At 39.5% G+C, this 72089-nt stretch overlaps 1 protein-coding gene and 1 long non-coding RNA gene across 3 annotated transcripts; both read right to left on the reverse strand.

Annotated features, from left to right (window-relative positions):
- Nucleotides 1-8516: 8516 nt before the first annotated feature.
- LOC124712541 lies at nt 8517-21532 on the reverse strand. 2 transcript variants are annotated; one of them, XR_007005592.1, is made up of 6 exons: nt 21500-21532; nt 21192-21390; nt 20884-21081; nt 20577-20773; nt 20274-20458; nt 8517-8836 (listed from the first exon to the last, which is right to left on the reverse strand). It is a non-coding gene; the product is annotated as an uncharacterized LOC124712541 (long non-coding RNA). The 2 variants fall into 2 exon arrangements; XR_007005593.1 differs by having other exon boundaries at nt 20884-21096.
- A 97-nt stretch (nt 21533-21629) lies between these two features.
- On the reverse strand, nt 21630-49999 carry LOC124712382. The gene is made up of 4 exons (XM_047242678.1): nt 49989-49999; nt 27827-28068; nt 21809-21901; nt 21630-21687 (listed from the first exon to the last, which is right to left on the reverse strand). Exons 1-3 carry the CDS (start codon nt 49997-49999, stop codon nt 21813-21815), a joined length of 342 nt encoding a protein of 113 aa, XP_047098634.1. The 3' UTR covers nt 21630-21687; nt 21809-21812.
- Between the last annotated feature and the right edge of the window lie 22090 nt (nt 50000-72089).

Genomic DNA, 72089 nt, shown 5'->3' on the forward strand with positions numbered 1-72089 from the left:
TAAGTGTTCTGCGCTGCTAATGGCATTCGCCATCTGACCTCAGCCCCATTCCACCCCCAGTTGAATGGCAAGGTTGAACACTTTGTGCATACGTTTATGTCACAGATGAACAAGTTGCGTGCCACACGCTCTTGCAAGCCTGCACTATGGGCTTCCTTTGATTGATATCTCTCCCAGCTGCATGGCACCTGTTCCCCAGTGGAACCACTGTATGGCTGCACACATCGGTTGCTATTGCAGGTGTTGCACCCACCGCTGCACGCTCCGATTGCTTCGCCTTGTTATGGCTGGGCGCCACATGATTTGGTTTTCTATCATGTTTTCTCTGTCAGGCAGCACTGGGAGCAGGGGCGCGTTCTTCGTCAGCTTGGCCATGCCTTGTGTGTGATTTCTGGTCCCTCTGGCACTGTCAAGCAACGCCATAACCAGATCCATTTGTGACGTCCTCGGTTTTTTGCTGCTGGTTCTTTTCCAGCAGAATTGGATGCTCTGCAGCTTCCGTTGCAACAGCCCACAACTCAACCAACAGCGGCTCCGCTGCTCCTGCCTATGGTGCTGGCACCCCTGACTGCACCATTGGTCTGGTCTGCGGCACTGGGCGGGTGCCTCTCGTCACCGCCATGGCCCCCCCTCCAGCTGCCATCGCTGTCGTCTTACTTCGTGGTGCCTGAGTCGATGAATGCTGAGGCTTACGTCATGCCGCCACTGTCGTCCATGGAAGTTGTTGCTCTGACTCTTTGTCTGAGCATACCCAATGGTGGTGCGCGTCACAGGCAGGTTTTGCAAAGGACATTTTCCTCTGCCCCTCACAAGCAATTCAAGGATGCAGGTGGGAAGCCATCCCTGCAATTCAGCTGTCCGCCCCCTCAATTGTGCCGCTCCTGGGTCCCTCCCCCCATCGTCGGGAGCCCTATTCCATGATGGTGCACTGTTGCAGAAGTTTATAAATCAGTGTTGATGTAACACTGGTCTCAATGATGGACTGTGAAGGAGTGGGATGGGTTTTGATCCTGTGGTGTTGTGCAACATTTCACGTATAAAGCAGTGGCCATGTTGATTGAGCTCCAAGGAAGCTCCAGAGCACTGCAATACAAGTGGTATGCCTAGGAGGGCGAAGAAATTAATTCTGTTTGTTGGTGTCAAAGTGTTCTAGTTTAAGTGTTTCATTATGTTCTTGGTTTTTGAATCTATTATGCTTGCAACTTGGAAGTAAATGAAGGTATTTTCTGACGAGATGTTTTTGGATAACTTACTTGGGGCAGAAATTATAACACTGTGTTTGCTTAATGTATTATTGAAATTTATGAGCCTAATCATTGCAAACCACACAAGGGTATTTAAAATTTTGATTATTTTACCACTGTTTTGCTGGATTGTAAAGTTTTGCTTTACAAAACTGGAGTGAGTTGTTTTAAGCATTTTAAAGACAGATAGAAGATCCAAGTTATTGGGGATGATTCTGAAAGGTCAAGGCATGTGTGTAATGACAATGGTAAAATAATTGTTATGTTACATAATTAATCATCTATTCAAAAAAGAATCCTCCTATATTGAAGTATGACCCACTCAAGCGATCACCCTCCCATATCCTATTTTGTCCAAGGGGGTTTGAATTATGTGGATTTTAATCATTTGTAGACTGTCGAATTATCGAGGCAACTGTTTCTTAATATCTCTCCAGGGTTGCCACAAGTTTCCTCAAGTGAAATTCCCTGATATTTCTCTGATTTCCAGATAGGTTTTGCATTTTTCCCTGACAAATTTTGATCTCAAGAGTAAGGACAGATGTAAGTTGATAAAAAAAGTAAGGACTTCTGCATTTCTAAACTTCTGAACAAAAATGTTAAGTACTAACATCAACATCTTTTGTGATGAACTGTTTTTAGATGGAGAAAGCAAGCAAAATGGTATATATGTTTCATTAAGACCACTGATGTTATTTTACTTCAATAAAGCAAAACACATTTGATGACAACAATAGGCACTTTGCTGGAGTCGCAAGACAGATTTAAAATACCTTCTCTATTTCCCGAAATAACCTCAGAAAAAAGTAAACCTCTTGAAGAAAATATGTAAGGTGGGGAAGAGTTGTGTAAACCAACATTATAAGTGCCTGCCAATAAAATGTTGCTTCTACTAAGTTTGTTATTGTCGGTTATTATCCACTGTGTTATGTCCATTATTCCAGAGGTATTGTGTGATTTCTTCTTCTTCTTTTTTTTTTTTTCAAGAAATACATGGGTACATAGAATACAAACTGCAGTGACTGCCACAATTTTCTTTGTCTTATCATCCATACTTTCTAAAATATAAACTGCTTTAGAAGCGCCAAAATGTACTAGAATAAATAAAAAGTCTATAAAATGCTGCACTGTTCAATGTACTTGCATTGAGACAGTTGCAATTCCCGAAACCCATCGCCTGTGGCCTCTGGCCTGCTGAGGAACACCACAGTCCATGGTTAAACCATGAAAATCCATTGCATTCTGCCAGACACAGCCTGAAGACTGGCTTGATGCAGCTCTCCACATTACTCTATCTCACACAAGGCTCTGCATCTCTAAATAGCTACTGTACTCGCATCCTTTCGAACCTGAGTACTGTGTTCATCTCTTGGCCTCCCTCTATAAGGTACCCCTCGCACTTCCCTCTAATATTAAATTTGTGATACTCTGATGTGTCAGAATGTGTCCCATCAGCCAATCCCTTCTTCTAGTCATGCAGTGCCACAAACTTCTTTTTTCTCCAATTTTATTCAGTAATTCCTCATTGGTTACATGACCTACCCATCCAGTTTTGAGTATTCTTCTGTAGCACCACATTTCAAAAGCCTCTGTTTCTTCCTGTCTAAAGTGTTTATCATCCACATACATACAGAACTACACTCCATAGAAATACTTCCAGAAAAATACTTCCTAAAATTTAAATCTTTATTCAACATTAATAAATTTCTCTTCTTTAGAAACACTTTTCTTGCCACTGCCAATCCACATTTTTACATCCTCTCTCTTTGACCACCATTAGTTATTTTGCTGCTCAAACAGCAAAACTCATGTAATACTTTAAATGCCTCATTTCCTAATCTGATTCCATCTGCATCACCTGACTACATTCCCTCATCCTTGTTTTGCTTTTGTTAATGTTCATCTTTTAACCTCCTTTCAAGACACTGTCCATTCTATTCAACTGCTCTTCCAAGTTCTTTGCTGTCTCTGACAGATTTACAATCTCACTAGTAAACCTCAAAGTTTTTATTTCTTCTCCTTGGTCTTTAATCCTACTCCTCATTTTTCTTTGGTTTCTTTACTGATTACTAAATGTACAGATCGAACAATATCAGGGATAGGCCACAACCACATCTCTCTCTCTTCTCAACCACTGCTTCCCTTTCATGCCCCTTGACTCATAATCGACATATGGTTTCTGAACAAGTTGTAAATAACCTTTGGCTCCCTGTTTTTTAGCTGTGCTACTATCAAAATTTTATTCCAGTCAGCAGTGTCAAAAGCTTTCTTTAAGTTTATAAATGCTGTAAAAGTGGGTTTGCTTTTCCTTAATTTATCTTCTAAGAAATATCACAGAGTCAATATTGCCTCACATGTCCCTACATTTGTCTGGGATTCAAACAGATCTTCCCCAAGGTCAGCTTCTACCAGTTTTTTCATTCTTTGACAAATAATTCATGTTAGTATTTCACTCATTAAATGTACTGTTTGATAATATCCATACCTATCAACATCTGCTTTCTTTGGAATTAGAATATTATGCTCTTCTTCTTTTGTTAGGAGGGAAACAACTATTTTGAAAAAAGAAAAAAAAGGGGGAACTACATTTCCCATACATTAATTAGCTGGTGTTTTAACACTTCAAACAGAGTATTTCAGCAACTTTATGCAGACCACAACCAGCTGCCTACATATTTGCAAACATAAACACAATTTATATTACTCAGTACCCTTGAGTACACTGCACATAGAATGGCTACTAAATTCTTTTATTTTGACTTTAAATATTTGGATATTTTTAGTTTCCAGTCATAAGCCAATTTATAAACAATTATAACTTTTTGCACCAGAATAAATAAGCTCCATTCTGAATACTCGAGGTGGTATGTAATCTATATTAAAATTATATTTAATTCTAAATTGTGTTGCCGGCCGGTGTGGCTGAGCGTTTCTAGGTGCTTCAGTCTGGGACCGTGCAACCGCTACGGTCGCAGGTTCGAATCCGCCTCGGGCATGGATATGTGTGATGTCGTTAGGTTAGTTAGGTTTAAGTAGGTCTAAGTTCTAGGGGATTGATGACCTCACATGTTAAGTCCCATAGTGCTCAGAGCCATTTGAACCATTTTTTTCTAAATTGTGTTAGTGAATTTATGAATTCACCATAAATTCACTTTTATCATGAACCAGAAATACCAGTATGGAGTACATGTACTGTTATGTAAGTATATGAATTCTTAGCTCCCTGAAGAGGCTTCTTCAAGATATTTACTTGTCAACTTGTCAAAATGTTCTTATTTCAACTTCTGTGGCAATAATATTTCTTTTCATTTAAACTTCAACAAATTGCAGATTATACCATAGGACAGAACTGAGTCAGACAAGTACATGAAATGTATTTGTAGTTGCAAATATGGACAAACATTAGCTGTATAATGGAGTGACAATGAAATTTTTTTGTGCTGGACCTAGACTTGCGGCAGATTTCTGTCTTACTAATAGCTGTCAGTTTACCATTAGGTTACCCGAGCATTTCCCACTTATCGGGAGTGATCACTTTACCATTAGGCTATCTGAGTGTGACCCACAGCCAGACCCAAATTTCCATATGTTGTCATTATGCCACACACAGCCAGACCCAAATTTCCATATGTTGTCAACCATGCATCTACAACCGGCATTCGTATGTTAATTATGTATATTGCCATACAGGGGTGACATTTTTAACTGAAAGTCGCTTGCTAAGTGTCGATGGATGGTTACAATATTGAAGTGCCTGTGTTGTTCATAATTATGCTGCAATGTTCCTGAAATCGGAACGATCACATAGATAATATTTTGGGGGAGGCAAACCAAAGACTTCATCTTACTGGTAGAGCACTTAAAATATGCAACAGGTCTACTAAGTAGATTGCCTGCATTATGCTTGCCCATCCTCTGCTAGGGTATGATTGTGCAGTATGGTTCCCTTACCAGATGGGACTGACAAGAGGACATCGAAAAAGTTCAGAGAAGGGCAGCTCATTTGGTATTATCAAAAATTATGGGAGAGAGAGATGGACATGATACATGACTAATGATTCCATTCATTCAAACAAAACTGTTTTTCAGAGCAGTGATCTCTTTTCAGCTAAGTTCGTTTTTCCCTTTCACTGTTACAGAGTGGAATGGTAGAGGAATAGTGAAAGTGCTTTGATGAACCCTCTGCCAGGCACCTAAAGGTGGCTTACACAGTATTCATGTAGGTGTAGCTCAAGGTGACACTACCTCAAGAGATGCAATGAGATTTATTGTGGCTTCAACTGACATTGCTAAATAAAATTATGTAACATCATGTAGGAGGTATTTTATGTACAAAAATTAATTTTGAATGGTGATAATAACTGCAGATCAAGATGTGATGAGATGAACAAAAATTATGTCATACTCCTGTGTCATGTCTCACAACAGGACTTGTACGTAGAGCTATCATCACTATATGACTGTGTGTGGGCTATTCTCGGTGTTGTGTTAGATAATTGCAGATGGCCTTATGATTGCGATTGAGTAGAGAAACATAATAGCTGCGTAGAATCTTATTGTGAATCATGTTTTGCAGTATCTTCAATATCATGGTTATTTGTGTATCAAATCATGGCAATATAGCTGTTGTGCAAACCCTATGGACAAAAAGTTCATAATTTTTGCTAGATATGTCTCTGCCAAGTAATATGGTTCAATGAAATGTGGGCCACTCATAGAAAGAATTGCTGCAGTGTGTTGAAGAAGGTCACTGAAACAAGTGTGCAATGAGAAGAACAGAAATAACAATTTCATTCAAAGTAGAATTACACTAAAGTGTCTGCGTTTCATGATGGTCCCCAGGTTTACAAATAGCGGGACATGGTTCTTAAAGGAATGTGTGATCACCACTGATGACAGCAAGGTTGGTAATAAGTTTTTGTGGCAGGGTGTTTGATTCATCTGCCAGCAGGATTGACAGCTGTTGTATGGTCCTTGGTGAATGTGGATATGCTGCAATACATTTCCCTAATGGATCTCACACGTGCTCGATGGGATTTACGTCACGAGAACGGACAGGCCAGCCCATTCGCCAAATATCCTCTCACTGCAAGAGAACCTCCAACTGTGCTGTTCGATGCAGCTGGACATTATTATTCATCAGGGGCCCTGTACAAAACTTTAGCACTTTCATAATTTTAAATAATGACAGTATTTGGGATAAGAATGTAGTTGGGATAAGAATAGTTGTGTGAACTGAAAAAAAAAAAAATTCTTTAAAAATAAACTGAAAAAGCGAAATAATAATCATAAATTTATGACGCACCATTTTCTACATATTTCCACACAGAAAATTTGAATGAAATTCCTTCCAGGGCTTTAGAATACCTCGTTGTAAACAATATGTCATACAAGAATTAGAGCTTCATGAACTTTATATTTTTGATTTTCCTTAAGGGATACGAAAATGTTAGTTGGTTTAGTTAGTCCTGAAATGGCAGCATGCAACTGCCTCTAAGTAAAGAATGGATATGGTAAATACGATCCTGTGTTTTTAAACTTTTGTCCCTGTAATTTGCTTGTAGTGACAGCGAATGCAATTTTAATTCGCTTCTTATCTGGTATTCACTAAGACCTCAATAAATTCTAACTGTATTTTGGGATTTTGATTGCATTTATTACTTCACGTAAGCAAGTTGGGGCGAAGCAACAATACGTAAATCACAATTTATGATGATTATGACTAATATCTTTGTCGTTTTGAAACGTATATTCATTTAGAAAAGTCAACTGTACGATGGGCAGAGATAATGGACTACTGCAGTGGTCACCGTTATTATCTGTGACACTGCTGTTTACAAATTATCCAGTTAATAAGAAGTTATTTGTAATAAGAAAATATGAAAACCGAGTCTCTTGTTCCTGAGTAAGAGGTTAGCTTCACAAAATACAGGTATGATGCTGGGCATCCATGATGCCCTTTTGCCTATGATAGCTCAAGATTTTCTAATGATGCCTCATTCATCTCTGTACGATAAGAATGTCTTGAAGAAGAGGGATGTTGACTTGAGAAATAATATATATGAATGAAACCGAAGCCAGTGCCAAATGCACCTCCAGAAAGGCAAACGAGGGTAACAAGTACAGTGTCGCAATAACATTGACAGGTGGGCGTGGAGGTCAGTTCGATCAAGTAACATTATGTGTTTGCCCACCATTAACACCTGCACCACAAAAACAATCATGTTCAACAATGTTCCTGGATGCATTACCTATTACTACCTCTTGCCACATTGGGGAAGATTCAACTTCCCAGAAATAGTGTTCTGGTACAGCAGTGGATATCTACTATGTGATGTGCAATACCTGAGATGTATTTACATTCCCCTGTAAGCTGAAAGTATCAATTTGCTACAATGGAAGAGTAAAAATGATGTATTTCACTTTCTGACTTTTAGTAACAGAAAAAGATCCAAAAATGTTGTGCAAAAGAGCTGTTGGCTGTGGTCCAGCTCAAAACACTGTGCTCTAGAGTTTACTTTGTCACACCAGACTCCAGCCACCAATCATGGAAGTCGGCTGATAGGGATAGATGTCCACTCAGGTGACTGCAACACGTCATTTCCTGAACCAATGATGTATGCTGGTGCACTAGCTCTGCCAAGCATGAAATTATTTCCTTTTTATTATGACTTTTCATGAGAAATATCTGTCATGAAATGAATGAACATATTGCAGTAACTAAATTGGTGTGGCCATTTCTCAGGCAGAGTATGTCATGAGAGATGTTTAAGTGTTAAGATTTCCATGGGAAAAAAGTCAGGATTATTAGTTTGTAGCTGTGTCTGTGACAACCACAGATAAATTCTTCTCTATTATAAGTTTGTTTTCTCAGGCATAATCTCTCGATCTGCGACTGTTATTCTCTGAAGATAGTTTCGGACATATGAAGCTCTGGAAAACTGATCTCTATTGAGAGTTCTGCCATGAAGAAATTGCAAGGTTGGTGACGCATAACATACATTGCTACAGATAGGCTTAGTAGTTGGCAGTGAATGCGTTCAACAATGCTGACAGATTTCTGATGAAACAAGATGCTGAATGAAAGAGAATAGGCCAATGCATGTACCATTGTGTAAATAATGCTCTAGTACAAAGGTAAAACAGATGCCCTACACTGATTCCAGTGAAGGTTTTTTATGAGAACTATTAAAAAACAATAGTTACACTCAATGAGTATTCTCATGTTGCTCAAATAATTTGTTTATTGTAAACAAAAATCAGTTTTAAATGCCAGGCAAACATTACTGACTGTACTGATTTTAGCCTCACAATGACGTAACGCTTCTGTTGTGGTAGCAGCAGAGCCACAGCGTCTCCATCCAACAGGTGGTGTCTTGTCAGTGTCCATGACGTCGGCACCTGGTGCTGCTAGTGTGTTGGCTGCACTTATAGTAGGCGGATGCCCACCACAATAGGAAAAAAATCCTCGGCGGTGATGAGCTGTCCCCGTTGCCTGGAAGGTGGGTGTCCACCCCAATACTAATGACTTTCTCACTGCTGGCTGACCTGTCACAGGGGACATTAGGCCTGTCCAAGACAACTGAGCACACCTGTGGACAACAATGATGCTGATTTAAGTGCTGGTGCCTATGCCACACGAGAGAAATCTCAAATTTCAAGTTGTATGCCAAAACACATAGATCTTACACATAATGAGAAGATGGAGGTGCATATCACAAGGAAAAGTTCATAAAAAGGAGTCAGTTTCCAAGTCTGAAACAAATTTTAAACTGGAAACAATTATTACGTTTTAAAAGTTTCGCCTCTTTAGCTGTTACCACAGATTTCAAACATATAAGCTACAGTTTCTACGTTTCATAGTTATATGAGGGACTTACTCACATTTTAGTCTTGCCATGTGGCTTAGTGGTTAATGATACTTTGACAAAGGTAATGATATGATGTAATTTTTGCCTAGTGAAGTTACTAGTGCCTATATTTTGTTAATTTTTGTTTGTTTCAATGTGCTCATAATGTTTGTTACTGTTTATACCATTAAGTTGCACCATAATACCCAAGAGTGTGAAACTAGCTATGGATGAAACTGGCTAATCGCCTAACATCTTTCAGTACAACCTTCTCGTACTTCCAGCCATGTCAAGAAGTCATACTTCCATGTGTTTCTGGACAAGTGCTACTAGCCCCCTGTGAAGTGGTAACCGACTGTTGCCTGGTTGCTGTCCTCATCTTTATTTAGCCATGGAACCAGCTGCTGCTAAGGCCATCCACATAAGACTTTGAGGATACAGCCTGGGATACAACTTGCAGAAAGTCAAGTTGCTCTTACTACCTTTTCTACAACTCATTCACTGTCTGCTTCTTTTACAGCAGAGCAGTTCAAAGATGATGTCTTCAGACAGGTGAATCATTTACAAGTTATCAAGCTCCAATTTTTGAAAGAATATTGGTCTACAGCAATTCAGCAAGAACTGCTCATAGATTTCTGGACCGAAGACTAGTATCAACCTGGTCAGGGCACAATGAAGTCATTCTGTAAGCACTGATGTGGGGGTGGCTGTACAGTTGTTGCTGAGGGTATAAAACTTTTGTTACCATACTGTGTTTTGTGAGATCTTGTAGCACCACTCCATGACAATTATGAGAATTATGAACGTTTTCTCGAAAGAGTCTAATATTCTCATGGCCCTTACAGTATAGTGCAAAATATACCACAGCAAATGCGGGAAGGTGGAAGACTGGTGCCCCTTATGATGATGTGCACGACAGGCAACAGAATATCAATCATTGTGATGACCAGTTTTAAGTAATAGTGAAGAACATAAATTGAGTGTGGATAGCAGCTGCCACAGATTACCTTGGTGGCAAGGAGGTGCACTCAGTGAGGGAACAAGATTGCTGAATAGCTTGGTTGGGCAGTTGATAGGAAGTTCTAGTGAACTTGGTAGGAATGGAGACACTGATGAGTGGGGGAGACATTCCTGCACCACCGAGTGTGTGTGTGTGAAGAGCCACCGGACTTACACACCAGTTATTATTATGACACAAGTGACGAATTAAACACTGCTGGTACTATAGGGATGGTGTGACAGTTTGACAAAAAGCAATTGACTGGAACTGGAACAATAAGAAGTAAAAATTCATTGATGTGGCAAGTCTGGGAACTTCAGGCTGCAGAGCAGTATATAAAAGACTGCAAGGAAGCAAGCACTTCTGAACTGCAAGTGAGAGAATTCAAACAAGCATGTTCATTACAAAACGCAAGAGTGCCTCCAGACGGAAGTAATATGATTTATAAATTCGTATGATTTATAAATTCGTATTTGATGGAGATTCCAAATATGAACTGCCATCTAGGTTGGACAGTGCTCATGCAGTGTGATTTTTGACTCCCAGGCTCAATGGTGAATAGGAAGAGCAAAGATAGAAATTCGATGCCTGTGACTGAGTTTGGTAAAAAAAAGCCAAATAAAAGAGTTGTTTTGTGGAGGAGAGTTGGTGCCCATTTCAGCTGATGTCAATCCAATTGTAAGAGTAGCAGTAGGTGGCTTAGAAAGTGAGGTATTGGTTGACAGCTGTTCACAGATTTCAGTGACTTCACCCAGCAAAATGGACAAAGTACTACTGCTGATCTGTAATGTTAAAATTTATGATGCTACAGGGATGGTGTCCAAAAACGATCCAACATGAAGTCAAACTACTCTTGCAGTTCAAAGTTGTGGTCACAGAATTACACACATTAGAGAATTCAGAAACTCAGTGTCAACATGATCACAGGTATTGATTTTTTAATATGAATTGTTGTGATGTAAATTTCGAGTGGTGTTGTATAATAATGTATGTGCAGTGTTAATGTATTTTACATCTTTGGTGCTCTTTAACAACTAAATAATTAAAGTCAGTATTTTATGTTCAGTGGTTGGTAATACACACCTGTGTGTGGTTTTTCTGTATATTGTTATTGTTGTTGTATGTGCTTTGTGTTCAACCGGTACCTCCATGTGTATTTCCAAATAGGAAAATATTCATTTTCTAACAAAATCTCAGCAGGTTATGGGCCCAGGTGCATGTTAAAAGGACACTTGTATGAAAATAATAACGTAGCTCTGTGTGAAAGGTTTGTAAAGTTATCTCCAAGAAGACGTCTTTGAAGTTGTTAATTCCACGCAACCAATGATGGATTCAATGAGAATTATCAACATCGGAGTTGTGGAAGGCAAAACAAATTGGAGCACTTGGAAATACAAAATAAGTATTTGTCTACAAGGAATTCCTGGTGCACTTGATCTTGTGGAAGGCAGTTTAGTGAAACCTAGTATTATTTCTGAAAGTGCTACGGTTGAACAAAGAGCGATCTACAAAAGTGCTTTAGAAACTTTTAACAAAGCAGACAGCAATGCTCTACTTGTTTTGACTACAAATATGTCGGAAAAAACTTTGCGGAACATAATGCGTCTAAATACAGCATGTGAAGTGTGGACAGAATTACACAAAATATTTGATGGTGTTTCTGAAGACAAAATGTACAACCTTTGTTTGCAGTTCTTTAGTTACAAAAAGGCTCCTGAAGATGATATTGTGACACACATTTCCAAACTGAAAAATTTGTGGAGTTAATTGAAACAGGAAATTACTAAAGATATTGTAAATAATTCAGAAATGCCTTATTTGTTTTTGATTTGTAAAATATTAGGTACACTACCAGAAGACTATTTTTCGTTTAAATCTAGTTGGATGCTAACATCTAGAGATGACAGAACAATTGATAATTTAACAAATCAATTGTGTGCACATGAAAAAGCTCCGAGTACAATGGAGGGTGATTTTAGTAAACAAGAAGTCCTCACTACAGACTCATCAAGGCTGTCATTCAGCAAGTAAATCCAATGGAGAAAAAGAAGTATAAGAAATTAATATGTAATTACTGCAAGAAACCGAACCATACAATTAAAGTGTGCAGAAAGTGGGCAGCAGATGGCAAACCTCCAAAACCAGCTACAACAGATACAAATATACTACTTCTTTCTGTGACATCTTCTGTGATGAACTCTGAATGTAGAAATGCGGACTGGTATACAGACAATGGTGCAACAAGTCATATTACAAATGACAGGAATTGTTTCAAAACATTTCAGCCTTTTCTAACAAAACACTCAGTTACTACAGCTAATGGGGACATAATTGAAGCAATTGGAAAAGGCTCAGTAGACTCTGAAGCAGCAGTTGGAGGAAAATGGAACAGAATTACCTTGACAGATGTATGGTATGTACCTCAGATTCACAAGAATTTATTCTCTGTTCTTGCAGCACAGGATAAACATCCAGAAAGTAAATTCACATCAAGCGCAGAATTTTGTCATCTTAAGATTGATAATGTCACTAGATTGGTAGGTGACAGTGATTGCTTTGTAGGCCTTTTTAAACTTGCTGTAAGAAATGTGAAACCTAGCTCCCTCAGCAAAGTTAACACCACTAGCAGAGACAATACGTTGCAGCTTTATCACGAAAGATTTGGAAACCATACAAGCATGATGTGAAGTCTGTACTTTGTAGCGAATTAAATATTGAGGTGGAAATGGACAGTGAACTTTGTGAAGGCTGTATTTATGGCAAGGCTCATCGTTTACCATTTGGCAACAGAAAGAGGACAGCAGAACCAGGTGAGCTTATTCACGCTGATGTATGTGTTCCGTTTCATGTACCTTCTGTGTCAGGGCACCGGTATTTTATTCTTTTCAAAGATGATTATACAAAGTTTAGGGCAACACATTTCATACAAGAAAAGTCTGGAGTTGCAGAAAAGTTAAGGCAGTTCATTGCTGAAGCAAAAGCTGCTGGACATACCACCAAGGAACTTCTGAGTGATAATGGGAAAGAATTTGACAACAAACAAGCAAAAGAGATTCTTCACAAAGATGGTGTAATTCAACGCCTCACAATGCCTTACACTCCAGAACAAAATGGGTGCAGTGAAGGAGAGAACTGCACAGTTGTGGAAACTGTCAGAGCCACAATGCATGCACATGCAAACACTCCACAGGAACTTTGGGCAGAGATGGTGAACACCACAACCTACATTCTATCTGAACAGGGCCTTCCAGTATTCCAGGAACATCTCCATATGAATTGTGGTATGGAAAGAAGCCAAGACTGAAACATCAGCAGGTGATAGGCTCCACTTGCTATGCTCATGTTCCAAAACAACAGAGAAGGAAGATGGACCGAAAACCACTGAAAGGTGTCCTCATTGGATATGATCACAATGAGGGTTACAGAATTTATTGTGGAGAGGTGTGCAAACTCATTAGGTCACGAGATGTCATCTTCGAGGAGAGGCCACTGAAGAGTGAGAAAAGTTCAACTCTTCCAGTGAGTGTTTTCAATCATCAGGATCCAGCACCTCAGACTGAAGACCAATGGTATTGATAGTGAGAGTGAAGAGGATGGCAGTTCCTTGGATGTAGATGAAGACGCTTAGGAGGAAGATCAGGAAGTCACAAGTGGAGAAGCTTTACCATGTCTGCGTGATTGGTTAACCCTCAGACGTCCACAAAAATTTAATGATTATGTAATGAACCTCTCACTATCTTTCCAAGAACCAGAAACAGACAGCGATGCCATGAAGTTTGTTCAACACGATTTCGAGAAGGAAGCTATGGATTCTGAAATAAAAGCTCTTCAAGAAAATAGAATGTGGGTTGTGGTTGACCTACCATATCCAAAGAGGTCCATTCCTAATAGACGGGTGTATAAAGTCAAAACAAATGCTGAAGGCCCAGTCAATAAATTCAAGGCAAGATTGGTGATTAAGGGTTATTCGCAGCAGAAAGGAGCTCACTATGGCCAGACTTTCAGTTCTGTAGCTAGAGTGTCTACCATTTGAGCACTACTAAGTGTTGCTGCAAGTGAGAGCATGACACTTTTACAAATTGATGTTTCAACGGCTTTTCTTTATGGTGATTTAAAAGAAACAATTTATATGCAACAACCTCAAGGATGTGACGATGGGTCTGGGAGAGCATGTCACTTGAAGAAAAGTCTATACGGACTGAAACAGGCTCCACATTGCTGGAATGAGAAGATCAGTAATCATATCACTAAACTGGGCTTTCTGAGGAGTGAAGCTGATCCTTGTCTTTTCGTGAGACAGTAAGGCTGTAAGAAAATATTCCTTGTGCTTTATGTTGATGATGGTCTGATCGCAGCTCACAGTGAACAGGAACTTGAAGACATTGTCAGTGATTTAAGAGAAGAGTTTAAAATTACTTCAGTGCCTGCATCATTTTTCTTAGGTCTGGAAATTGACCAACAAGAACGTGGAACTGTATGTGTAAGTCAGACTCATTACACAGGAAAATACCAGAGCGTTTCAACATGAAGAACTGCAAGGCTGTAACTACACCCATTATAAATGACAATGATACAGAAGAAAGTCCTCGCAACTCTGAATTTCCATACAGCCAAGCTGTTGGAGCACTGATGTTTCTGATGTGTGGGAGACGTCCTGACATTGCATATGCTGTCAGTGTTGTATCATGAAATCAACAGATTGTGATGTAGTGAAAGTTAAAAGAATCTTACGATACTTGAGAGGCACAACAAATTATGGACTTTTATATAAAAACAATTCTAAGAGGCAGGTTTCAGAGTGTTCTAGTGATGCTGACCACATTGGAGGTGATCTTGGCTCTGGGCTCTCAACATATGGTGTCCTTTGTCTGTACTTTGGGACACCTATTTCCTGGATTAGTCAAAAGGCAATCTTCTGTTGCCATAGCCACAACTGAAGCTGAGGTTGTGGCTGCCAGTGACGCTGCTTGGGAAATTGTCTGGATCAAGAAGCTTCTGACAGAAATGGACCAATTGGAGGCAACACCAGTTCTGCAGGCTGACAACAAAACTGCTATCTGGCTTGCCCAGAAACCTGAGTTTCACTGAAGAATGAAGCATATTCATATAAGGCATTTCTTTGTCTGTGAACTAGTCAACGCTTATGAAATCACAGTTGCAAAAGTAGACACTGTAGAACAACATGCTGATATACTAAAAAAGCCACTGTTTTACATTAGATATCAGTATTTATGTAATAAGATTAGACTTTCCAAGTTATTAAATAAGGAAGATCGTTAATGTGTTTCACATCTTTGGTGTTCTTTAATAACTAAATAACTAAAGTCAGTATTTCATGTTCAGTGGTTGGTAATACGCACATGTGTGTGGTTTCTCTGTATGTTGTTGTTGTTGTATGTGCTTTGTGTTGAACCGGTACCTAATAAACCATGTGTATTTCCAAGTATGCAAATATTCGTTTTCTAACAAAATCTCAGCATGCAGTAAAAGGCAGTCATCAGATCAGCGAAGTTAAACGCTGTCAGACAGGGCTATGACTTGAATGGGTGACCATTCGGTTTACCGAGCGCTGTTGGTAAGTGGGCTGTACTCAGCCCTTGTGAGGTAAACTGAGGAGCTACTTGATGGAGAAGTGGCAGCTCCAGTCATGTAAACTGACTAACGGTCAGTGGTGTGATGTGCTGACCACATGCCCCTCCACATCCCCACTGACGCCTGTGGGCTGAGGATGACATGGCGCCCAGTCGGTACCGCTAGAACTTCATGGTGCCTGTCCACGCAGAGTTTAGTTAGGAAAAGGCAGTAGTAACACAATTTTTGTAGCAAAAGGAGCCATTTCTGGGCAATTTTGAACTTTCAAGTAGGACCAAAGGTTCTAACGAAAAAGAAATATGAAATATAAGTTTATATCGTTTTAGAGTTCAAAGGGAAGCAGAAAAAGGATGTAAGTGTTATCCTCTGGAAGGAGGACCAGAAACAGATACGTGGGAAGTTGATGAAGGGATGGTAGATGAGGCACATTAAAAAGCGTACGAGGGTTCCTGCTCTATGGGAAACTTCACAGCGAGGCGACTGTGCGTACTTGAGCCGGGTAGAACAATGCATTCTTTCCTTGTTCTATTCTCTTGAGATGAGGATGACATGGCGCCCAGTCGGTACCGCTAGAACTTCATGGTGCCTGTCCACGCAGAGTTTAGTTAGGAAAAGGCAGTAGTAACACAATTTTTGTAGCAAAAGGAGCCATTTCTGGGCAATTTTGAACTTCCAAGTAGGACCAAAGGTTCTAACGAAAAAGAAATATGAAATATAAGTTTATATCGTTTTAGAGTTCAAAGGGAAGCAGAAAAAGGATGTAAGTGTTATCCTCTGGAAGGAGGACCAGAAACAGATACGTGGGAAGTTGATGAAGGGATGGTAGATGAGGCACATTAAAAAGCGTACGAGGGTTCCTGCTCTATGGGAAACTTCACAGCGAGGCGACTGTGCGTACTTGAGCCGGGTAGAACAATGCATTCTTTCCTTGTTCTATTCTCTTCCCCTTTTGTTTAATCTATTGTTGGTAGTCTTCAGTATGTACATATAGACAACTGAGAAGTGAGGAAGTTATTGAAATGCAAGAGAATATGTGAAGTAAGTCAATGGTTGGATACAGGATGTCATGAAGATATCATGATAAACGTAAAATCCTGAAAGTAGAACAGTGTGAATAGGGTTTTGAAATACAGAGAAAATAACAAGGGGGACATGAAGTGAAAACAAGACAAAATTCTGGGCAAACCATGATATTGGAAGTAACGCTCTGTGATATACAAGTATGAACAGTGTTCTTATGTTTTAAGTTAAATAGGTTACAAGAGGAATAAATCTAATAGAAATGTAACTTGGAACTAAAGTAACAGTGCGGAATGTGTAATATACACGAGGGCAAGAATCTGATGTTAAGAAGATTAGTGATTTGTGTCACAAACAGGTGTGTGATCTGCATATTTTATGTATTTGGCTAAGGAAATAAGGGACTGAGCAGTGTGGAGCACCAGAATAGGTGGACTTAGAAGTATAAATATAAAAAGGTCCAATGATTTAGTAAATGTAGCAAATGCAATCAAGAAAGTATGATTTTCAGTGTATGAAAACCAAAAAAGTACAATAATGGACAGGGAAAAGTCTATGGAGTCATGAGTGGTATTCCTTGGACAGAGTAAATCATAATGAGTAATAATGGTAAGCTTCCATCACTGAAGTCATGACTAAAATTATTCTGAAAATATTTGGAAAAAGTAGTGTAACAAATTAATCTGTGTGTAGTTAGAATACAAACTTTGTTACATGGTGTGGAAAATGGTGGCCTTCAGGTGTTATTGTGAGGCTTTTATTCTGAGATTTATGAACCTATCTCACATTAGAGAAAGATGGCTCTGGAGTAGGGATTGGAGTGGACCATGGCGTTGATGAGGAAGAAGGTGTCATGGGAGACATGGTGGACAGCAATACTCTCTTTTGTCCCATGCCTAGGGTTAGATCTCAAGGTGGAGGATCATAATCACTTACCTCATATCTTATAGGTTAACGCACCAGCACTAGCATGTGAAACTGTGTGGTGAAGTTAGATGTGAAGTGTTAAGTGGTACGACAAAGTAACTGTGATAACACTACACACATAGCATAAAGAGATACTCTTACTGAAATTTGTTGTATTAGAATTAACTTAAAAATTTTATATATGTATCCTCATGACAAATAAAATTATGTAACTACCAGTGCATGTTTTCTTTAAAATATATAGTGTTAAAAGTTGGGGGGGGGGGGGGGGAAGTTCTAAAAACTGGTAAGACTTGCAAAGGACATGAAAAGGCCAGAATTGAATACTGTGACCAGTTGGGGGCAGGAGAAAATGTGAGAAAATGAAATATACCTGCATGACGTAGAAATAAAGAAAGTGAAGTTTATCATGTACCGATATTCAGTGCTCATGAATGTTTCAAAAACAATATGAGAAGGTTGAGACATGGCAGAGGTAGATTCTTGCATGCTCTGCACACTCATAGCTAATCTGTCGATAAATTAAAATAATGAAGGAGAGTGATTAGTATATGCAATCACAGGATGATGTACATACAATTTGATTAGAGAGGGCCTTGTGAAAACATGCTTTGTGATTTGAGTGTTAGATCTCAAGATATATCAGTTGCAACTAAGCACTGAAATTAGAATTTGTAGGACCACCTGAAGGGAGGAAGCTACCATTGTTGCATAGGGACGAAAGGGCGGGGGAAGGGGGGACAAGGGCACCATGTCATTAGGGCAGGCAGGAGAACATAGTTGCAGAAAGTTTCGGAGAGCTGACATAAGGTTTCGCTAAGGCACAAACAATTCGTAAGATTGAATTTTTGAAGGCAGATATCCCTTGGAAATCAGCGAACGGACGAGTCCAAGGAATGGACGACCAAGGAAAAAAAATACTACTTCCGAAAAAAGCATTTTAAGGCAATAAAAATTAAGTGAAAATTTTTCAGAGAGTGCTGCTAAAGAGTATCCACTGGAGAAACCAATATAGGACACTGCAGTTTCAATAGACAAATAATCGATAAAGTGGCTTGCCTGATGTCACAGCAGCCTCAAAAGTTCTAGGTAAGACAGACAGGCCATTGAATGGAAGAAAAGTCTTGGGGCCTGGCTGATGTCGGACCTACTTCAGACTGTAATCCGCCATGGTTACATCATATGCTTTCTATTTGTTCATTTCATATTAAATAAGACTAAATAGATACAATCACATAGGCAATCTTTTTAGTTGCCGTTTCAGTATTTATTTTTCCTGGTGGCAATATCTACAGACTTAGATGGAGGTAGTTTAAGTGAACAAAGCATATGGGAGGTCATACATTGTGACTCAACCAACTGTCGGTCAGTGGGTTGAGGGCTTCATTGCTATACTGGCTCATTGTTGTAACAAGATGTTGAAGATCGCTGTGTGGTTGAGTCTAGGTTGTTGGTGTGATTTTTGTTCTGAAGAAATCGTGTGATTTTATTGAAGGCAAAGTCCAAAACTTTCCTAAGAGCTACATGGCACAACATCAAAGAGATTTTAAGGTTATCTATGAGTAAATAAATATGACACAACGCGATTGTTTTGTATCCACATTAGTTTGTCTCCCAAACTCCCTGAACTCAGGTAAGTACTGTTGTCAATTTTGCACAAATGTTTTGCATTCTTACCGTCAACTTCATTGGCAAGTAAGGGGCCTCGAAAAAATAGTTGATTTTACCAGATAGTTTGTTCTTTCTCTGTTGGTGCACTGACCCTTTTCCAAGTGTTATTGTAGTCATCCAAGATTCAGTGATGTGTGCAGACCGGAGTGCAGCATAAAAAGAACTGCATCATAGGTAGGGATTGTGTGGCTGGACTTAAGGCATGCCGTCACTCAACGTAGTTCTACGACAAAATGAAATCCTGCACTCCTGTTAGATCGTCGATTACCGTCACATGCAAGTTGTTCCGAATTATGTTATCGTAGTGTGTATTGCCTTTGTTCTTTCTCTCAGTGCAGTCCAATGTATTTATTTGTATTAACATCAAATTGATAAACTATGTTCACAAAATAACCGAGAGAAGGTCAACTATGTTACAGTTTAAGTTGAAATTTCAATGAATGTTGTTGATCAGTAGAACACAGGTAGCTAACACAAACAACAGTCGGAAGTTACCGGTAAATAATGGTTTGTGTCTATTAGTGTGGCTTTCACAAAGTGACAATCTGAGAGAGAAAAGGTTGTAATGAAATATTTCTATCTGTAACATCGCTAACTGTGGTGAAAAACGGACCAAATTTGTGAATGAGCAACTCTGTAGTTTTAGCCCGAACTGAAAAGTTAAGCAATGACAAACAAAAAACGGAATGGTCTGCAGGTGCTTACTAAGATGTGTGATCGCATGTTGGTGTTAGAAATGTAGAATGGTGATATGGGAGGAAATAAGAATAGTCCAACATAGTTGGGAAGACGTTTGACACTAATCTGTGTGTGCTCTGGAGTCAACAAAAAGTCTTTCCCACCCAACACGTGTAAGTACTCTGTGAATGAAAGCATTAAGTTTCATCAAACTGCACTGTTGTCGATGAAGGTAAATAAATAACCAAGTGTAAGATCACAAAAAAGTAGTAGATTGGAACATATACTCACCATTCTCCTTGTTCTCAAGGCTGAAGGCTGTTCTGCATGGTGTGCGGAATGCTGATTTCTCCAAGGTAAAATTAGCTCCTTCCTGGCCAACATTTCTGAGTAGTACTAGACACCGAAGGCCAATTTGTCTAGCTAGAAGGGTAGTTGCTGTTCTGGACCAAAATGCTCCTCACCGCCAAGTAGACCTGATTAGACAGTGAAGAAACTGGTTACATTTCATCAAAGTGTATATTTATAGATCATGGTAAAATTGCAAAAGAATATAAGAACACAGTATCACAACGGACTGAAACATGTACTCACAGTCCCATCTCTTGCGCTCGAGTTTGAAGACTGTTTTATCTAGTTAGCAGAATGGTTGCTACTCTGCGCCAAATTCAGCTCCTTTCTAGTCACCAGGCCTGAGTAGTACTTGGCTGTGAAGGCTGTTTTGTTAGCGAGCAGAATACCTGCTGCCCTGGACCAATATAGTCGCCCTCCAGCCAGCAGCTTTGAGTAGGCTGTGAACAAAAACGGTTACTTTTTATCAAAATGTACCCAAATCGTTAGAGGTAAAAAATATAAACAAGTGTGTGAACAAAATATCAAGCAGACTGGATCATGTACTCACCATTCTACTTCCTGTTGTCGAGTCTGAACACCATCTTGCCTGGTGACCGGAATGCTTCCTGCTGTGGGCTGAAATCAGCTTCTTCACGGACAATAGATCTGAGTAGTGGTTGGCTCTGAATGCCGTTTTGTCAAGTGTTCAGAACAGTTTCTGCTTTGGGCCAAAATCAGCACACTGCCAGCAAGCAGGCCTGAGTAACTGTGAACAAAAGAACTATGTTTCATTAAAATAAACCCCAGTTGATCAATGTGAAAAATATAAACCAGTGTAAGAAGACATTATCACAGGACACTGGATTGTGTACTCACCATTTTAGCTCCTTTGGTCGAGTTCGAAGGCCGTTTTGCATGGCGAGCAGAATTCTTGCTGCTCCACGCTATAATTAGATCCTTTACGGCCAACAGCCCTGACCAGTGCTTGGTCCTGAAGGGTATTTTGTTTAGACAGCACAACACTTGCTGCTCTGGGCCAGTATAGTCACTCTTCTGTCCAGCAGGAATGCGTAGACTGTGAGCAAAAAGGTTACATGTTATCAAGATGTACCCATATCGATAGGGGTAAAAAATATAAACAAGTGTGTGTACAAAATATCAAGCAGACTGGATCATATACTCACCATCCTACTTATTGTGCTCTAGTCTGAATGGCGTTTCGTGTGGTGAGCGGAATTCTTTCTGCTCTGGACTAAATCCAGCTTCTTCCCAGCCTACAGGTCTGAGTAGTGCTGGCCCTGAGGGCCGTATTGTGGAGTGTGCAGAACAGGTGTTCCTTGGGGCCAAAATTGGCACACTCCTGGCTACCATGCTTGAGAAGAGTGTGAACAAAAGGGATAAAGTTTATCAAAATGTACCCAAATTGACAGAGCTAAAACAATATAAACAAGTTTATGAACGCAATATCACAGCAGTGTTGATTGTATACTAACCAGTCTACTTCTCATGCTCAACCTCCAGCGAGCAGAATGCTGGCTCCACATCGGGCAAAACAAATTCCTGTATATCTGACATGCCTGAGTGCACTGTAAAGAAAAAGATTAACTTTCATGAAAATGCACCCTTGTTTACAAAGGTAAGAAATATAAACTGGTGTAAGAACACAATAAAATTTACAAAACTGATTAGTTAGTTGTGCAGTAAATTTAATCTCAACTGTTTACACCAAGAGAGCTGTAAGTTTACAGTGTAGAAAACATCGGGTAAAATGTTATTATGATCAAAACACAAATGTCGCGTGAGTATCTACAGCAAATAGCTTAGTTCTTGTGTTACATGCTGAGCAGTGGTGGAGCAATTTTGTAGTGTTTTGGAGAGTGGATTGTAAGCATTTTATCCATTGCTGTAAATTTTCTTTTATTTAATGCTGGTTAAGACAGTCATTCAGCCATCCAACACACCATTCAAGCAGTTCTATCTTTGCAGCATAAGTTCAGAAAATTTTCATCCCTCGACTACACTATCTCACACACACACACACACACACACACACACACACACACACACACACAAACAAACACACATTAATTTCAGAGTTGCTGACTGCATAGGTCATCACAGTGGGTTTATTTTTTTTAGGAATAACTGTCTTATTTCCATATTGTCTGCAATGAAGATGCTCAATAATAGGTTCAAGGCAATGACATTGGTATCAGGCAGAAGCGGCGGGATGGTGGAAGGTCTCCTGTATCCCACATACAGAATCTGATGAAGTAGTATGCATGTTCCGTATTTCCGTCGCTGGTAGGCAAACACAATGTGGTTAATGTCATCTCACACTCTGTATTGCAATATAGTGAGCCCACTCTCCTACTTATGTAAACATGTGGTTTAAATTGTTATTGCTTGAATTTTAGAAGTGCCAATGCTTCATAAGCACCTTGCAGTATAGTTCACCTAGTATACATGTGGAGTTGTCGTATATCCACTGCCTTATAAAAAAAGAGTGAAACTCCCAGAAACCACGGTCAGATAACAATGTAACTGCGTCTATGTTCACACAATCCATGCATTTAAAACTTCCTGACAGATTAAAACTGCGTGCCGGACCAAGACTCGAAGTCTTGAAGTTTCATATTAGCACACACTCCTCTTCAGAGTGAAAATCTCATTCGGGATCCACATATTTCTAAAAAATTAGTGTAGCAATTCTCTAAGACAGAATGGTCACCAAACTGTGTTAGTGGTGTTCATGTTTGGTGTTGTACCAGAACTGGTAGGATATATAAGGAACGTGAACAGCTTCAAATGTTGAGTGCTCACTGTAAATGACATTGATATGCTGCGTACACATGAGAGACAGCATTACCAGCTCCTGACTGGACTGAAAGTAGCCTCACAATGGGCGTCCATTGGGTTGGATGGTCAAATAATGCAGTGTCAAGATGTCACATTGGTTTAAAATTGAACACACACACACACACACACACACACACACACACACACACACTCTCAGCAATAAATCATTGTTCTACGTTACCCTGACGACTATGGTCAACGAGTGTGGTGGCGGCATGGGGAGTGGTCTCATTCATCCACTGGTTTGGATAGACACAATTTGTTTGCACCTGGTCTCATATTGAGAGGAGCTATCAGATATCATTTCGGGTCATGGCTGGTAGAGATTAACTGAACTGTGATAGTACACTGGTTTGACATGGACATGCTGCACCATCATGCGTTATCTCTCATGTGACAGTATCATGTTGCATTTTTTTAACAGCACAATGCCTATCCACACATGGACGTATATCCTGTCTGCGTAACTGAGATACCCCTATGGCCTGCAAGATCCCTAGATCTATCTCTGATGGTGCATGATTTAGACCAGTTCGAACATCAACGACGTCGTCATTCCTGTATCCAGAATATCAAGTACGATTACAATCGTTGTGGGTTGGGATGCCTCAGGAGAAACCCTTTCTAACCAATTTAGATCATGCATCCAGGCAGGAGGGATTTCAGCATTTTGCTGATAAATGAAGTAATTTTGACTCAGTGTGTTAATCACTGAAATAGCATCATGTATCCTCTCAACTCATGAAATTTCATTTTGTCTCCTCCGCCTTTTCTGGGCATTTCTCTATTTTAGTCAAACATTGCAACTCGGACTCCACTACAGCGATGTCCTCTGATAGAGGAAGATGTTATCCGTTTGTGTCTTAATGATTCATTTTATTTCGATTACAGATGACATGTTGTGGATCTCATCGTACTCTTGACTGCTCCTGGTAATCTCTTATTTCGCTAACCTCTCAACCATGTTAGGCCAGTTAGGATGACTATTTATCCTATCTGCAAAAAGGAACAAAAATATTGTTTCAGGCCATTGGAGGAAGTATATCTGAAACAGTAAATTTTATCAGTGGTGTTAGTTCCTCTGTGACGAATATTTATAGAAAGGGAACTAACAAGAACTTATTTGGAAATGAAAGTATTTGCATGTGTAAATGCAATTGGCTTCTTGCAGCATCAATTGACAGTGACAGTAACATTTCAGAAGACATTTCTCTCCTTACATCTTTGCATTTTGAAAACTGACTTTTCATGAATATGAATTTTTCACTTTTATTCATTAATTACTTCTTCTTCTTTTGAGACTGGCTTTGTTCTGCATCATGCACAGGGTCAGCAGTGTTTAGTACAGAACTGGCATGGTTAATTTTATGGGATGGCTGGATTACTTTCCTGCCACCACCCCATAACCCCCGTCCCCCCTCCGGGATGGAATCAGTGTACCCCAGCTGCCTGCGACGTGAATAAACCATGAAACAGTGCGAGCAAGAGCATCCTAAAACTTCATCGTAAATATTTCAATTCTAGACAAAGGAGTGCACCTCTTGTGGGTTAATTTTAAGGGGTTGCCAGATTACTGGTCTGGGTGCATGTATTGGTTCAGTACAGAATTGTGTCATAAAACTGTTGATCCAGTCCTGACACAAGCTAGCTGGTCCACAGCTGATGTAACTGGTCCTTGATATCCTGGATCGTTTCACTGGGATGGAGATGGCATACGAGCTGATGTCTCATATATTCTATTGGGTACAGAGCTAATAGCTAAACATAACACAGAGCGCTGATAGGGACGCATGTTGCATGTGGATGATCGTTGTCCTCTTGAAAAATGGCGCCATGGTACTGTCTCATAGAAGGCACCACATGAAGATGCAGGATGTAAGTGACGTACTATTGTGCTGTCAGAGTTACCTTGGTCAATACCAGCCACGACCGGAAGTGATACCCGATTTTTCCCTCCACTGGAAGAATCACACAGCAATACTCTAAATGCAGCCTTTTGTGTTGTGGTGTTGATGCCAGCCCACACCTGGCGTAGTAATCCCCTACTCTGGCTGCTGGTTGTCTCTGACCAATGTTGCAGGATGACACAGAATGTAGAGGGAGTCCATTAATTGTTCTCAGATAGCAGACAAGGATATCTAAGGGTTACAATATGTTTCATGCACAATAAGGAGAATCTCCCTTGTGGTGTAATCATAAGTGTTTCATTGGAACCATGACGATGAGTATGCCTGCCCTCATATTCCCTGCCATGCAGGATTAGCCGAGCGGTCTAAGGTGCTGCAGTCATGGACTGTGCAGCTGGTCCTGGTGGAGTCCTCCCTCGGGCATGGGTGTGTGTGTTTCTCCTTAGGATAAGTTAGGTTAAGTAGTGTGTAAGCTTAGGGACTGGTGACCTTAGCAGTTAAGTCCCATAAGATTTCACACACATTTTACTCACATTCATATTCCCTTGCAGTCCACCATCGGGCCACTGTCACATCTGAATGTTTCAAAAACTTACACCTGCCATGAGGACACTTTGAATCTCTGTCAGGCGCTATAACTCCGTTTCACAACAGTTCACAGCGTCTCTGTGCCCTTCACAGTCATCACTTAATGTTGACGCTGTTTTGCCTCTTATAATTTTACCAGGCCTAGTAACAACACTAAATATGAACAACAGTAATGCATGTATGTATGTATGGTGTCTGTTCTTTCTAACATGTCCAAAAGAACAGACACCTCAAAATAATATCTTCTGTGGGGATGCACTTACTTGTCTGAATCCTTGTGCGACTCATGTGATGGGAGATAATGGACAGAGGACACTACATCTGTAGTGTGTGGCATGTAGGAATTTGGGCAGGGCAGGAGCTGTGCTCAGGTGCCTTAAGTGATTAAAGGAACTGCTATAGAGAAGTGGAGCATCCGGATTCGAGTTCTGGTCCAACACAAATTTTCACATGTCGCCATTGGATTTAATACAATGCCTGTATGTAGCTGTGTCTGTAAGATTTCTAACACTAGAGCACTCTGGTGGGCCATTCTACCAGTCACAGAGAACTGCCACTCTAATCGTTTACTTACCATCGATGGTGTACAGGTATACAAAGTCACACTTGACATCCAGCCAAGTCTTCTGGGTGCTTCATTAATTAATTTATTTATTTTCAGGCAATATAATTTGTAGTCAGTTTGGAAGTGATTTTGTTAAATATGTGCTTTATCAGCTATCTGTCGACCTAACTGTTGATATCACAGTGGAAGAGTACTGCATTAAGATTCTACAGTTTGATGGAATGGTAGACATCACTGTCTTCCCAACTCCTTTGTCGCGCCCCGCCCTGCACCGCCCCCCCCCCCCCCCCCATTTTTCTGTGTCCCCTTCCTCTATTGGCTTCCCCCTCCCCCTTATTTGCCCCCCCCCCCCCCGCCACTCCATACCCATATGCCATTGTACTCTATATTGCAGTATTTTCCGTGAGTGTTCAGTGTTGTACGTCCTCTTTTTAAAGTGTTGCGAACAGAAACCAAACTGTCACCATGTTTTTTAATTGTGCCTGTCTGTTTCCTAAGCGTTTTTAATCAGCATCACTGACCTCTTTGTTTTTTATTTTTCTTCACAACTTTTTTGCCATGTACAAGTTTTAAACAGTCACCATTTTATCACCTCTTTATACTGTTATATCTTCTTATTATGTTTTTTAAATTTATCTGTAGGCTGCAGAGTGGCGTATTATGCTGCTGCCAGCCTGCCCCCCTTCTGGGGGGGGGGGATCAAAATACAATAAGGGAAGAAATAAATAAAGAATGAAAAAGAGGTAGACATCTCGCAGGAAATGAATTTTTGTCTTAAGAACCAGTTTCGAAATGGGTGTTCAATGTTGTCAATGTAGAAGCGAAATGCCCTAAGGAGAAACTTCAAAAGTGCATTTAAAAAGCTCAAAGTCAGTTCAAAGGTCTCTCAGCATTGTTGAATTTCTGTAGGTTAGTCATGGATCAATCATTACTTCCTGGAGAAAAAAAAAAGTGAACTTAAAACAGTAGTTTTGCGAAAATGGTGAATACCGTTTTGCTAATGATTGAAGTGGCAGAACTTCATTAAGGTTGACACAAAAATCATATGCTACTTAATGTGGGGCGGTTGACTATACTTTTGCTATCGCATTAACCAAAGCTCGTTTCTGATTTAATTCACTATGTGCTTGGGTCAAAAGCGGAGCGCAAAAAAAGAACCTGCGACAATTTTATCATCTGCCAAACAATTTCTTTACTCAGAAAGAGGTATCGAGGAAATCTCATCAGAAGCGTTTGCTACAGTCAAATGACATGTTTCATCCACATTTGAACTTATTCGGCACAGAAAAGTGTAAGAATCTATCGAACCTTCACAGCTCCATGAAGCCAACTAGAGTTCTGAGACCTATAGCTATATACGATCATAGACTTTGGATGAAACTTCTGAAGTTCCTCAAAACGGGTTCCATAATTTTTGCATTCCCTGGCAAAATTCTGCAGATTGAAGCAAAGGCTAGGTCACAGGATTGGGCCCAAACAGTACATACAGTGCTTGCCTCACATGAACATTTGTGACATTTCCAGGGTGTGGTACAGGTGCGCAGGAAGTAGCGGCGCCTACTAAATTGCATACAAGAAGTTGCCCCACTTACCAGCGACAAGGCTCAGGCTGTCCACGGACATCTCTCTTGCAGCACCCTCCTCTGCTGCTCCTGCTGCTGCTGCTGCTGCTGCTGGTGGTGGTGGTGGTGGTGGTGCAGCAGGTGGCCCAGACCAATCTTCGTTCTTCGCTACCCGTTCATCAGACTTGCTGCAAGGACGAGAAACATGCTTCAGTATATGACCAGACTGCACATTGACTAACGTTTCTACAACTTCCACTACTATGGACACCCTGGTAATAAAAAAGAGAGTCATGCTCATTAGATTAGCACAGCTAACGAAAGCTCTTAGTGCTCTGCCCAATTTTGAAGAATGTCTTTGGCCTAGCTTGTTCTGAGTTTCCCTAAGGTTCTTCCACTCTAGTTCCAGGACTGTTTGCTGGCGTTATATCTTGACGAACCATTCCTTAACAGTGGTTGGAATTTTTAACGCTTGGCTTCCAGATTACTTGTGTTGACACATGCTATTGAAGAAAAAAGTGAGTCACATGTGTGGCCTAGGATTTAGATGAAGTGGCGTTTGGACTGAGAGCTGTGTACATGAGGGACTCAATTTATTTTGTTTAACATCAACAGATTAGAAATACAGTTTCCTTAAGTAAGATATTTCTGTAGCCTATAAAGATCCCAACACTGGGCTCCAAACAACCAATAAAAAGTATCTTCCATCAAATAACCTTACCTTAGGACAATCGTACACAGCTAACAATGACAAAAATTTACAATGCTTGGCACATAATGAGTAATAATATGTGAGACAACTTCAGTAGCAAAAGACAGAATATAAAAACACTCTAGGACCTAACTAGGATCATAACACAAAACTGCGTATTTGTTTACTACCACCACTGTCACCATATAATACCACAACTAACTACACATTATGCTCTGTAAAAGTTCATTTGCAGCTGCAAGTGTTTTTTTTTTCAGAAACAATTTATCTAATAATGCAACGAATTGATTTTTGACATAGAACAGGTAACAAGATGAATTTCAAGCAGAATAGTCTCAACAAGAGAGTTATGTTCACAGCATAATTTAAGCTAACATTTTAGGATCAATACAATTAATCACACTCACATCATGTATTTAACAAACTGAAGTGCTCTCATTCACTGCACACACACCCACACATCTATGTGCAATCAATAACCAACCACACCTTGTCACACAACAACCAAAGACTTGCAAGTGGAATGCTTTTGCTATCAGATGTACCAAATGTACAGCTAGTATACCACATGATACACTGTACCAACCATAAAGTCACCAGCATGCAACTGTCAGCTGCAAAAGTTCTCAGTTAGTGCTCCTCTTGATATGCCGAAGCCAGGTTCTCTGCCTCAACTGGGATCACTGTCCATCTGGCTGTGAACAGGCACCAACCACTCCACCAAGTTGTTATGTCCACACAGTGGCCATGCCCCTCACAGACTGTTGTGACATTCAGGTGACAGAAGTGTAGTGCATCAAATTCTTGAGGCCCTCAGGAACAATTCTGCCCAGAACCTGCACATTCGTCTCCATGTAGCTGCCCAGTAACTCCAACATCTTCAGGTCCGCCCCACAATATGGACACATTGGCCACCATGACATTTTGGCCACTGGTTCTTCTCTGTAGGCTTGTTCGCCTCTTAAAAATTGGTGATCGTGCTGGAAGACATTGCTGGTTCCTCTAGTTGCAGCTGACTCATTATACCACCATACATGCTTGATACTAGCTCGACCACAGTGGCACTCACAGCAGTCACATATATGGGCTGTCTGCCACTTTGGGTCCACAGAATGACACTCCATTCAAACTTACTCTCTGGACACAGCAAAATAAATCATACCACTCGACTTGGCACCCATGGTTGGGATACACTGAACAGAAGAGCATACATGGCATAGGATCTGTGATATCAGTACATATGTCACCATTTAGCCAATGTTGTGAGGACACAGCACCGATTCAAGGAAAATCACTATCTCTACAGCCTTTTGTCGACATGTGAACACTGTATTTATACTGTTATTTGTTATTGTCAACTGTCGTGGCTTGTGACTGTGGATTGATGGACAATAATGCAGCGACTATTAGCCATTTTAATGCTGGACGACAGCATCCTGCCAACAGCCATATCGCCATATCCATGTGGCAGACAATTCATCGCTCCACATGTGTACCTACACTCGCTGCACAAAACAAGCACCGAAATTGCTGTGGGCACAAGAAAAATGTTATGGTTCTATGTCCCTTTGATGCTAAGAGTGCTGCAGGTTGGGCACAAGGCTGGATTGGGAAAGGATGGGGATGGACAGGTAAGGAAACTGGTTGCTTTCTTTCTGAGGGAATCATCTAGAAATTTACCGTAAGCTATTTAGGGACATCACAGAAACCCCAAGACAGGTTTGTGAGGGATGGAGCTGGAACTTCTGTATTGTCAAACGCAAGTCCAGTGTCTGACCACAGCACCACCTCGCTCAGTCCCAACTATCTTATCAAGAGGTGTGTAGTGTACTCTGAATTGCCGACAGTGGTCGAAGTGTTGGAGATTGGAAGAATATTTGCCCTATAAGCTTGGAAAATACACATCAGGAGTAACGTGTCACGATATAAGTTGGTGCACACCAATGGCAGTGATCAAATTCGTTCAAGCCACATGTTCAGTACGCAGGATGAAAAGAGGTGTTTGATGCACTGCTATCATCTTCTCCCGGCCATCAGTACCTTAACATACTGTTTGATTATAACTGCGTAAATCTGTTTCACCACCTTTAGCGCCCAGTGTTGACTTGTAGTTTCAGGAGTCCAATTCATTACTTTTGTCAGTTAAGTGTGAATGCTTTGAGGAACACTCCACACACATGAGGCCACTTGTGTAAGTTTTCATATCATATGACACTGGTCCTATTAAGTACACCTGGGAGAGCATCGAGCGAGATGTCTATGTCTTGGAGAAAACTCCAGCTGATCTACTCCAGTTGTGGTAGCAGTTCGACTTCACAGAACCTTCTCTCTGTTAGACGAAGCATTGTTTTTAAAGATACAATGACACTCCATCCAGCAGTGGGCTGGAGGACCACAGGGCAGGTAGAGATCTGTATAGCTCATTTCCACGTAGGAGCTTTTCATTCCAAATAAAACTGTATGACGTATTTGTGTTTCTCTGGAAAATAAACCGGGGCCAAAAAGACAAAAAGCTGTTAATAATTTTATAAATGTTGCCTATATAGACGTTACTTACATGAAGATTCAGAGAATTTTGACACGCCTTTGGAACCAGCCTCTGCGGCTGTAGCGATGAACAAGATGTGTAGGCGTTCAGTCTATGACTTTTCCGTATAATTCCTAATGATACAAGATGTTTCCATAGGTTTCCATCAGACTGATGTTCAGACATACTCTCTGGTCACCAAACTATATGTCTGCGCCCTGGTTTCAATGCCCAGGCATTCTGCAGAGACATGTTGAATTACTGGGTACAAAAGTGTCAGTTGTGGTTCGTTGGTCATATTGTGACCTCATGTTTATTGCCCTCTGGTTTGATACTGGAGAAGAATAAGTTAGCTGTGATATCTGCTGTCACTTCCTCTTTCACCATCAAGGACACAAAGTCACCTCTACACTCTACACAGCTTCATTACAACCCTCTGCACTAGACAAATTCGTATGATACAGCACATACACAAGGATTGCTGCAAATGTATGTGAAGAAGATATCCCTTCCCAGTAGTGGCCTAACCACATTCTGGAGTCCTAAAGCCTACATCATCCTGGGACATATCATCATTTCTTTGACATCTGGTACAGTCAGGGACTTGGGGCCCCAGAGTAAGTCCACATACTCGTTTAATTTTGATGATGAAAGGAATGTAATCAAAAGAAATGTACTTTACCTGTGACCAGGCAAAGTACTTAGAAATATCTATGGATAATGTAAAGTAAAAGTAAAAAGCTAAAATGGGTCTTACCGATCCAGGACGATACAGGTCCACCAGAGGAACCTGAAACATGAGAAGTTTAAATATTAGACTGTATACTGCAGTAAGCACAAGACAGTCAGAGTGTGTTGCAGTGGGTGCGACAAGTATTTCCGTGTCACTGTGTGTGTGAGCAGGCCTTGTGGCCAGCCTTGTTCTGTACGGCCCTGCTATCTGCTTCTGCTGTCTGCCGTCTGTGTTATGAGGAGCTCCTGCAGCAAAGAGGCTGCCACCTCTCTTGTCAGCGCCTGTTCATACACTGGGAAGGACTTCCACACCTCCAACTGTTTTGTCAAGTACAAAACTCAAACCACCCTTCCAGCTGTACCTTAACCATCATCCCTTCCGATTTATAAACGTTTACATATATTAAGGGCATTTAGTAATTAACAGAAGATTTGAAAATGAAAGTAAAATTTAATTGTAAAAGCTGTAGAAGTTGGCCTATATGTGAGACACATCAATACTGTGCATGAGAAAAATCTATCAACAGTTCAGCATACTGTATATTTGTATATTCAAGCACCTACCTACATCCTAAGATACCTATGGCAAAATAATTAACATTTATGTAGATCTCATTTCCCCAGGGATGAGTCTTATGTGACTTGTTCATCTCCCCCAGACAAACGTTATTTTAAATAAATTTTTGTCAGTAGCCTCAGAGGAACCAGTTTGGGAAAAGATTTGATCTTGGAGACAAATATTTATTTTATTCAAGGTAACAATTCAAGCCACAGCAGTCAGTGGGACTTAGGTTAAGTGTCTCTATTTCTTTATTCAACAGTTTTTGTAGGAACAGTTCCCCTTAGCATCTGATACTTCGCCACATGTGAAATGAATCCCAGTCAGTATCTCTTTTTCCGATGCGTGGAAATAAATAAGGGAGATTGATTATTTGGACAGCACTTTCAGGGATGCGCAATATCAACGATCCTTGCATTGTTGCTTCAAGGAAGGAAGACTATAGACTGAAGTTTGGTCGACTGAACGATATTTAGAGTCGGAACACTTTCTTCACTAAGCAGAAAAGAAGAAGTAAACTATCATTGTTTGCTAGAACCTTAACCCTCCATTCACCTCAAATGATATCCGACATATATATCTATATAACTGCTCTCCAATTCACACTGAGGTGCTTGACAGATGGTTCATCGAACCTCCTTCACACTATTTCTCTACCGTTCCACTCACTAACAGCACATGGTAAAAACAAACATTTCAATCTTTCTGTGCAAGCTCTGACGTCCTTATTTTATTACAATGATCATTTCTCCCTATCAGTGTGGGTGTTCACAAAATATTCTTGCACTCGGAGCAGAACACAGTTTATTGAAATGTCATGGGAAATTTTCACTGCAATGAAAAATGCCATTGTTTTACTGGTTGTCACCCCAACTCAAAAGTTGTAGGCCAAGGGCCGTGTCTGTGCATTTTGTTAGTGTGGGTTGCCTACATCAGGGGCTAGTAGGCACTCAGGGTCAACCTGTTGTGGTGACAGGTCATTAACCTATTGTTTTGCTAACATGATCCTTCCTTTTGATTGACAGTTCCTTAACAGATTGTTCCCCACCTCTCCCTCTCCTTCTCCTCCCCTCTGAGCCTTCAGGAAACCTCCAACCCACCCCCTCCCCTCACTGATGTAGGTACACTTGCAGCTCTGAGTTATTTGAATAATCCCCTCTTGAGTCCCATAGTGCTCAGAGCCATTTTTGAACCAATAATCCCCTCTCATTCTTCTCAAGATCATTGACTACTTAGTTAAACTGATCAATTAGTCCTACCTCTCTGGTAAACATCCCCATCCCTCCAGCCCCCCCCCCCCCTCCCCACCCTTTCCCTACCTGAAAATTGGTGGCTCTGCGATGGAGAGGAAGGAGCTCATAACAGGAAACTCAAAGGTATATTGTTTATTTATAAAAAATTCAGTTTGTGCGGTTGGATTTCTCTCGTTCGTTGTTCTCTGCTGTTAGGAAAGATGCAGGCCGTGCAAGAAGTAATCACATTGAAACTTTCTGGCAGATTAAAACTGTGTGCCGGACCGAGACTCGAACTCCCGAGTTCGAGTCTCGGTCCGGCACACAGTTTTAATCTACCAGGAAGTTTCATATCAGCGCACACTCCACTGCAGAGTGAAAATCTCATTCTGGAGTAATCACATTGATTGATTTACTTTTTTTATTCCGATTGTGCGAGGAATGTCGTCATCAAACACTTATGACATGTAATTATACTGGTAAAAATCTTTCAAACACGAACCATGTGCTCTCCACTGGACTGCACGCACCGCCACCACACGCACTGCCAGGAGTCAGGGTGTACTGGCAGCCCCACAAAGCAACGATGTGGCTATCAGCTGCCGGGCCATGTGCAGGTGTCTGTTTAGGTCCCACAAGCATGAGATGGTGGCAGCCCTTTTATACTTGACACATGAGAAATCCCTGTCGAAGCAATTGCTTTCCTACCCACCATGGCTGACGCATAGCTCTCATAGGTGCGGCTCACCCTTGTAGGTGCAGCTAAAAGGCTGACAGTGTTATACTGATGTCACATGTCTATGTAAATAACAGCCAAGTCTCCCTCTGCTTATGAAAATATCCCAGAATAACACAAGTTGCATTCTTTCTACCGATCCTAGTGGGACAGCCTGTTCATCATGTGTTACGCTGTCCTGCCTTCAAAATACGTCTCAGACATGGTAAACGTTCTCATCACTAAAAGCCTTCATTATGGCTGTGCGTAGTTGCGAAAACTCCATTTATCATAAACCCATTCTTGTTGTTTGGGAAGAGAGCACTGTCTAAGCAAAGATGGGAAATTCAGAACAATTTCACAAACAGAATTCGAAGCTCTGACCTACAGTGGAGATGTCCTAATGCCACAATCCTGCCAGGGACGGATGGTATGCTTCATCCTGTCTTTGAACACTTGAACAAACAAGACATCACATTACTCTCTGAACTTTAAGTAGATACCTTGCTCCCATCTTGTTTGAACCAGTCTGTAGAGGCTATTGTGTCCCAGCACAAAGGAATTCTTGTGAATGAATGGAGCATTCTGGTTAGCTCTTCCTGAATTCAACCGCCAAATTACTGCCGGCATGGCAGCACTGTTTGCCATTCTCTTCTGCAGACGAGACATTCAGTGGCAAACCTATTTTCTACCGGTCGCCATATTGCACTGACAGCTAAATTCTTCATATAGGTACGAAAAGGGGCTCAGTATAATTTCAGCTACCTAGTTTCAACAACTTTTCAAGGTCTTCAGCTACCCACTTTCCACATCTGAATTCATGCCCACAGATCATTGTATTTAGGAAATATCTTAGGATTTTTGGTAGATTAGCAAACAAGAGAAGCAGATATTCTTGTACTAAGTCTTTATTAACTTTAGCATACACTTTTAGATACAGAAAACAACTCTTTCCTTATTTTTGTTAGACGTAGTTTTAATAGTGTCCAATTTGATTTTTAATTATTAAGTTAAATCCACATCTTAATTTCCCATCTGTGCTTAGACAGTGCTCTCTTCCCAAATAACAAGAATGCTCTTATGATAAATGGTGTTTTCGCAACCATGCACAGACAAGATGAAAACTTTTAGTGGTGAGAATTTTTACCATTTCTGAGATGTATGTCGAAGGCAGTACAGCATAATGCATGACGAATGGGCTATCCCGTAAGGATCTCTAGCAACAATGCAACCTGTGTTATTCTGAGATATTTTCGTAAATGTTTTGTGAATACATTGCATCAGATTTCTAGAGTACATCCAGAGGGAGACTTGGCTGTTATTTACATAGACGTGTGACGTCAGTGTAACACTGACAACCTGTTAGCTGCATCCTGCGAGGGTGAGCCTCTATGCAAACATCTCGATCGGTACTGGACCCACAGCTATGAAAGCCATGCATCAGCTTTGGTGGCTAGGAAAACACTTGTTTCGACAGGAATTTCTCAGGTGTCAAGCGTGAAAGGGATGCCACAGCCTCATGCTTGCGGGTCATGAATGGACTCCTGCATGTGGCTCGGCAGCTGATGGCCGCGTTTGCAGGGGCTGCCAGTGCACCCTGACTCCTGGCAGTGCGTGCGGTGGCATTCTGCGTGGTCCAGTGGATGCTTCATGCTTCGCGCTTGAAAAATTTTTACCAGTGTAATTACATGTCATAGGTGTTTCATGACAGTATTCCTTGCACGATTGGAAAAAAATGAGGAAAGCATTTGATGAAATACTTCCTACAAGACCTGCATGTTCCCAAACAGCAGAGAACAATGAGCAAGAGAAATCCAACCCCGCAAACAGAATTTCTTATAAATAAAGAATATACCCTTGAATTTCCTGTTATGAGATCATTTCTCTCCGCCGCAGAGCCATCAATTTCCAGCTGTGGGTGGAGCAGGGAGAGGGGGAAGGAGGGATGTGGGGGTTTACCAGAGGTGGAGAGGTTAATTAATTGATAAATTTAATTAAGTAGTCAGTCAATTGATAAGAATGAGAGGAGGCTATTCGAATAACTGGGAGCTAAAAGTGTACCTGCATCAGCGAGGGGGAGGGGATGGGTTGGGGGTTTCCTGAGGGTTTTTGGGGAGGGCTCGGTGGAGGTGCCGGCAAACAATAGGTTAAGGGCCTGTGAATCAAGAGGAAGGAGCCTGTTAGCAGAACAGTAGGTTAATGACCTGTTAGTCATAGGAGAACAATCAGTTTGCCCCTGAGTGCATCCTTGCCCCTGATTTAGACAACCCGCATTAACCAAATGCACTGACGCCACCCTTCTCCTACTACTCTCGAATATCATATCCATGACACTCTCTCCCCTACTTTGCTATAATACGAAATGAGGTTCCCTTGTTTTAACTTTTTCAATATCCTCCATCAGTGCTATCTAGTACGGATCCAATACTGCAAAGCAATATTCGAACAGGAAGTGGACAGGTGCAGTGTATGCAGCCTCTTTACTAGACCTGTTTCGTCTTCTAAGTGTTCTGCCAATAAAACACAGTTTTTGGTTTGCCTTCCCCACTACATTGTCTATATGTTCATTCCAATTTAAGTTTTTCATAATTGCAATTCCTAGACCCGTAGTTGAATTCATACATCCAAAATTTAACAGATTCATTTTGGTAGTCATGTGGATGACCTCACACTTTTCTTTATTTAGGATCAATTGCCACTTTTTTCAGCATACACATATCTTGTATAAATCACTTTGCAAATAGTTTTGATCTTCTGATTACTTTATTAGACGCTAAATGAAGCACAATTTGCAAACAATCTAAGACGGCTGCTGAGATCGTCTCTCAATCCTTTTATATAGATGAGGAACAGCAGATGGCCAGTAGGACCTCCTTGGGTGATGCCAGTTATCACTTCTGTTTTACTCGATAACTTTCCTTCAATTACTACGAATTGTGATATTTTTGATAATAAATGATGGATCCAGTCACAGAACAGATACGATACTCTACAGGCATGCAATTTGTTTAAAAACAGCTTGTGAGGAACTGTGTCAAAAGCCATTTGGGAATCTAGGAACATATAAACAACTTGAGGCTCCCTGTCGATAGCACTCACTATTTCATGAGAATAAAGATCTAGTTGTGCTTGTCAAGAATGGTATTTCCTGCATTTGTTCTGACAGATCGTTTTCCTCAAGGTAATTCATAATGTTGGAACGGAAATGAAATGAAATATCGTGTGGCTAAGGCCTCCTGCCGGGAAGATTGGTCACCTGGTGCAAGTCTTTTGATTTGACGCCACTTCAGCGACTTGCGCAGGAGGGAATCGAACCCGGGCCCCTTTGCACAGCATTCGGCCGCGCTGGCCACTACTTTTTTTCTTTGACCTTATTTTGTTCTGTATTGTTCGTTGAATTTGTTCGTGGCGGACGTCCGATGACACTCGTTCAGGTTGTTCGTTGATCCGATCACTCAATATTTTTATTACAATGGGCAGGTAGCTCTCTGACCAAACACGCTGAGCTACTGTGCCGGCCTCCACTCAGCTACCGAGGCGGATTTTCGAATGCAGTACATGTTATAAAATCCTACTTCAAATCAACGTCAGTGTTACGGGTCTGTAATCTGTCGGATTACTCTTACTTCCTTCATGTGACCTGGGCAACTTTCCATCTTTTACGCATGGATCTTTCATGCAGCGACCGGATGTATACGATAGTAAAGTACAGAGCTTTTATACACTACTGGCCATTAAAATTGCTACACCAAGAAGAAATGCAGATGATAAACGGGTATTCATTGGACAAATATATTATACTAGAACTTACATGTGATTACATTTTCACGTAATTTGGGTGCAGAGATCCTGAGAAATCAGTACCCAGAACAACCACCTCTGGCCGTAATAACAGCCTTGATACGCCTGGGCATTGAGTCAAACAGAGCTTGGATGGCGTGTACAGGTACAGCTGCCCATGCAGCTTCAACACGACACCACATTCCATCAAGAGTAGTGACTGGCATATTGTGACGAGCCAGTTGCTCGGCCACCACTGACCTGACGTTTTCAATTGGTGAGAGATTTGGAGAATGTGCTGGCCAGGGCAGCAGTCGAACATTTTCTGTATCCAGAAAGGCCCGTACAGGACCTGCAACATGCGGTCGTGCATTATCCTGCTGAAATGTAGGGTTTCGTGGGAATCGAATGAAGGGTAGAGCCACGGGTTGTAACACATCTGAAATGTAACGTCCACTGTTCAAAGTGCCGTTAATGCAAACAAGAGGTGACCGAGACGTGTAACCAATGGCACCCCATACCATCACGCCGGGTGATACGCCAGTATGGTGATGACAAATACAAGCTTCCAATGTGCGTTCACCAATGTGCGCCAAACACAGATGCGACCATCATGATGCTGTAAACAGAACCTGGATTCATCCGAAAAAATGACATTTTGCCATTCGTGCACCCAGGTTCGTCGTTGAGGTTACCATCGCAGGCGCTACTGTCTGTGATGCAGCGTCAAGGGTAACCTCAGCCATGGTCTCCAAGCTGATAGTCCATGCTGCTGCAAAAGTCGTCGAACTGTTTGTGCAGGTGGTTGTTGTCTTGCAAACGTCCCCATCTGTGGACTCAGGGATCGAGACGTGGCTGCATGATGCGTTACAGCGATGCGGAGAAGATGCCAATCATCTCGACTACTAGTGATACGAGGCCATTGAGATCCAGCACGGCGTTCCATATTACCCTCCTGAACCCACCGATTCCGTATTCTGCTAACAGCCATTGGATCTTGACCGACGCGAGCAGCAATGTCGCGATACGATAAACCGCAATCGCGATAGGCTACAATCCGACCTTTATCAAAGTCATAAACGTGATGGTACGCATTTCTCCTCCTTACACGAGGCATCACAACAACGTTTCACCAGGCAACGCCGGTCAGCAGCTGTTTGTGTATGAGAAATCGGTTGGAAACTTTCCTCATGACAGCACGATGTAGGTGTCGCCACCGGCGCCAACCTTGTATGAATGCTCTGAAAAGCTAATAATTTGCATATCACAGCATCTTCTTTGTTGTGTTGGCAGAAGAGCCAACACCGAGTTACTAGTAGAGGCCGAAATGCACCCGTTTTAGCTCACGCAGGCTGGCGTGAAAAGGGAAGGACTATACTGACGTGAGGTCTGGAACATGATAAGGAATTAGAATTCAGAAAGCGGACGTAATTAGTTTGATACTTAACTTTAGTCCATTAATGATGAACGTCGCTTTTGACAGTACATGAGTCACAATATTATCTGTTCAGAAGACATAGTAACTGAATCTGGCGCCTTGCTAGGTCGTAGCAAATGACGTAGGTGAAGGCTATGCTAAACTGTCGTCTCTACAAATGAGAGCGTCTGTAGTCAGTGAACCATCGCTAGCAAAGTCGGCTGTATAACTGGGTCGAGTACTAGGGAGTCTCTCTAGACCTGCCGTGTGGTGGCGCTCGGTCTGCAATCACTGATAGTGGCGACACGCGAGTCCGACGTATACTACCGGACCGCGGCCGATTTAAAGGCTACCACCTAGCAAGTGTGGTGTCTGGCGGTGACACCACATTCTTCGTGTCGGTTAAATTTCGCTTCTGTAGCACGTCATCCTCGTGGTGTAGCAATTTTAATGGCCAGTAGTGTATTTTCACGTCTGTGCCTACAATCTATTGTGACGACGTCGGAGCATGAAAGTGCTCCGGCATACTTCTCAGTGTTTGCGTTTGTGGTATTTCCTGGCTTGTCACTAGAGGAGCTGAATACTCTTCGTCAGTGTAAATACTGGTATTCCGATACACTAAGGAAGCCATCTGTAACTGTGAGGGTGTTTTAGGTCTTACGACTACTGCGTCATGGAAACTGACATTGGAAGACTAGTGCTAAACATAGTTACAGAAGACAATGTGTTATCAGCGATGGGCAACATTATTTTGAACGATATAAATGAGTGTTATGTTCACCAGGACAATACAGGACTGAAAGATGTCAGTGTGGGAACAGATGTGGATGAAGACAGTGAACATTTGCACACTGGCGTGTAATACCGAAGAAACGAGGTGGGCTAGCAGTGGACCCGAAACAGGTGCTTACATATACCGTGGTAAGAAAACTGTTAACTAAGGAAATGGCGTCAGGGCCAACAATAAGTCGCAGCTTAAAGTAACCAACATTGAGAGCACTAACTCTGTTGTAGCACGTGTACGAGAAACCAATCTTTTTGTCAGTGTAAAAACAACTGTCAACATTGACGATCAAAAACATCGAGACAGTTTGGGGGTTAAGGAAAAAGTCAATGTACCAATCCTAGGAGTTTTGATAACTTGTAGAAGCAACATACCGCAAGAATACACAAAAATAACGAAATTGGGAATCGACACGACGCCCACTAATATGTATTCACTCAAGAGAACTCTCAAGCTCCGAGTAATTCCGAGCGTAACCCGACTGCACCCCATGTCAGTAGGCAAACTAGTCCGAGAGACTATGCCCGGAATACAGGACGCCATTATCAGTATACTGTACTTACGCCAGTCTAATGCACCGTGGAATGTAATGCACCCCCCTAGTTAAAGTTGTAAACAAAGAGTTTGTTGGCTTATCACTAGTAGGCTCCGTTTATTTACACGTCAGTGGATGTATACATGAAGCATCAAAACAACAATTTTAAGCCACCACCCATTCTTAAGTGACACAGTCATTATTAAAAAATATGTCCTAAATTGATTACCTACATGACATACAAATAAATAGATCATAAATCACGGTCGTTACTCATCATTATCCACTAATGTCATCATTTCCGGTATTCTCGGAGGATTCTACATCAGAAGCAGTTTCATTTACTCTTTCCCCCGTCGTCCTCGTTCCAGAGCACACCATTTTCATGATCGTCCAGAGTATATAAAATGCAGCATTTCTCGAATGATTCTACTATCATTGGTGCTTCGATTTTTCTCCATGAGGCCGAAATCAAGCGTGTAATAATGTGGGGTGCAGCAATCTTAATTTTCCGTATCGGAGTCAGTTTACAGTTTGGTTCGCAAAACCATGTCTTGCACTCTTCCTGAAAGTAACCTCAGAAAACTTTACTTACACTAACGTTCAATGGTTTTAACACAAAAGTCATTCCTCCAGGAATAATAACAGATCACTGCCTAGACTGTGCATCTTCTTTTTTACGTCATCAGCAAGATGACCACGAAATGCGTATAGACATAGCATTAATTGTAGTTTGGAGTTCTCATACGCTTCGCAGCTAGTCAAGCGTTAGAATTTGTCACGTGTCCCTTCTCTTTATTTCGAACAATGACGTCAACAGGGAACAGCTTTTCATTTTTAGAAGCCTTGGGACTTGTTTTCCGCTTGTAGATTAAGAGAGGAGGAAGTTTTCGCCCATCTGCTGTGACTGCCAGCGTTATAGCTACGTGCTGTTTTTCACACCACGATGCTTTGATGTAACGTCTTTTGTCCCCTTTCATCAGTCGTGTAATCATGTGGCATATTAAACCAAATTGGCGTATCAACAAAGTCGCCTGTTTGGCTCATCGAAACATTCCTTCGTTGCCGAAGTGTGGTGACATAGAGCTGAAATTCTTGATTTTTTTCCCCTCAAAATCTTGTGGAAGCTTTTGTTGTACGGCATCGTAGAGATAAGCCCGCCCCTTTCATAAAGCGATCAACCCATCCACGACTAGCCTGAAACTCTCACCTCGGTATATTAGGAACTGCAGCCACCTCCTTTTGCTTTGTTTCTTATGGCATAATTAGTTTACAGATTGTCCATTTTTCCTCCTTCCACGGACGAATTCCAAAAATATTGGTTCAACGTCAGGATGTCTTCCACTGTGAGGACCAGTGAATTTCTTTCTAGTACTGGTAGTTGCAAATAATGCCAATTTCTAATTCTTCGAAAAGCAAACGTTACTCTCAGCTACATCGAACTCTCGTCCCGCCCTCCTGTTACCGTATTTTTAAGCATAAGGAATTACTTTACGCTCTATAGTAGTATTATACGATATTCTTCCGTGCTTGCCTTCCATTTCGTGACTACCTAATACGAACACACTACGCAGTAATAGCCCAACAAAAACGTAAGCTGAAAATTACAACAATGCATTGAGATGTAAGGAACCATACGTAAATTTCAATGATCTTGTCCCTGAACGACGGATTCAGGTTGGTACTCGAATGTAATGCACCGACGATTCTTATGCACAACCCAGTTTTGATTACTGCATATGGTAAACAAAAAGGTGTGCATTAGATTCGCGTAAATACAGTATCTGAGAAAGGTAGAAATCACAGTTCGGCACAGTTGACTAACAGTGTTACAGTTATGGCAAGCCATAAGTCAATGGAAGATACAAGATGGACATAAGCAAAAGCAAAACGAGAATAATGGAATATAGTCGAATTAAATCGAGTGATGCTGAAGGTATCAGATTAGGAAATGAGATGCTTAAAGTAGTACACTCATGCTCATAAATTAAGGATAATTGCAGAATCTTGCGTCACACAACGTGGTACTACACAAAACTGACGCTAATAGCATAGGCACATAGGGGACACACACACGACACAGATCTGTAAGTCCAAGGTATTGCTGATAAGTTGAGAAAACTATCCCAAATTACATATGCTACACAACGCCACTGTTTCCTGTGCATGTACCCCGACATCAATATGAAATATGATCACCATGCAAACGTACACAGGCTGCACAACAGGTTGGCATACTCTGGATCAGGTGGTCGAGCAGCTGCTGGGGTATAGACTCCCATTCTTGCACCAGTGCCTGTCGGAGTTCCCGAAGTGTCGTAGGTTTTTGAAGACATGCAGCTATAAGTCGACTAAGAGCATCCCAGACGTGCTCGATGGGATTTAGGTCTGGAGAACAGGCACGCCACTCCATTCGCCTGGTATCTTCTGTTTCAAGGTACTCCTCCACGATGGCAGCTCGGTGGTTCCGTGCGTTATCATCCATCACGAGGAAGGTGGGACCCACTGCACCCCTGAAAAGGCTGACATACTCACGCAAAAAGATGTCCCAATAAACCTGACTTGTTACAGTTCCTCTGTCAAAGACATGCAGAGGTGTACGTGCACCAATCATAATCCCACCCCACACCATCAAAAGACGACCTCCATACAGGTCCCTTTCAAGGACGTTAAGGGGTTGGTATCTGGTCCCTGGTTCACGCCAGATGAAAACCCGGCGAGAATCACTGTACCTGGACTCGTCTATGAATATAACCTGGGACCACTGTTCCAATGACCACGTACTGTGTTCTTGAAACCAAGTTTTATGGGCTCTCCTGTGACCAGGGGTCAGTGGAATGCACCTTGCAGGTCTCTGGGCGAATAAACCATGTCTGTTCAGTCGTCTGTAGACTGTGTGTCTGGAGACAACTGTTCCAGTGGCTGCAGTAGGGTCCCGAGCATGGCTACCTGCAGTAATCCTTGGCCATCTGCTGGCACTGATGGTGGGATATCGGTCTCCTTGTGGTAGTGTCGTATACTGTGGACATCCCGTACTGTAGCGCCTGGACACGATTCCTGTCTGCTTGAGTTGTTGCCATAATCTTGATATCACACTTTGTGGCACACGGAGGGCCCATGCTACGACCTGCTGTGTTTGATCAGCCTCCAGTCGCCCTAGTATTCTACCCCTCATAACGTCATCAATATCAGTTATTTGAGCTATTTTCAACACACAGTCACCATTAGCACGTCTGAAAACGTCTGCGCACTTATTCGCTGCACCGTACTCTGACATGCACCAACACACCTCTGCTTATGTGGACTGCTGCCAGCGCCATCGTGCGACGACCGCAGGTCAAATGCACCGTGTTGTCATACCCCCTGGTGATTTAAACCCGCAAACCGCCCACCAGAGCGTTGCTTCACCACGTATCAGCATTATCCTTAATTTATAAGCATGAGTGTAGATGAGTTTTGCTATATGGGGAGTGTAATTATTGATGACGGTCAAGGTACAGAGGATACAAAATGTAGACTGGCTATGGCAAGGAAAGCGTTTCTGAATAAGAGAAATTTGTTAACATCGAGTATAGATTTAACTGTCAGGAAGTCTTTTCCAAAAATATTTGTATGGAGTGTAGCCTAGTATGGTAGTGAAACATGGAGGACAAATAGTTTAGACAAGAAGAGAATAGAAGCTTTCGAAATGTTGTTCTACAGAAGAATGCTGAAGATTAGATGGGTAGATCACGTAACTAATGAGAAGATACTACTGAATAGAACTGGGGAAAAGAGAAATTTATGGCACAACTTGACTAGAAGAAGGGATCAGTTGGTAGGACAAATTCTGAAGCATCAAGAGATCACCAGTTTAATATTGGAGGGAACCGTGGAAGGTAAAAATTGTAGGAGGAGACCAAGAGGAGAATATATTAAGCAGATTCAGAAGGATGTAGATTGCAGTAGTTACTCGGAGATGATGAAGCTTGTACAGGATAGAGTAGCATGGAGAGCTGCGTCAAACCAGTCTCTGGAGTGAAGACCACAACAACAACAACAATAACTTTCTTATTACCTGTAACTGCCAACAAACCAGCAGAGCTGGAAGAAGCTATTGTTCGTACTGACGTGGCAAATTATTCTGATGTAGAGGGTGGAGTTGCCTCCAGTTCCCGTAAGAGACAAGGGATGACAGAAGGGAAGAAACTGTTTCAGGTACTTGCAGCAAACATCAAGAAAAAGAAAATTCATCAAACCGTGAAGGAGATTACCCTGATAATCATTTTCTACTGTCATTATTAGATGATTTGAAATCTGTGGCAAAGCGTTTAAAGATGGACAATAATTTTAAAATAATGTCAGTTTTGTGGTAATACAGCAGGTCTTACAGTTCACTAGAAAACTGTAAGTTTCAGATCACTTCACACATACCAGTACCTATATATTCAAATACACCATAACTGTTCATGCTTTCAATCCATGTCCAAGTACATCAAATCACTTTCACCTATATCACCTGATTCATCAGTGACCACTGATTTATTCTCTGGGTAGCGTAGATTTTAGGAAGCTGTTTTAACGTATTTCATCGAAAAAAATTATTGTCGAATTTACTTTAAACATAAATTTATATGTAAAAAAGGCATTTTATTTCCTTGAAGTAATCATTCGTCTTTCATCTGATGATATACTATTTCTCATTTATGTACTTTCTTTTATTTTGTTAGCCCTCAGCACAGCACATAACTGATCAAAAGACGTCACAGACATTCTGCAGCAGTTAAAGCATTTTTTAGAGTTTTCTTTCAATTTCTTATAAATTATAAAAAAAAGTCCATGTTTTTCTCCAGTAGTTAACATAGGATGAATCCGGTACTTTGGATGATGTCGCTGATGCCTGTGTTTTCTTTTCAATAACAAAACGAAAAGCAACACTTTCTCATCAGAGTCCGTTTCGTCGCTAAGTAGCAGAAGCATACAGACAGCTCTTGCCACAGAGCTTCTGCTGCGTGGTACAGTTGCATGTCTGGCAATTCGACCACGCTGCTCAAAAGTGCGGTAGTCGCCCATTGCTGCGATTGAACCGCGTGGCTGAAACGCCACAACGAAGTCGCCAGTGTGAAAGCAGCCATAGTCTGCGTCACAGTGACACAGACAATGGTCGCCAGATGTTGCCCAATAACATTGGCCGACAGTGTGGTCATAGTGCGTCTTATCTCCTCCGTCTGTTTTTCCCAGGGTCAAGAAGGTTAGGTTAGAATCTATTCTGTGTATGATGTGGGTTAGATTTTAATCTCTTAAGGTGGGGTGGATACAACGACGCCTCTGTGTTGTGGATACAAGGGCTGCGTAGCAGCTTCTGCTATTAAAGAGACACCGAATGCATGGGAATGAGCTTTCGTGAATCGTAAAGAACGTGGCAAGTACTATGCTTTCTGTCCTCAGTTATCGGAATAACCAGACAAGTTTTACGAATATATGAGATGACGGGAGAAACGTTGTTCTATACTCGAGATAATTCGTGGTGACCTTGAAAAGCTAGTTATAAACACTTTGTGTCGCTGTATTTATTTGAAGTTGTGCTGACGTACATCAATTAGTGATTGTCGTTTTACACACGAGTGAAAGACAAGTAAAAGGTGTAGCATAAAGTACTCTGAAAAACTGAAGCACTTAAAAGTGGAAATACTTACCGTACACTGCATTTTCAAACCACTTCATATTAACAGCATCACTAACCTACTGGCATGAAACGCCAGTAAGCAGTAATAATAATTTGTAGACAACTAATGACATCCTACCACAAGAAAGATCCAGTACGGTAGCTATGCGCATAAAACATACGCCACCCTCTTCACGTCAAAAAATACATTTTTGAGGTTATAATCTATTCCTAAAATTTCCAATACCGATTTTGCATATGAGGATTCGAATAAACCTGCGATTTTAGTCCATAGATTCTGAACTATGTGCCGATTATGATATTTTCATCCTCAGGATGCCACAAAGTCATTCTCTTTTGGCGGTTTCTCATGCTCCATAGCTCGTGTGCGAGGATATCGGCCGATTTGACCAAAAAAAACAAACTGATTTGAATTTCACCGATTGCCCTTCGAAATGTGTACGTTCAGGAGAAGGGATCAGTTTTAGTGTGGTCGTGCACATAGTGGCGTACGTACTGATTTGGAAAGATCGGCCGTCTCCAGATGATGTCGGTCGTCGGCAGAATCCAGCGATATCGGAGCCGCTACGACTGCAGCCTTAATCCAAGTCCACTTCTTCAAACACTGTCCCATATGACCGTGTCTGGCTTGCGTACCAGATGCTACTTTTGCCCCTGCAATGCAGGCACCATAGACTCAGCCAGCCCCACAGTTTGTCCCACTCAACAACAAGTCAGAACCAGAGGACTCAATCAGCGGTCAGTGCTCAGAGGTTTGTACTACAATGTGCCTGTCCCTATATCCCTGACTGTACATAAACCATTCTGACCCATGTCATCTGTTAGGGCAAACATCATAGATAATTTATATCACAAGTGTATGTCTATCATTAGCATGGTGCAGTTGGGTGCAGTTCAAAAGGATTCGAAACATCATGTTGCGAGAGTGAGTGAGGCACATAATGGACAGTAATCATTTGGACAGAGTTATGTTATGGAACATTCATTTGGCCTGCTCTAATAGGGAAAATCTGGTTTATTTCCAAATGGAATATAAAATTCATATTATGGGATTGGCAGAAACTAGGATAAGAACAGTACATAACTTCTACACTGAAGTGGCAAAGAAACTGATACACCTGCCTAATATCGTGTAGGGCCCCCGAGAGCACGCCACAGTAGTGCCATAACACGATGGGGCATGAACTTGACTAATGTCTGAAGTAGTGCTGGAGAGAACTGACACCATGAATCCTGCAGGCCTTGGAGATTTCTTCTGAACAGCATGTTATAAGGCATCGCAGATTTCCTCAGTAATGTTCGTGTCTGGGGAGTTTGGCGGCCAGCGGAAGTGTTTAAACTCAGGAGAGCAGCTCTGTAGCGATTCTGGAAGTGTGGGGTGTCACATCGTCCTGCTGAAATTGCCAAAGTGCGTCGGAATGCACAATGGACATGAGTTGATGCAGGTGATCAGACAGGATGCTTATGTATGAGTCACCTATCTGAGTCATATCTAGACATATCAGGGTACATATAACTCAAACTGCACACTCCCCACACCGTTACAGGGTCTCCACCAGCCTCTGCTGACAGGCTGGGTCCATTAATTCATGAGGTTGTCTCCATACCTGTACACGTCCATCCTCTCGATACAATTTCAAACGACACTCGTCCAACCAGGCAACACGTTTACAATCATCAACAGTCCAATGTCAGTGTTGACAGGCCAAGACAAGGCGTAAAGCTTTGTGTCGTGCGGTCATTAAGGGTGTATGAGTGTGCCTTTGGCTCCAAAAGCCCATATCGATGATGTTTCATTGAATTGTTCACACGCTGACACTTGTTGATGGCCCAACGCTGAAATCTGCAGCAGTTTGCGGAAGGGTTGCACTTCTATCATGTCGAATGATTCTCTTCAGTCATTGATCCTATTCTTGCAGGACCTTTTTGCAGTTGGAGCAATGTTGGGGATTTGATGTTTTCCGGATTCCTGATATTCATGGTACTCTCGTGAAACGGTCATATGGGAAAATTCCCACTTCATCGCTACCTCGAAGATGGTGTTTCCCATCACTCGTCCGCCAACTGTAGCACCACATTCAAACTCGATTAACTCTTGATAACCTGCCATTGTAGCAGCAGTAATCGATCTAACAATTGCGCCAGACACTTGTTCTCTTGGATAGGCGCTGCCGACCGCAATGCCGTATTCTGCCTATTTACATATCTCTGTATTTGAATATGTATACTTATATCAGTTTCTTTGGCACTTGATATAACGGAGATGAAGGTGCGTTCGGTAAGTAATGCAACACATTTTTTCGGCCGGTTTTGGTTGAAAAAAATGCGGATTTTGTTGTGCAACTTCGTCGAATATTTCCACTTCAGCTCCTATAGTTTCATGAATTTGTGAATGGTGGCGGCACTATACATAGCCTTGGAAATAGTGTCTGTAATGCATGTGCATTCCAAGCAGAGAGCTGTCACTGATTTCTTTTTATGGAAAACCAGAGCACTGCAGATATTCATGGTCGCATGCAGAATATCTATGGGGACCTGGAACAAAAGAACAGTGAGTCATTGGGTGTTGAGTCTGTTATCATAACAAGGTTGCGCAAACATGCCCAATCCCCTGCGTGCCAGCCGGCTGCAACTCCTGCAATGTTGGAATGTGCAGACACACTCATTTGAGGTGATCAATGGATAACAGTCAAACTCTCTGCACAACTGGATGGCTCTGTTGGTAGCCTAGTACTCTCGTCCTCCAGTTGGGGTACATAAAAGTGTGTGCTCTGTGGATTATTTGCTACCTAGCAGAAGACCATGAAGAGCAATGAAGGACGATTTGTGTGAAGTCACTTGCACGTTATGAGGCTGGGCATGACAGTTTTTCTCGAACATCATTGCAAGCAATGAAACATGGGCTCATCACTTTTAACTGGAAACGAAATGGTGACCCGTTGAGTGGTGCTACACCAGCTCTGCTCCGTAGAAAAATTTCAAAGTCTAACTTTCAACTGGTAAAGTCATGGTTACAGTCTTCTGTGCTGAATGAGTTATTCTAATTTATGTCCTCCAGTGCCAGATTAAGGGAAGGGAAAAGGGGGGCTCTAGACCCAGGACTCCATGTGGACGGGGGGCCTCCACTCTGATCTTCCTCATCTGGCTCTCTAATAAGAATCATTCAAGATACAACCATCACCATGGGATAAAATAAGACCCTAAAATATAAAACAAATTTCTTTGTTTGTTACAACCACCATCTTAAAAAACTATCATAAATCAGTTTAAAACAAAAGGTCGAATATAGTACATGATAATTATGATTCATATTTTCTCGTTGAACAGAAATGTTCTGCAGTCTCATGTAGTCACAGAATACCTAGTCCAAATCCAGCAAAAAATTAAGTTACTGCGCAGTTGCGCAACATTCCTTCCATGTCAACAAGTTCCATCTATTTATAAACTCTGTATGCATGTATTCGAGCAGAATTTTTGACCTTAACAATAGGCGAGTTACTTCAAACACTTTTGCGTTTTGTTTGATGCACTCACCATTCACCCATCGCCCTTTCCTTCTTCTGTTCGTTGCTTATATTCCTCGTCTATTGTTGGAGAGCTGAATTGTTAATTCGAGCAAAAGAAAAGCACAGAAAGAAGGAGCTACATTTATGAAGAAACTGCCACAAGTGACTGCATAGTCTTACGAAAAAAAATTGCCCCACTGGTAATGTTAGTGAAGTCTGTACTGAACCGGTACCTTTTACACTGGTATCTATTTCTTCTAAGGAGTGTTTTACAGATCCCGGTGAAACTGAAATTGTAGTCGGGCAGTATTTTGTAATTGAGGTGGCAATGAAAGCGAATGTTGAACTAAGCGATCATAAAATCGAAATCGGAGACAGAACTTACAGTGAATTAGTGAAGTGCCCAACATTGGAGAAACATTCGGCGAAATAGAAAAACGTGAAAAATCATTGGTGGAATTGATTTTAGCGAATGGTTTAGACTATGATAAGAACAATTTAGATGATCTAAGTAAATCTGAACGTGTCTATAAATCACAAAAAATGTACTCACCCAACACCTTGTTCTGTAGAAAATTGCTAAATGGAGAGAAAAATGAAAGGAAATGGCTGTAGTATTCCAAATCTACAAGAAATGTGTTTTGTATTTTCTGTAAATTATTCAGTGACAGCATTGACTTAGATGATATGAGTTCTCCATTTTCAATTTGTGGGCTTTATGTCTGGAAGAAAGAGGTAGAAAAAGTGACATCTCATGAAAACAATGCTATTCATCCCAAAAATTCAGTGACGCGGCTTCTACCTTGGAAGAATGAGAGACGTGCTGTATCGACAGTGAACTGCAGCATACGATTTAAACCGAGGAAAATTATTGGCAAGAAGTGCTTCCCTGCGTGATAGAGGTAGTTAAGCATTTGGAAATAAGAGGATTTGCTTTTAATGGTGATAACAAAATTTTTTGGACCAAAAATAATGGTAACTATTTAGGTTTCCTTGAATTAATTGCTCATTTTGACCCGTTTTTGAAACAACACATCCATGAGCGTTGCTCTAAAGGTCATTGCCATCAGTCATATTTTTCCAAGGCTACCGGTATTGTGAAGAATTCATTGGTCTTGTGGGAGTCAAGGTATTGAGTAAAATAGTTGCCGAAATTCAAACAGCAAAATTCTAAAGGTTAGCTGTATATTCAACAGTAGACACAGCACATGAAGATCAGCTAGCCCTTGTAGAAGGTATTGTTTCGAGGGAAGAGTTTATGAGGAAGATTTTTATGTTTTGTTCCCAACACAGACACACAGGAGAAAGTCTTAGGAAAGTTTACCTAGATCTCTTTTGGGAATACAGTACCGTATGAGGACAGAAGATTGTCGTTGCCAGTAACACGAGTGGAAAATATTCAGGTTTAAGTGCAAAGATAAAGGAACTGAATTAATTAGCTTTCTATGTGCCTTGTGTTGATACCTGTTAAACCTGGTGTTCCAAACAGTGCTGAGAAATCGTCAGAAACAGCTGTTTTTTTTTTTCCAAGTTATTCAATGACTATATGGTTTTTTTGTAGTTTGTACTCACCGTTGGCACATGCTTGTGAGGAAGAATGAGTGACTTAAGATATTGTGTGATACTAGATGGTCATGCTGTGAGGAAGCAATATCAGCTATTCAACAGAATTTCTATGCCGTTTATGTGTTCTTTAAAGAAATTATTGAGAACAAGAAAATGCAGTGACAAGAAATGGGGCAGAATCGCTTTTGAAAAATCTGAAGACAGCAAGCAGTACTAGCTGTCTTCTGCGATGCCATGTTGTCTTGAATGGACAAAACTAACAAATATTTGCAATGGCCTGGACTGAATTTAATTAGCGGGTATCATGTGTTGCGATCATTGATTCCATTTTTCAGCCATGTTAGTGAAAATTTTAATGAACATGAAAACCAGGCTAACTCTGCGACTGCCATTCCCATTCCCGAGGCCTCATCGCGCAAGTTATGAGGAAAGAAGAGGGTGAGGAATATACCCCATAGAAAAACTTGAATCCATCTGGCTCTGGATGGTAGTATCCTTTGAGGCCCCCACCTAGGGTTACAGGTGAAACCGGTCAACAGTCTCAAAGGCAGAAAGGAATCCTAATTCCCAACAGTAGAGAGAGCGGAAGAACCTAATGGAGAAAACCATGAGAAATCATTTTGGACTAACAATCCGTTCTTATCTTGGAATTTATTTCCTGCCATGTACAACATACAATTTCAATTGCAGAATGGAAGGGCTGGTAAAAGTAAGCACTACCCCAGTTGGTAACTCAAAAGAGGTATCCACCATTTGCTTTATGCAGTGCTTAGGGATCTAGAGTTTGGGAAGCAGCAACATGTGCAGTAAGGACGAGATTAAGAAACCTCGGTGTCATTCCAAACTTAAGTTCAAAAGAAAATCTTTACAGCCATCTTGAATGTAAAAACTGGTAAACAATAAGAACTGAAAATTCCCTAAGATAAACATGAAATACAAGTTTCAGCAGTACAAGAAACGCGAGTTTTGGACAAAACTGCTACAGAAACCAAAAATCATAGAATTTTTAAGGGTAAACCAACTGCAAAAATTATGAAAGGCATACCAATACTTGGTATCAGCTTCTATACTCATAAAAATTTAGTAGATGACGTTACAGAATTCAAATCCAGTTCAGAAACACTCTCTTCTCACAGTGAAATGCAAAAATAAACAGTATATCTTTGTTAACGTACAAGCTGTATTTAATGATGACAGTTAAGATAAATCTGAGTTAAGTAGAAGCATTCTGGCAACTTTTGGCAGACTAAATGTAAAAAATTCCAAAATCAAATATTGTGATTTTACTGGGATATTTTAACGTACATGTAGGATAAGCAAAAAGCTATTTTAAAAATCATAGTCCAACCCATGAATGAGCAAAAAAAGAAAAAACGCTGCAAGACTAATGAATCTTTGGAAAACATTTTTGTTGAAGTTAATGTCAACTTTCTTAAAAAAATTGCTAAGTAAAGCAAAAACATATATATCTCCAAGTCTAGCACTACAGAAGTTCCAGTTAGATCATGTGGATATTTCTCAAAGTAATGTTAAAGAACTTGTAAATGTAACAAGAAACAGGGAATTTTACTCTGTTCATTACCTGACTAAAATTAAACTGAAATTTATCCCTAATAAAAAGGGTAAGAGACAGCAAAAATTGATTAAATATAACGCAGACAAGCTCAACATCACAAACGACACAAACGTGGCAATGAAACATTTTCAAGAAGAAATTAAAATAGCTAAATCAGAGTAATTGGAACAATTATCTAAAGAAATCAACAGGGCAGTGAAGAATGAATTTGAATCAACAAAAATGAGAAGAAAGTCTGCTGGAATGAAATCTGTGAAAAAGGCAGTTGCAGACAGAATAAAACAGTGGAAGAAATGGAAACATTCTGGGAAGACTGAGTACCTTGATCAACTTAAACTGCAAATTTCAATTTATTGTTCATAACATGTACTGTAGTTTTACATGCATGTGCATTTTCAAGTAAGTATAAAGATTTTACAATTACAATTTCTTTTAGTTTACATTATTTCTGAAACTTCCTAGCAGATTAAAACTGTGTCCCAGATCGAGACTCAATCTCAGAGTCTTTGCCTTTAATGGGCAACTGCTCTACATTTTTTTCCCTGTAATTCTAATTTTGTTTGATATTGTTCACTGCATTTGTTTGGGGTAGGTGTCGTATGTCACCCATCGTTGATCCGTTCACTTTTTTTTTCGTTGCAGAGGGCAGCTAACTCTCTGACTGAACATGCTGAGCTACTGTGCTAGCCTATCTGAGCTACCCAAGCATGACTCACAACCAGTCCTCACAGCTTTAATTCCCCCAGTACCTCGTCTCCTACCTTCCAAACTTTAGATAAGCTCTCCTGCATCTGTGCTACCCAAGGACAACTCACAACCCATCCTCACAGGGGGTCGTGAGTTGTGCTTGGGCTGCTCAGACGATAGACCCATTGCCTGCGAAAGGCAAAGATCTCAAGTTCGAGTACTGGACCAGCACACAGTTTTAATCTGCCAGGAAGTTTCATATGAGCGCACACTCCACTACAGAGGAAAAATCTCATTCTGAAAACATCCCCCAGGCTGTGACTAAGCCATGTCTTCGCAGTATCCTTTCTTCCAGGAGTGCTAGTCCTGCAAGGTCTGCAGGAAAGCTTCTGTGAAGTTTGGAAGATAGGAGACGAGGTACTCATAGAATTAAAGCCATGAGGACAGGTCATGAGTCGTGCTTCGATAGTTCAGATGGTACAGCACTTGCCTGCAAAAGGCGAAAGTTCTGAGTTTGAGTCTCGGTCCAGCACACAGTTTTAATTTGCCAGAAAGTTTATATCGGTGCACACTCTGAAAATTTCATTGTGAATACATTATTTCTTATTAAATTATAATTCATGATAAATTCAAGTTATGAGGAAATTTTTGGATAAGCCACTGCTTGACTCGCTTTTTGAAAGTATCCCCTGTCAATATATTAACTTCATTTGGTTACAAATTATGAAAAACATATTTGACATAGGAGCTTTTTGCTGGTAAAGCAAAAAATCTTTTGTTAACCATACGAAAGTCTTTTCTATGCCGTATTTCACAGTTGGGAATATCTATGTTCCTTTTTGTAATCTTAGTGTCTGCTTTCACTAGGCTTAGAGGTTCTAGGTTGTTGTATATAAATGGCACAAACTATGAGACTATTGTTTATAATGAATAGGAATTTGCTAGAAGTTCCTGGTTTTACTTTTGCGATGATCCTCAACGCTCGCTTCTGCAGTATGAAACCCCTTTTCATATTAGTTAGGCCTCTTCCAGCCCACAGTAGTAGTCCATAAAACAAGAAAGGGTACACTAATCCAAAATACACAGTCCTTAGGGTTTGAGAATTAAGATATGGTGATAATCTTCTTAAAAAAAAATAAAGACGGTGTTAATTTTTTACAGATGTAATCAGCTTGCTGCTTCCATGAAAGTCAATCATCTATGCATAAACCTGATTATTCACAATGTTGTTGGTAGAATTTCATCAATCACAGTATTTTGTCTGTTTGTACCATTTGGTTTAAAGTGAATAATATTAGATTTTTCTTTTTTACATGTAGGTTGTCTCTTTCAAAGTGAGCACTTGTCATGTATCGTCTGCATGCATAGTGATCAGTTGCTTATTGTCAAGAGAACTTGATAAATCACTTACATAGCATATGAATAGGACTGGACCTAAAATGGAGATCTGTGGAACATAAAAACATATTTGCTTATACTTGGCCTTCTCCTCTCCAGTATTTCTTCATTAGAGTGTATAATCTCCGTGCACTGCTGTCTACCCTTTGAATATGTTTCTAGCAATTGCATGAGTTTTCCAGTGACACCACTCTTCACAGTTTTTGATAAGACCACATGATTATGTGCTCTATCAAAAGCTCTTAAGAGGTCCAGGAATACTCCTGCTGCTTAAGGTTTTTCATTTATTTTTTCAAGTATATTATGGGAAAATAGTACTGCTGCTGATGTGGTAGTTTGACCTCTTCTGAAACCATGCTAGAAATCACCTAATATGTCAGCATTGTTGTAATGTACCAGGACTTTTTTAATATTATTTTCTCTAACAGCCTGCTGAAAGTAGAGATTAGGGCAATGGGTATGTAGTTCTGTAAATGCTTTTTCAACTTGTCAGGGAACACCCCATTCTTTAGAACACTGTTTAGTAGGTGAACTAGTGGTTTCATTAGTTCATGTTTCCATTGCTTCAATATATATGGTTAAATTTCATCTAATATTGCTAATTTTTTGTTTGTATCAATAAGCTACAGAATGTCATATGTGCTTACTGAGGGTAGTTTACTGCAGTTCTGTTTGTTACAGAACTCAGATGTTTCCTGTATTTCCTGTTTCTCAGAGACATCATTTTCAATTTTCGATGAATGAATTATTAAAAATATTGCTAACTAGAGGGGGATGTCCTCAGTCAGAATTTCTGTGGACATGTTCTGTTTGTTGTTGATCCTAATTGTAGTAATAACTGATTCCCATGATTTCTGGCTTAAACTATGTCTTAGTGTAGCAATGTTGTTTGCAGACAGTATTTGCCTGTGCTCATACATTTTTCTTGGTTTCAATTTGGTGTTACATTTTAGGACCATTATTCAGCCTAAATGATCTGGGAGGTGACCATTTATGACATCTGTTGAGATGATGTGGTCATAATTTGTGATAGCATGATCAGTTAAACTACTATGTGTGTTAGCTATCCTGATGGATACTAATCCAAGAAGATCTTTAGCCCTGTAAGACAGGACGCAATCTGTAAAACGTTTGCTTTCCTGACCGTCACGTAAATTGTTGATGTTCAGATCTCCCGGTATAACAAGATGTACAGTTCTACTACCTGACATTAATTTACTTCAAACTCCATCAGTTGATTTCAGAAAAAGCATCAATAATTTCTGGATAGGGATGTATATACACCTATGACATAGAAAAGAACAGTGCAAAATGTGAGTTTAAGCATTGCGAAACCTTTGTCAACACAGAAATTGTTCCCCCATAGCACTTTTCCTGTGGTGGTTACAAACTTATAATTTCTTGGGTAGATGGCAACACCACCACTTTTATTATGTGTTCTACTGTAGAACATATCTAGGTTGTAGCCTTCTAAATTGCAATATTGGTTGTTGTCCACTGTTTACTGCTGTTCCGTAACTTATACTACTTGTGAAGATAGTCCTGTGATAAATGATTCAAAAGCATCTTATTTTGTTTCGTAAACCCTGTATATTATAATGCAAAAGTGATAAATTAGATTAATAAGATGTTTAAAAATGATCTAAGGGGCTATTGAGCTCCAAGTATTAGCTCGAGATGAAAATGGTAAAATAGGCCTAAGCAATACCCAGAACTGTGAAATACTAAAAAAGCACTTTGAACAGCTCTTGAACTGTGAAGAACTGTACTGTAAACTAGAATTCCTGGATCTTCAAAAAAAAAAACACAGAGGCGGATCCCCCACCTACAGCTGAAGAAATAAAAAGAACAATACATATTCCGAAAACTAGCAAAGCCTACGGAGAAAATAATCTCAACCAAAATTTATAACTAACCTTCAGGTCATGTTTGAAGAAATATGGGAAATTGAAAAGATTTCAGAAGACTGGAATGTGGTTCTTATTCATCCTAAGCACGAGAAAGGTTATAAACATAATGTGAATAACTCCATAGGTATATATCTGTAGCCAATGGGTTATAAGATATTTTCAACAATATTACTAAGCCTCTTAGAGAAAATAGTTGTAGAATGGAAACAAAAACTAAAAGAATATAAGATGTCACCAGTAACTATGGGGACTAAGAACAAAGGTATTAAAATTAACTGTCTATCATTTGCAGATGATTTTGCCATTGTTTCTGGAAACCTAACAGATGCAGAAATACAAATCAATCTGTTGGAAGAAATAGCCAACAAAGTAGGTTTAAGAACTTCTCTAGAAATAATAAAATTTATGATAAATGTAAAAACTGCTCCAGAATTCTTTGTAGCAGATTTTGGACAGATAAAGAGGGTTAATAAATGCAAATACTTGGAAAAAATTATTCAATGAAATGGCTTAGAACAATTCGCTGCAAAATAAAGTGTACATAAAATGCAGAGAGAGCATATGGTATAACAAGGAATATTTATGAAAAAGGTATTTGTCTAAGAATTTGAAAATACAACACTACAACACAGTAGTGAAACGAAAATGTATTTATACAAGTGAATGTTTAATACTAAATAACAAATTACACAAACTTGAGGTCCTAGAAAGAAGAATGATTCAAAAAATACATGGTCCGCTAAGAAATTCAGAGGTTTGGAAATGAAGAAGTAATGAAGAAGTGTATCACAACATAGAAAATGTAACTGAAATACTACAGAAGATTCAATTGATTTTTTTGAGCATTTATAAAGAATGAACAACAACAGGTTAACCAAACAGATACTTAAATATATGTGGGACAAGAAGTCAATGATAGGCTGGATTCAAGAAGTTAGGAAAGATATGGAAAGAAACAGCATAAGTGAAAAGGATGCAACAGAAAGAGAGATTTTTGAGATGAAAGGATTCCAAGGCAGTTGGGAGAAGAAAATGGCTGAAAACGGTTTGAGAAGAGAAAAAGATACGTAGTGAGGAGATGAAAGAATACTGTAGGAAGAAGAAAGAAGAACAAAGCAGGAAGCATTGAAATTGGTATGTGGTCCATATGTAAGCCAAAGAGAAAGAGAAATAAGAACAAGGAAACCAAGCTAGCAGGTCAAGTGAGCTTGTGTATCAAGAATATAGTAACAAAAGGAAATTTGAAATACAAAGATTCCCTGATGGAGAATAATCAGAATAATTTAGTGACATGATAAATTTTATGTGCCACTTATTGCAGTTGCTGAGAAACTGCAAGCAAAACTTAAAAGTGAAAAGAAATGTATTGCAAAGTAATCAGTCTTTTCCTACCTTCAACAAATACATAGTAAAGTACAAAGCTAAAGAACTCTTAACAGAAAAGTCTAAACTTCAGGAAAAATACTGAGGTAACCTCAATGAAGAAAGTTTTTCTTCCCAAATTCTTTATTTTAGTGAATATTTGAAGAGTTCTCTAAAAGAAAGCTGCTAAACATTTCAGCAGTCAAACTATATGGCATTATGTATTGTGCTATGAGACCAAGAAGCTGCTGTGTTCAATTATATATTATTTATTACAATAGGCCTATTTTGACATAATTGCCATTATCAGGTTATTGTACATCAGGTGGTCTTGAGGGCCATATGACATTGGTGTCTTATTTGCGGTCACTAATGTATAATTTTGCTCCTTTGACATTGGTGGAGCTACAGTAGGTGTTAAACTGCAACTGGAGCAGTTATTTATGAGGTTTTACAATCATGAAATTTTATTTCATCAATTAACATCATTATGACATAAACTTCCATAGTTGGAAATTTCAGAAATAACTGGTCCAGCTAGAGTTTAACATCTACTATAGCTCCACCAATGTCAAGGGAGCAAACTTATACAACAGTGACAGCAACCAAGACAGTGACATCATATGGACATCAAGACCATAATCTGATGGTGGCAATCATGCCAAAATTGCCCTGTTGTAATAAAACAATGTAATCAAACACACCAACATCTTGGTCTCATAATACAATATATAATGTCCTTATATGACATATATGATGCAGAAGGCCCAGATGGACATGAATTATATGAATTAATGGTTGAAAATGATCTTGGGGATGTTTTTCCAAAAGTGATGATTTCTTACCAAATTTACCCTGAAAACCAATTGTGAATTGTGCATCTGAGAGGGGATTCTCCAAATTAGCCCTTATCAAGAACAAATTATGTGTTATAGTGCAACAAGAATGCATTTTCACTCTCCCCTTGTTATCAGTTGAACATGAGGTGTCTAGTTCTCTTGACTTCCAGGATATGATAGAGGACTCTGCCAGGACAAAATATTCAGGAAAAGAAATTTTTCAGATACTCATTTTCTATTTATTGCATTTATATAATAGGGTAATGTTGTGTGATTTTTTTAAAAACGCAATTGCAAAGTTCTTTTAGGCATAATATCATCTCCTGATGGCATGGTTGATGTCATAAAAATATATGTATTCTTTTACTTTTCTTATTGTACTTTCACAGAAACGAATTAGGCCTACATGAAGTAAGCAGGATCCATACATTTTTTCTAGCCCCAGGCCTCCACATGGGTTAACCCAGTCCTGATGTCCTCCCTCAAGGTGCAACAATCAACTGAAAAGTGTATTTTGCTACCCTCATGAAACTGAAGAAACGACTTCAATGTGTTTGCCACCATTAAAATGCCAATGGACTTCTCCTTCTCTGACAATGTGAGGCCTAACAGAAGTCTGTGAAAGCAAGAGGAGTTCACAAAATTTCATTGGACTGTTCTTCCTCATCCATCCTACAGCCCGGATCTCACAATTTCTGATTTCCATCTGTTTGGCTGAATGAAGGATGCAGTCTGCAGGAAGCAGTATGTGGATGATGGGGAGGTTTTTGATGCAGTAAGACATTGGCTAAGACGGTGACCAGTAGAGTGGTACCCCTCCCATTATGATGGTCTATGGCCATCACATGGAACAGAGACTATATTATAAAATAGGATTTTGTAGTCAAAAGATTGGGGAATAAAATGGTGTATTGAAATTGTGAATAAAACAACATGCTTTTAGAAAAAAAGTGTTGCATTATGTATTGAACACTCCTCATAATATGGTATGCATAAACAGAGAAGATAGATTTGGGGGAGATGGTATAAAAAATAAAAAATGATTAGTACTTTAATTAACTTACTATAGACACTGGAAATGACCTCTTTCAGAGATCTGCTATTAGATCACAAGTAAAAAACATTGAAATGTCTATTGTGCTACATACTGAGTCCCACAACTAAGTGACACCAAACATGCCTTCCGTAATTTGATGGCTAATATCTCCTACAAAGTAATTATTATGAGAGACCTCAGTGAGCATAATAAAGGATCGGGAAGCATTATAACAGACCAGGTGGGCATGTTAATGCTTGATACAATGCTTGACAATAACTCAGAAGTCCTGAATGATTGTTCTGCCACTGGTTATGTCAAGGAGAGGTGAAGCCCATTCAGCAGTAGATGTGGTCCTAGCATCTCCACAGTTGACGCCACCCAACACATGAGAGGTTCTACAAGATACTGGGGATTCAGATCACTTTCCAATAGGCAGAGGGTATGGGTATGGTAGAAATTACTGTCGACATTATAGTCCACAAATCTGAAATACAAAAAGCGGCAATTGGGAAAAAATACCACAAGCTGGCAGAGAAAGAACTCATGTCATACACTGAATCCAGAGATGTCGAAGGCAACCACAAAGAACTGGTACAAGTCACTGGGATGGCAGTAGTGACACTGATACCATGCATCACACATGCCACATAAAGTACATGAAAGGTAGCCCCGTTGTGGATTGAGGAATGTCAAGGAGTCATTTCATAAAGCAAAGAAGTGTTACAAGTGTACAAAAAAAGCCAGTGCAGTGGAAAACTTCATTCCCCTTAAAGCATGCCAGGCATGAGTGAAAATAAAACTTAAAGAAAAGGAAAGATTCAAGTGGGCAGAATACTGTAATAAGTTAAACCATCAAACCACAATAATGACAATCTGGTAACAAATTCAGTGGATCATAAATGCTATAGATGGACACCCCTTCACACGGGCACATCACCTATTGATGGAGGAAATATTGTCCAGGTTGGAAAGTTTGGTTAAAAAGCATTTTTAATGGTACATAGAGGATTTTAAATCATACCCAACTTTCAACTAGGTTTTTGGCATGGGCAGGGCACATCTGTTAGTGGACATACAGTTGTGTCATTCCATAACTAAATATTTAACAGTGTTTTATATAAACATAAATCATGTGTGCAACAAAGTCTTGTTATCTGTTTTTGCTCAAACACCAAGAAACTTGCAGAGACCATGAAGTTTACTCATCTGCAGCCGTCTGTCCCTGGAGGAGGTTAATAACATTTTCTGATAAGGGCACTATCAAACTGATGACAACCAGCATGGCGTTGGCACAAGGATCAGTTCTCTCTCTATTGTGCTTAATATTTATACCAGTGAACTCTTTTAGTAGTTGGTTGTTGAATGTTAAACAATTAGGTACTGAAAGAGTGTTGGATGTGATCTGATGTTCCACTACTCCAAGTTGTAGCATGAGCAATAACTATATTCATCATTGATTCTGAATCAAATGGTCTGGTCTTAGTTATTATTTCCAGGAATGGTTATGAGTAGACAAAAGAAACGTCTGTATAATATGAGCATTTAGTTCCATTTTCAGTGATTTTAGAGTATTCATCTAGTTGATTCTGCTCTATAGCATCACACGTTCATAACAGTTTGTAATAATGCACCCGTTTTAATGTAGTTTTGTGTAATAATAGTGGAACAGCTTTCTGAAAAAATATATAAATAGTAACTCAGGTTGAATGAGCTTCAATTAAAAAAGAGGATCAAATGAGGAGCACTGGTCTTGCAAGAGTTGCAAGGGAACTTCTATGAAGTTTGGATGGTCCAAGCTTACCCATCCAGTGTGGAAGTTAAGGCTGAATTGCAGGATGTGAATCAAGTGGTAAACCTGAAGATGCATCTATAGTGATGGGAAACTGGTAGTTAAGAATGAAGCACCTTCATACAGCTATGCAGCTTTTGGAAACATCCCATAATTCTTGACTTTTTAATTGTTGTAATTTTTATGACAATTTGAATGGTTATTGGGTGTTGAGTGTTGTTATTGTCATTCATAATGTCTGCTTATCATATCTGGGTGGATTGGCATGAATGAAACATAATGTCATTGGGATTTGTTGCATAATTTCCTCCTTGGAAAAAGTCATGAAGCTTCAGGCTCAATTTATCGCCAAAACAAGTGCTAGTGTATGCCATCTCTATTAACAGCCACTCCAGATAAGAAAATGAGTACATTACACATTATAAATACTAATATTTATATTTTGAGAGTTCTATCTCAAAATTAATTAAAGATTGTATTATTAATTCAGTAGTGTCAGGGTTTGCAGTAAGTAATAAGCAACATATTAAGAATTTCTGGTAATTAACAGTTTTTTTAGTATAGCATAATGCAGATACCTTTTAGCTGAATTTTCTTGGTCAAAGACAATAACAGAATGAGAATGCAGATTGGCTGATCAGTTATTTTATGAATTTAATTGACCAGTGAGTAGACTACAACATGGTCACTTTTTGACTTATCCATACAATATCACTTCTGGAATACTATGTGGTTACTGACAAAGACCGCAAACATCACAACTCAAACTATAATGCTATGATATGTTATAAGCTGTGCTGCAAGCCAGTGGCTGATAGTGCTTAGGTAGATCATAATCAAACAATGTGCACTGTGTCATCTCAAAAACTGATCTGTTAGTTATTTCCATAATACCATTTTCTTCTAGACTATGGAGGACACTAATCTTAGGCTCAGTCCAACTCTCTCTTGGAAATTAATCCAACTTAGAGTTTACAAACTCATTGCCATTGTTAAATCTAACAGCTTTGATGTTTGCATCAATCCTATTTTCTGTCAAAGTCTTAAACTAAAAAAAAAAAAAAAAAAAAAAAAAAATTAAAATCTAATGCTTGATCTTCACTTTTGAGAAACTGGCACAATGTCCTGGAATAATCGCTCACTAGTACCTGTATGTACTCAGCCCTAGTATGTGATGTTTGCTCCATGGGACCACATAAATCCATATGCATCAAGCCAAGCACCTCAAATGCACATTCCCCTCCAGCCTCAGGAAATAAGAATTTAGACTTTTTACCAAGCACACATGATTTAATTTATGTTTGTCAACAAGTTCAAAATCACAACACTCCAACCTAGTGCCTACACCCTCTAAACATGACTTAAGTCTAGCATGAACTGTAGCATGGCCATGTCTAGAATTCTGTAAGTCTTCCATGTTATTAATTTTACTAACAGACTGTAATGGGCCATCCTCCTCTAGCATTACTTTTCTTCAACAGTAATAGTTGACACCAGTAATATTTTTCAAATTTTGGACGTGTCAATATTATCTCAGCTGTTTTTCTGAAAAATTTCATATACTTCTGTACACAATATGTTATATTTCAGAATAAAATTTGTGGAAAGGAATTATTTTACTTTTGATGTTACAATCAATATCTACTAACTCTGAAGGTACAGTTAAAATTATTTTCTTTTAGAAACATTTGAAAATTATGAATTATTTATCATACTTAAATTTTTTTTTATTAATTTTGCAATCTAGTGCTGTTTATTATGTTTGTTTCTGAATTCATTTATAAAATAGTAATTGTACTTAATAGAAATTAATTTGTCAAGAAAAATAGTAAACCCTTTCGAATATTGTTACGACTGCAGAGTGAAGTAGCAGTAAGCATGCCTCTGATGTGAACAGACTGTTTTTGTATTTTGGATGAACAATGTAAAATCGGTTTTGCTGATGTGAAAATTCAAAACACTGTGTTATATACAAAAATGTGACAAAGTACATTAACACAAAAACAAAAATTCTGTAACAACAATCTTCAAAATTATTTAGATCAATTGAACCATGAGAACCTAAAATGTGAGAATTTCAGCTTCAAGAATCAGACCCCTAGACAAGACCAACTGGAGTCAACACTTCAAGAAAAGATAAGTAAACTAAAAAGTTTATTTTGATCTTACGCCTGTCAAATCTTCAGAGAAGACTTTGCACATTGGTGAACAATAGCAACAGCTAGGAAAGATGGAGTAGATTACAAAGAAGAGCATGCTTATCTGAATCCAGTTCAACATGTTTTAATTTATAAATGTGATTTGTTTCTGAACCAGAAACAGTAGCTCATACCTTTTGAATCTCTTATATACACCTTCATGAAAACAACATTTATGCCTTTCTTAATCAAAGTAGAAACTGGCAACAAATTAGTGGCTAAGCTACAGATTGGAATATCATTGCTGATTGAAGATATACCTGATGAGTTGAAACTTGCATTTCACTTCTCTTCACAATTTTTTATTTGAAATTTTCTGGTACAAAATCTTTGAAACCACCCCTTTCTTGAAGTCGTGTCTGACGATGCTCTGAAATTGATGATCCACTCACTCCTGTTAACTCTGACACATCAAGTAAAAAAAACAATGACTTTTCTTCTCATCTGGAATTGACCTTTGATGATTCTTGTTTGTGGGAACAATCAGACTTGAAGTGACCATACCTCCAGCAATTAAAGCATTTTATTTTTTTTATTTTCTTGTTTTTCATTGTAAAGCTGCTTTTATGATATGAAATTTTCATCTATTGTACTGGACTCTATAATTGCCCCTCTGGTAATGTAGATAAACTTCTGGTAAGCTTCACAGCATACTGAATGGAATTAGTTCATTGTAAATTTGTTTGTCTATGCTCTTAACTTTTGTTGGTTATATACAAAATAAGAATTACATAACCTTGAAGACTTTCTTCAGATCTGGATAATGTAGTATCCAACAAAGCATTCCAAAGATTCATCCATTTAGTTTTGTTTTTATCAGCAAGCAGGTTTTTGAGGACATACCAAGCTTTGTTTGCCTTTGTTATGTTTCCCACATGTAATAAATGTAATAGCTTCATAGTTAAGTAACAGAAAATAATATGTCTCAGTGAGACACAGACATTGTGTGGTGAAAATTGTTGAGACTGGGCTAGCATAGGGATCAGTTCTAGGACCATTATTTTTCATAATTACAATCAATGTTTTGCCACATCATATTTCCTAATCTATTAGCTGCCATACTGATGACACAATGATAATTGCAACTCATCAAGAAATATCAGTATTACAACAAATGTTATTGACAGGGGATCTCAAACTGATTCGATATTTCTAGATATCCAGAAGGCTTTTGACACCATTTCTCACAAGTGACATCTAATCAGATTGTGTGCGTATGGAGTACCAGATTATCACTTCAGTTGTGTGACTGCATTCATGATTTCTTGTCAGAAACGTCACAGTACACAGTAATTACTGGAAAATCAACTTTCAGAGGGAGAAATGATCATCATAGTAAAATAAATCAGAGCTCATACAGGCAGATTTATGTGTTAATTTTTCCCATCCGCTGTTCAAGAGTGGAATGGTAGGGACATAGTCTGAAGATGGCTTGAAGAATCCTCTGCGAGGCATTTAATTGTGAACTGCAGAGTAATCATGTAGATGTAGGTATAAATATATATGTCACTTGAATAATTAGACACTGTAGGGAAATGGTTCTCCTCTACCAAACTTCTGTGTAACACTGCAGGGCCTTTAATTTTCCATCATCTAACAGAATAGAAAATAGAATGGTTAAAATTTTGGAATTCCATATTGACTCCAAGCTGATCTGCGGAGAACATATCAATTACATCCACAGGAGAATATCTAGGGTAACATACCTAATGAGCATACTGAGAGATTTAGTTTAGAATATTTAACATTAATCTATTTTGAACTGTTTCATTCTCACATTTCATATGGACTGCTGGTATGGGGGGGGGGGGGGGGGGGGACTCTTTATATACAAGTGATATACTGAAGATATAAAAAAGTCCTAAGTGAAATGTGCAGGGCTGCACCAAGAGATCACTATTTATTCTGTTAATATGTATATATATTGTTCATCACTATACATTAAACTAAATGTAGAATAATTTCAAATAACAGGAGATATAGACTAAAACAACACTTGGAGAAAAATTAAAATGGATATTCCAAGACACCTTATTTGCCCAGAGCCAGGTCCACAGAAATCCTTAACAAAGTACCACACTCAGCATAGTCCATGTCTTGTAAAGTATTTCAAAGGAAATTGTGTAAATGGTTGGCTGAAAATCAATTTTGTAATGTGAAGGAATTTTTTGATTTACAGATTGTGAGCATATGTTGAAATTTAAAATGCATCTCTAAATGTCTATAATTGTGTGTGTAATTAAGTGCATTTATGTTATGTATGAGAAATCAAGAACATTGTATATATGGTCAATGATTAATAAAGAATGAAGATTAAGGCATGTGTTGCAGCACTTGCCCCAGGACATAGGTCCAAAATTTTTCATTTACTAGAATTAGTTTCATCTCAAACTTACATGCATTGTAATTATCTTTCTATTTTAGTTTCCCTAGCCCTGGAGTCATGGTTTTTGTCAAACTGACATCTGAAGACATTTTTAGAAACCTGAACCATAACAAATAACACAAGTAACATGGACACATGAGGTAATACACTTATTCAATTTTTATATTCCTACCAGCATGACATACATAGTTCACTGCAGAGATTAAGCCCACAACCTATCACAATTTGCTATTGTTTATGATATTATGGATAAATCATTCATAATTATTATATTCATGCATCAGCATTGCATCACACATACAGACAACAAAAGCAACAACAACACAGAGATAATCCATTGACTTGTAGATGGTTACAGCAAAGATTAAATCATGTGCTGGGTCACTAGGATAACCACAGAAGTGCTTTCATTTGCTTGATGTTCCCACAGCATGTGATAGGATATTGAAAACACAAATGCAAACTATACTTCTAATGATACATAGAAATTTATTAATATTCAGCTTACAGGCACACATGGTCACAACTGAAGTACAAACAAAAGTGGTCACATTAGTTGACGAAGTCAACCAGAGTTCCTAGTTTTGCTCTGAATTCGAATTACTCATTGTTGGACTGTTGGACCTCTGTTTGCCATCTGTATTGTTGCCAAAGATGTATCGAGAAGACACTGGCAATAATTGCTACCTATTTTTGTCTGTGCTATGTTTGGTCTATGAAGTCAATCACATGATTGGTAATATAAGCAATTTTTTTTCGTATTAATTATTTGTACCACCATTTTTATGGGTTGAAATCTTTCCTTATAAAATGAGTTTCATTTTTGCTTGTACTTTTAGGGCTCCATTCAAAAAAGGATTATCACAAGAGGAAATTGAAAAGGTTCTAAATGATGGTTCCAATGACCGTAAGCATTCTGAATTTGACTGGTCCATCAGGCAGGAAAAACAAATATGAGTTAGTGATCACAAAAGTGAATTAGAAATAGAAGCAGATCCTTTGGAGGGAAATGAACACATTCATCTTGAAGAAGATAAAATGCAACATCATGAAGAAGACAATGTTGGTGATGACAATGTAGATTTTATTTGTGCGTCTTTTGTTAGTAAAGATGATAAAACTAAACAGTCCAAGGAAAGTGTTATAGCCAGAACAGCAACATTGCCCTCAAGAAAAACAATAAAAATCCTTCCTTTTCCAAATAGGCTGGCTAAGGATATTACACAGGAACTGACAGTATTCAGCAAGATTACTAGTGCATAAATGATTGATTTACTTGTGGAATACACCAACTTCCATATTAGAAACCTGGTATCACAAATCAACTATTCTAAAGAGAGCTGTGTAAAAGGGACTTCAAAGAAAGAGGTCTGTGCTCTTGTTGGACCCCTTACTTTTATTGGCTTGAAGGGTGGAAATGAAACAAATGTTCAAGAACTTTGGAATAATGATGGCAATGGAATGATAATTCTCAGAGCTTGTATGTTATACAGATGGTTCTTATTTCTCCTCAGAAGTGATAAGAGCATAAAAATCTGAGAAAGATAAATTATCAGTGATCAGGTCATATTTGGATAAATTTGTTACAAGTTGTAAGGAAATCTATAGTTTGGGAGAGTTTGCAGCTGTAATTGAGATGCTGACACCTTTTCGAGGAAGATGTTCATTTGTTCAATACATGTATAACAAACCAGTGAAGTACGACTTGACATTCTATTTTCGATGCCAAAACATTCTGCGCAGCACCAGTTGAGTTATATTGTGCAACACAAGCAGATGGCCCTTACAAGGTGTCAAACAAATCATATGATATTGGGCATTGACTTGTAGAAAATGTGAATGGAATCAATTGGAATATTCAGAATATTATTTTTGATATTTAATATACAAGTTAATCACTGACAGTTTCACTTTTGTACAAAAACATCACTTGTGTTGGAACTCTGGGGGGAGAGAGAGAGAGAGAGAGAGAGAGAGAGAGAGAGAGAGGGAGAGAGAGAGAGAGAGAGACAAAAGGAAATTCCTACTGCTGAAATTTAGGAGTGTAGGGTCTTCACTGTTTGGATACCAAAAGGATATCACAATTGTGTCAGATGTTCCAGAAATAAATAAATAAATATGTCGTTCTACCTAGCTCCAAGCACAGTGAAGGTGCAATTGATGAAGGAACCAATAAACTACACATTATCATGTACTACAACACTATAAAGGGATGGGCTGACACAGTTAACCAGATGTGTAGTAAATACTCTGTAACTTATGTAACTAGAAAATGGACAATGCCTTTATGGTTTGCTTCACTAAATATTGCTGGCACCCATGTCCATATATTGGTTCAGTTCAATGCAGGAAACCCAAGAGAACCAAGGAGGATATTTTTGAAACAGCTATCTTAACAACTTATGGAAGCTCATTTAGTTACACCAGCCTACACTCCTACACTTCCAGATGACCTCAAAATATTTTTGGCACCTTATAAATTGGAAGAACCTTGAGAGCTGGAAGAGTCTCCAAACAAAAAAAAGAGTTGCTGCATTATGTGTTGTAGAAAAGAGAATGTTGTTATCATAATTCATTGTTGTCAGTGTAATATGGTTGTGTGCAGAAAGTATTCTTCCACTGGGTGTGAAAAGTGTGCATGTAACACAGTGGATGATCTGGAAGAACAGGATGAGTAAAATTTGTGTATATAATAACAAACAACAACAAATCTAATAAATAACCCGAATATAGTACAATTAGTGTTGTAGAAGTAGTATGCACTGCGAAATCAATGTAGGCCAAGTGTGATGTGAGATTATGATGTGTGTTAGAAATTAAATGATTAAAATTTATGTATGTAAAAATCAAAATAACATTAATTTTTTTCAGTAGCAAGCAGAATGTTTTGTGCCTCTAGAGAACGTGTGACAGTGTCAATCATGAGACCACTGATGTTAACAAAAACTGGCACCACTGCTTGAGGGTTAAGGAACACATGGTGTTCATGGATGGCACCAACCTCTCTTGAATTCACAATTCCATTCATTTTTTAAAAGTCCTGTCATACTGAATATGCCATAAACACCATTCTCTAACATATCAGTTCAAATACATACTGTTCAAGACAAGGAATTATATCAGTGTACCCCTGCTTTGTTTAATTATTCCAGTATCTTTATGGGACTCCTAGAGAAATCCTTCCTAACCAGGAAGCACTTTAAATCTCTCATCTCTTTAAGATGGACTTTGTTGATAATCTGGGTCTTTGAGAAGGATAGCCTCTGCTCTTTCTTCCTGAACTGAACACCTACTGCCAAATCTGCATCATCTATATACTTTTCAACTCATTCTTGAGTATTGATCTCCACCTTTCTCATGATTCAATAATATTCTTTGTTGATGTATAAAGCAATAACTACCAACAGAACATCTTCATTTTACACTTGTCAACATTTTCCTATATAAAAAAAAGCACCTTGTTTACGGGCTTTGCACTTGTGGGTGTCACAGTCACAGTGGAATGCAGTAATTATCTCCAAATGTGTATCCTGCCCAGAAGATTCAGAAATTGATTTTTTGTGAGATTTCTTCTCATGCCAGCAACAGCTGACCAAGTTCCACCAATAACTGCCACAGTTTCTTCAGTATCCGCACCTTTTGTATAAATGGTGAACTCTTTCAAATTTGATAGGTGTGTGTGTGTCTGTGTGTGTGTGTGTGTGTGTGTGTGTGTGTGTGTGTGTGTGTGTAAGAGCAGAAGCTCAAAAGCTACTGTGATTTTCCCATGCTCTAAATGTGCCTGTGCACCACTGTAATGTTAAAAGGCTCTGGTATGTGTTGTAACTGAATCAACAACTTCACTAATGATCTGTCATCTTTATGTTGTTCACGAGCTTTTACCTTGACTGTTTTTGTATGGTCACCTTCTTGTAGTTTCTTGGTGCTCACAGTGGAGATTTTCTAGATACTTAAACAATGTTTTTAAATGAATGTTTTTCATCTTGTTGTGGCAAAGAGGCGAAACATGTTTTTCTAATGAATAGCATGTTCCATCCCCCCACAGAGATGAAAGATATCATTTAAAGTAACTTAATTAATGAATTAGAAATTTGCTATAACATTGTGCTTTTTACTAAATTATTAACATTATTAAAATAAATGTCTTCTAAGACTGAAATCTGTTCCTCCACTCAACATGGCATCAGCACCAGCACCTGCATGTGATGCATCACTGTCACCAGTGGCATTATCAGTAGCAGCATTAGAAAATGAAGCAACTGTAGATTAAAATTGAGCTGTTGGTTTGAAAAAGTGATGTATTTTTAATGACAAATTTCATTAAGGAATAAATATATTGGGAAGCAGTAGTTAGTATCCCTAGTTCCTTAAACAGGCTTCTGCATGATGTTCTTGAGTTCAAGCCACATATAACTCTTGTTGCATGGTTTTGTGCCTGGAAAACTTTAGCTTGGCTTGATGAATTACCTCAAAAATAATCCCATATGACATTATGGAATGAAAGTAAGCATAGTGTGCCAGCTTCTTCATTTTTATATCTCCTATGTCTGACACAATTCGCCTTGCAAATAGAGATTTCTTAAGACGCTTCGGCAGTTCTGTGGTGTGCTCCTCCTACTCGAATTTATTACCAAGCTGTAATCCCAAGAATTCAACAATGTCCATTTCTTCTATCTGCTTGTCATCGTATGTTAGGCATATACTTGTGGGACATCCTTTACAAGTTCTGAATTGCATGTCATGTGTTTTTTTTTTCAAAGTTTAGTAACAAGCAATTGGCTGGGAACCAGTGATTAATGTCCACAAATATTTTATTAGCTGATTTTTCTAAGGCTACACTTGATTTGCTATTTATTGCAATGTTCGTATCATCAGCAAACATAACAAACTTGGCATCTGGTAATGTTACTGATGAAAGGTCATTGATATACCCAAGAAAAAGTAAGGCCTCTAAGATGAAACCTTGTGGGACACCACATGTTATTAGTTCCCAATTGGATGATGCCTGGTATCTTAATACATGTCTCTTTGCTGATAACACCCTTTGTTTCCTGCCAGATATATAAGATTTGAACCATTTGCAGCATTTCCTGTTACAGCATAATATTCTGATTTACTAGAGAGGATATTGTGATTTACACAATCAAATGCCTCTGATAGATCACAAAACATACCATTTGCCTGTAATTTTTTGTCTAATGAATTAAGTATATTTTCTCTGTAAGTGGTAGATAGCCTTCTCAATATCAGATCCCTTTAGAAATTCAAATTGTGACCTTGACAGTATGTTAATTGTGGTAAGATGGTTATCTAGCCAATTGTACATTAGCTTTTCTAAAATTTTTGAGAATGCTGGCAAAAGTGAAATTGAACGGAAAT

Source organism: Schistocerca piceifrons, chromosome 8 (genome assembly GCF_021461385.2).
Source record: "Schistocerca piceifrons isolate TAMUIC-IGC-003096 chromosome 8, iqSchPice1.1, whole genome shotgun sequence".
In the NCBI taxonomy this organism is placed as follows: domain Eukaryota; kingdom Metazoa; phylum Arthropoda; class Insecta; order Orthoptera; family Acrididae; genus Schistocerca; species Schistocerca piceifrons.

Bases quoted from the DNA above. Each gene is read 5' to 3' on its own strand.
- LOC124712382 (XM_047242678.1), bottom strand. The intron at 21,902-27,826 runs GTAAGTGGGGCA...TTTTCTTTACAG, and splicing joins CAGCCTGAGCCTTGTCGCTG to TGCACTCAGGCATGTCAGAT.